General features: G+C 42.4%; 2 protein-coding genes across 3 annotated transcripts in view; one reads left to right on the top strand and one right to left on the bottom strand.

Annotated features, from left to right (window-relative positions):
* Positions 1-27,225: 27,225 nt before the first annotated feature.
* BMPR1B (bone morphogenetic protein receptor type 1B) lies at positions 27,226-57,790 on the top strand (the record flags this gene model as incomplete). The annotated part of the gene is made up of 10 exons (XM_082482045.1): positions 27,226-27,377; positions 36,793-36,895; positions 37,881-37,983; positions 44,211-44,307; positions 45,112-45,250; positions 50,508-50,700; positions 51,134-51,431; positions 53,787-53,962; positions 55,343-55,473; positions 57,665-57,790. The coding sequence occupies exons 1-10, from the start codon at positions 27,235-27,237 to the stop codon at positions 57,788-57,790; spliced, it is 1,509 nt and encodes a 502-aa protein (XP_082338171.1). The 5' UTR covers positions 27,226-27,234.
* Positions 57,791-71,295: 13,505 nt separating this feature from the next.
* The window catches only part of UNC5C (unc-5 netrin receptor C), a gene marked incomplete at both ends in the record, with an annotated part of 259,193 nt that continues 258,623 nt past the window's right edge, over positions 71,296-71,865 (bottom strand). For both annotated transcript variants that reach the window (XM_082482034.1, XM_082482035.1), the window contains 2 exons: positions 71,296-71,461; positions 71,689-71,865. The exon at positions 71,689-71,865 is cut by the window's right edge and continues 2 nt beyond it. In XM_082482034.1, coding sequence (XP_082338160.1) covers positions 71,296-71,461; positions 71,689-71,865 — 343 coding nt within the window. The remainder of the gene's footprint in view (positions 71,462-71,688) is intronic.

Here is a 71,865-nt window from a genome sequence, read left to right as displayed (position 1 = left end):
AGGGTTCTGGATTTTCCTTTATTTCTGCTGTAAAATTCAGGTGTGCTGGGGCATATTCATGGAAGGAAGTGAGCCAGCCAGCAGCTTTGCTTGCTGGCCGTTAGCAGTGAAACGCTTCTGGATGAGCTGAGCTAATTCTTCAGGTGAGTGATCCCAGAGTAAGACTGACACCTTAATTTTGGTGATACCCAAACTGTCAGCACATGATTTCCTTCTCCAGCTGGTTTGTGAGCAGCAAAGTATCATGTCTGGTCAAGCCTGGAGGGGAATAAAAGCTGGTGTCCCTTGAATGCATTTTAGGTTGCCCTGATTTGCTGTTACCTCAGACCTCTCACTTTTATGCGCTGCTCTCCTGGAAGGTTTTTTCTGATTCATTTTCCCTGTTCGCCTTCCACGGAAAGACTCTGTTAACAGAAGCTTCTCCCTACAGGGTCTTGCCCCTCTTGTACACCTTTATATTGAGACTCTTCAGCAAAATTATTTTTTTTAATAACTCAGTTCAGATACAAGGATGCAATTCATCTTCCTTTATGTATCGCGAGCTCTTTGTTGGTGGTGAGCAATTTAGGAAAGAGGAGAGAGGAAAGGAAGGATGTTGAAGAGGTGGCCAGTGGTTAAATTCTTGCTAAGACTGGGTGCGTGGCTTGTGTCAGGTGACTGGGCATATGACTTGTCCTTTAACTAATAGGTTTTCTGGTTCTAAATGTTTTTACAGGCTGGATTAACTTCTCTGACTTGTTTCTCCAGGGTGAACATAAATGCAATTCAGACAACGTTAGACCTAGTCAGGATTAGCTCCTGTGTTGATTTTGCTTGGAAGGATGACTGAGGTGACTGTTTACCGTTCAGTAGATGGGATAAAACACTGTGGGATAAATTTACACTCAGTTCAATCCAGCCACTTTTCTGAGCCACGCAAAAACCTGTATTTTACTCAGATCGGCAGTATGCACATTCACAGAGCATGCAGAAGAGAATGAGATGTAATCTCCCATGCAGAGACATTCATGCTCCCTTGGAAGATCTGGGTCTCAATATATGCACATTAATTGCTTTGGAAAGTCGGAGAAAGCCTCCTAATATCTTGATGATCTGTTAAATAGTTTGAAGACTCTTCTGTACACACTTATTAAACACTAAGATCTCTTCAGTCTATTCAGGAACTGGAGAATGCTCTTCTCACCGAAGCAGTGTAATGGTGTTTAGCAGTGCAGCTAATTTTAACTGAACAAGGATTATTTGTCTAGGGTTTTTCACACAGCTGTACTATTGGGTTCTTTCAGCACAATAATGCTCGCTAAGATCGCTGTGTTGTTTCATCCCTTCGGAAGGAAATGCCAGAGCTTTGAGTTTCATTTTCAGCACCTCCCGTAATATATCTCACTGCTTCTATACACTTAACGTGTCTGTTGGCAAATGTATCCATCGGCATCTATTCAGCATATGAGAACCGGCACTGGACTTTTGACTTGAAGGCTGCACTCCTGTCAGCGCGTAGGAGACTGAGAACTGGAATCTCGTTTTAAAAGATACAGTAGAGACACGCACAACAATTTAAAGCTCGATTGGTTAGGCTCAGAAGTTTCTCACCCCAAATTTATCATTTATTTAAATGTTTTAAAAATCATAAAATAAAAGTTTGTATTTATTGTACAAAATCCCAGCAAAGGGCAGCGTTCTGCCCTCTTACACAAGTAATCCCAGTGCATTGTCAAAAACAAAAGGCAGGGTTTTGACTGAGCGGATTTCAGCTCTCCATAGTCCCTCTCTTCTGTTAATGAATAAAGGTGAACCTCTGGGTGACAGAAAGGTGGTAACGGAGAAAGAATTCAAATAGCTGTTTTGCCTCTGATCTGCGGAGCATGGAAGTAAGTCCCACTGCCAGACACATGAAACTAACCCCCAAAAGAAAAAATAGGAGCCATTCTTTTCAGCTCCTTTGCTGCTGTTTTTCAGTCTGGGCAGTCGGCAACAAGAAGTTGAAGTACAGACAGAATTATTTTTCAAAAGCAGGAACACTTCCAGGGTGAGCAAGTTTCATTTATAATGCTATTATAATGATCATTATACTTACAAACCCCCATTTTCAGGTTATAACTTTCATTTAAAGTTATATAAACGAGGGTTAATGTCCGAGCTGACGAATGAAGAGGTGTTCTTTGTAGGTGGTTTTTGGCAACGTTTAATTCTCATTCTGCTAAGATTTGCTTCAGTCTTCTCACATTATTCCATAGGGAGCAACTTTCATACAGTCTTATCCTAGCAGGACATAGTAATGCAAAGCACAGATCTCTTCAGAGACTAAAGACCCTTGCATAATTTAGTCCCGTTTTCAGGGGAAAGCATTTATGAAAAATAATATATTAAACCATTCAAAGTAAAGCTATAAATTCCCTTAGGTTTCCTTGCAGCACTAGTCACTGCAGTCAGTAGCAATTATTTAAGATTTGCTCCATAGACTTTACATGCACTCTATCTAAATATTTTTTCTGTATTAACAGCAAAATATCCCACAGAAAGCAGGGCAAGACTGACATTTTGAACACTAAAGGTTGAAAAATAGAAACAAATGCTGGACATCTAATACATTTTAGTCTTGAAAAGGTATTTAATACTCTGAAAATGTTAATGCAAAATTTATTTCTATTGGCTTAAATAACCACCCTGCCAGGTGGGCCAAAAATAGAGGAGACGAAAAAGGAGTGATGAGCGGTTGCTAACAGTAGTGCGCTATGTGAAGCGTGCTGAAGTCGCCCTTAAAACTCCAAATCGGGGACGAGGCGTGTTGTCAGAACTGGAAGGCTTTTCTTACGGCTGCCCTGTAGTCTAGTAGAGACTTCATGCATCAGGTCTGCCATTTAACTAGGGCTAAATTTGTCTATTGTTTGAAGCTAAAGATGGTAGTTGTTCTACTAGCCAAACGCAGATGTTAAGTGCTCATAGCCACGTTGCATAGAGAGCCACACAGAGTTTGAAAGGCGTCTTTGAACCTTCTCCATCAATACTAACCTCAAGCAGCCCTGTGCTAAGAGAAGTGAAGCTGCAGTGGAAACGACAATGACCTGCCCTAAGAAGTTTGCCTGCTGCGTGAAACTTTGTCACTGCCAGCAGTGAGAAAGGCAACGAGATTCTAAGCTAGTGTTATTTTTCAGCCCACCTGAATTTTGTGTGAGTTTATTTCTTTCTCTCCTCCTTGCTGTCTCTTAATAAGCAAATGGAAAGAAGGAAATTCAGCCTTCACGCAGTAGGATGCTTTGAAAAGACCTGAGCGACTCTGGGGTTTGCCTCCGAAGGAGAGTTACAACAGGATACTTCCCTCCTCTCCAAACGCCACTTTTCCATGATTCCATGGGAAATCTTTGGTGTGTCCTCCGTGATACTTTTTATCCAGCAGGGCTGGCCCCAGCTGTGGCTGAAACCCTTGTTTCATCCCTGGGATTTAACCGTTGATGTGGAGCTTACGCTCCTTATGTCTCAAAAAAAAAAAAAAAAAAGAGTGTGGTTTGCGTTACTTCTAAATGAATCATTGGCATCTTTGTGAGACCAGACTTCTGAGGGGAATTTGTGAAACGGGTGTTTCTCAATGGTATTTTGCCTATGGTAACAAAGTCTTGAACATTGAGAGGATGGTGGAATGATGACGTGTTCTAACTAAGAACCATAATGTCACTTCATTTTCTCATCTAGACAGGGCTTTTGGGGGTTTTTATTATAACTGTAGATATTTAAATGACAATCTCATTATTATGGTGACAAGTGTCTACAGTGACTTCCTATGAATTTTCTAACTGCTAATTCCACAGAATTTCTACTTTTGAAAAAAAAAAAAAAGCACTTTTATTTGGTTTTATCTTGTATTTATTTTCAGTCTGTGACCTTAACATCCTATTAAAATTTATAGATACAATAGGAAATTCTTAATTACTTTTCCATCATTGTCTTTAATTTGTCTACTAGAAAGCTGGAAAGTGATATGGTTGGTTGATAGAGCTGATTGAAAAAGTTAAGACAATTTAAAAGTGTATGACAGTACAGATCAGCAGAAAAATGTTTGGGTTTATGCCCAAAGTATTCAAAAATTTTAGTTATGCTTGACTAATAGCTTCAACTAAATAAAAGCAGGGATTTTGAAAATTAGTAGAACTCGTTCTCAGTAAAATGTAAATATTTTTCTTTCAAAATAACATTTCCTCGTAAACATTGACCTAGCTCTAAGCAACAAAACCAAAAATACAATGATTTCAAGAAGCAGTAAATAATCTAGAAAAGAAACTAAATCCTTTGGGCTGAACAAAATGCATTCAAAGTGATATTTGCAGGTTGGCTGTGACATTATCGGAGGAAGTTTCCACAGCTTATTTAAGCTTATTTCCACCTTCTTTTTTTTTTTTTTTTTTTTTTTTCAGTCAGTCACCAAATTTAAAAATTCCTTATGTGGTCATCCTCAAGGTTGGGCACCCCTATTTATTAAAAAATAAAATAGAGGCAACGATGACAGAAAGGCAGACCGTCCAAGGAAAAGTATTATGGAGGTGGGAGTGAAAGATAGATAGATAGATAGATAGCATGCGGTATATGTGTGAAACCAGACCATGGAAGTTTTAACTGACTGCTTTTCAAGGTGCCTTAATATTTCTATATGAACTCCTCTGTATGAGTGTCGTCTTCTCTTACTCGTACGGCAGCATCATTGGTGACACCAGGTTCTCCAGGGGAAAGCTATTTTCAAGTTAAACAGAGCATCTTTCACACCAGAAATGCAGATCATTTAGTGCCTTTCCTCAAACAGAAATTCCCAAGCGTCTCCTTCGAAGAGTGCTCTGCGGGAGTGAGGAACACTTGCCTTATAAACAAACACGGCCCAGGGAGGCCAGCCTGCCGGCTTGCAAAAATAACGGACGCGGAGGAAGGGTAAATAGTTTACATCTCCTTCGGCCTCTGGGTTGTGTCACAGAGCTGCTAGTTGAAACAGGCAAATCTGCCGCGGCCCGAAACATGCGCCTCTGGAACAGGAGGATGGAGAGGTTGTGCTTTAGACAGCTTCTCGTGGTGAAAGAAAATTCCTACTGATGTCCTGTGGACCACGGCTGGCCAAAGAGCAACGCTACGTCTGGTTTTGGCAACAGGCATCAAAACACTACGTGGAGTTTGAGCATTTCAGATATTGTGTCCTATTTTTCTTTGCAAAGTGCAAGCAGGAAAGGAGTCCTTTGCTTCTAATTCATGCCTTTATGAACCACAAAGTACAAAATGTGAAGAGCGTATCCAAACCATAGGGGTGCAATATATGTCACCTCTCCTTTACTGCCTAAATGTTATCTGTCTGCCCAATGTACATAGCCAAAAGAGAGTGAAAGATGCTTTAGAAATATTTAGATATTTTGGAAAGACAGGTGCAGGAGATGATTCTTTATATTTGAAATATGCGTCTGAGTTATGTGGGAGGAAGCTTTGGTGGCTCGGTTTTGATGGCTAAAATGAGAGGAGAGGAGACCTACCCTAAATCTGCCAACCTCCAATTTTGCTTTGTTTACTGCTTGAATCAGATATAAATCTGATCTCTGGGGTTTATTTAGGTTTCGATTTCCATCGTTTGTTTTTCTTTAACAATAATTCCTACAGTTTAGGGAAGTCCCAGCACATGTGGTTTGGGACTGGAAGATGAAGCGGTCCCTCAACCCAATGGCCTAGAAAATTAGAAGGGGGGAAACACCTGCACATCCCTGCTGGCTGAGGAATTTTGAAAAGGGTGTTTCTTTTAGCAAGAGGATCTCCCTAGTTGGGGTCACTGTGGAAGCAGAGCCCTTTGTCCATATCCTAATTGTTGAAGGGGGTTGAGAAGGTTGTAGGCAGGGCTAATTGCTCGAGTGCATTGTCCTCCATCTCTTCTCCTTGAATGGACCCCTGGAAGCCTTTTATTGAGATGAAGCCGTGTCAGCTTCTTAAAATATCAGGGCTGGCTTTATTGAGGAAAGGTTGGCCCCCACCTGTCAGACAGTCCCATGGTGTAGTTTGGGAGAGTTTGGTGACCCTTTGCTCAGGCAAGTTGGAAGGAATATTGAGCTGACGTTCTCTCGGAGAGGGTGGCAGGGCTGGAAAGGAGACACCATCAGGACAATCCATGTTTGCTGTAGGATGAACTAAACAATAGATGTACTATCAACACACTGAAGAATTAGAAGGGACAAATTCTTTGGGGGACAGGGAGAAGGCAAATTTGTCTCCAAGGCAAATTTTCTAGTGCATCTGTTTTGTAAATAATTCTCCCCAGTTCTCACCGCATCTGTAAGATGGGTGACTCGTGGTTATTTTTCAGAGTTTCTTGCCTTTTTTTTTCCTTGTTCGCACAGTTAGTTTGAAAGGCCTCTAAAAGAAGCGTACAAAAAAAGAGAAAGAATCTGTTTCATTGGACTTTTTTGGACTTACATAAGAAATGCAACATACAGACGGAGTAATTTGATTATGATGGTTTCTTGTAAGCATGTCCGAAAAGCATGGGTTTCTTTTGCTTTTAATTTGGCAGTGTTTTCGTTTGAGCTATTCTAATACAATGATCTATATAAAGTACATCTGGTCCTTGCTAGGAGTGTGCTGAGCCCCATTTTGCCGCCATTGTTATGGGCAGAAACCACATTTGCCGTTGGCAGAAACAAAAACTCCTGAGAGTGCTAAGAGGGAGCAATTTTGCAGGGAAAGGAAAAGGTGGTCTTAAAACACTTGATTAATATTGTTGCTGAATCTGAAAACTTTTTATACTAGTGAAGGGAACCAGAAATATGATGCTAGAATACTGTTGTTCCTAAGAATCTCTTTTTGAATGGGTGTGAGGTTTTAAAGTCAAGGGCTTTGACTTCTTCCCAAGGCTCCCTAGTGTTTCATGGGCTGCAGAACAATGAACGTGAAATCCAAAAGGGACCCGGTAAATCTGTTACAGGGCATGCTGGGCTTGGTTTCACCTTCATTTTTAACATCAGAACTCAGTTTATTTTCAATGGGAACTAAGGTCTAGGCGAGAAACAGGGGAATTACTTCAGTACATAAATGTTTTAATTGACTTTCTCTGACTGAGAGAAAGCAAGAGGAATTCTGTACATATGAGGTCTTGCCTCGAAATCCTAAACCCGTTGGAAGAGTTGGCAAAACTAACAATAGTTGCAGTAAAGCCAGGTTTTCATTCTTTAGCTTCAGGATCTTTAAAGGGGTGAAGATTTGAGATCATGTCCTGTATTAGAGATGTACAAACAGTTTGCAGAAACCACTGATTCTGTCCTGAAACATAGCCAGCTTTGGAATTGGATCCGCCCAAATTTAATAACTCACATCAACAGTGCTGTTGAGGATAAAACTGAAGTACGGTTGTTTTCATCCTGAGGGTATCACATCCTATTGAAACTGCAGCCGGCAGGATGTAGAATAAATTATAAAGTGCTAATTCAGTTATTTTATTTAACTCTTCCTTTTTTGGATACTTTTTCATGGATATCCAATGCCCTTCTTTAAGTGTAGCTTCCCAGGTTTGTTGACTTGTGACAAGTATTTTCATGTATGAAATTCTGTTACTGAGTAACAAAAATACGTAGTTGATTGTACAAGATTTTTTTTTTTCTCTCAGAGTATATTCTGGACTTTTTTCAACATAAATTTATTAACCTCATTCTTTCAAGTAGTTATTAAAATGTTCATTCTTGCTTGTTTTGGGGTTAGGTGGGTAACGTTTAGTGCAGAAGTAATGCGTATAGTCTACCAACACTTCCGCAATATCTAAGTACGATGTTGAGCTTCATGTTTTTCTCATGGTAGGAGTCGGGGTTTTAAACTTTGGTTTTAAGCCAACTTCCAAGATAAAGGTAACAGAGAGTACCCATGATGTTTCCCCCCCCCATAATACTCCCTCTTACTTTTCTTGATACAACCCAGCAGCTGGAATGCACGCCTTGCAGCTCTGCTCCTAAAGAAGGTCCTACAACCGGAGCTTGCTATCAATTTGGCAAACATTAGTCACTGTTGCAGCTGAATTTCCGATTGGCATTCTTGGGTTTGTTCCATCTGTGTCACGTGTCATTTTTGTCAGTGAACAAAGTAGGCGTTGCAGATAAGCGGACCTGCAAGTGCAGTATTCTAAAGAAATAATTTTTGAGTAAGATTAGTTACTTATAATCTAACTACGGTATCTTTTACAGAAGAAAATTATTAAAACTGACGTATTTTTTGATGTCACACATATTTAAGCATTTACATTGGTTTTCTGCTGGATGTCTTGCTAAATCTTTTAATTGTGTTTCCTTGGGCACGGTCGTTACTTAGGGCAAAGAACGTGAACTCTGCGTTGGGGAAAATCAGCTGGCCTTTTTTGAAGGATTTTTCCACAGCCTGGGCATGGACATCAGCCCAGTTCTTTAGCTCACAGAGGTGGTGCTTCCATCTACCATCTTCAGTCCAAGGGGAAGCTACTTTGGAAAGCAAAGTGGCTTAGAAATATAAATTTTTACATGAAGGAGAGTGTGTGAATGTCTATAGTTATGACATCCATCCTTAAAAACTGGGTTTACCCTTCTCCATTTGGCTGCAATTCAGTGATACTGGTTGTTTTATCCAGTACGGGCCCCACCCAGGAAAGGGCTTTAGAAGTTCATTCCTCTGTTGCAGAGTTGAGTGGGGAATTAATTTAGCAGTGGTGCATTAAAAGAACAGCAATGAGAAATACAAGTTGGGAGGGAGTAAATTCAGATTACTTTATAGGAAAATAATACTCCGTGTGCTTATTTACACAATATCCAAATACTTCTTCTTATTCCTTAGTAAAGGTTGATCAGACCAATAATCGGGCTCTGTAGCACGGAAACAACCTCTTATTTGTCAGGGACTTGACCACCAACACATTCTTTAAGAATTCTGGTATTTTATGGAAGAAAGCTGACTTCTTATATTTTTTTACCCTATATTTGGCATCTATTCCCTTACATATTCTGATGGAAAATGTTGCACAATTCATGCATTTAGTTATGTTAACAGTATTTATAGTGAGTTACAGTGCATTACACTAATGAAGAAGTTTAATTCCACATCTTTACCTAGCTATAAAATAAACTATTTTATACAAATGAAAAGTTGAAAGCTTGGGAAAATATTTTTCTTTCTCTCTGAAATTACACAGCATCTCAGCTTGAAAACATATTTGCTGTAGGCCCCTTGTTCTTATGACTTGGAGAGTATATTTAGAGATTGACTGGAGCTGAAAGAAGTGAAACTTCAGCTAGATCACAATTTCCATCTCTTTAAAATAGCTAAAAAGAAGAACAGGGAAAGAGAAATCTAATTCTGATATTTTTTAATCCGTATCTGTGAGCATAGCCACTTCCTTGCAATTTCATGTGAGGTCTCAAGAAGACCCACGCTATTGTATTTTGTTGGCGTTAGTTGTAACTTCTCATTAACTTTTGCTGAGGTCAAGGTTTCTAATTCAATTTTAATGGGCTAATGGAAGCTTGGTGAACTTCAGATGGGATCTCAGTTGAAATAAGTAGACAGCAGCCTCTGTTCTCTTATCGGGGTCTTCTCTAAAAAGCGTACCAACCCAGAAAAAACAAACCCAAAAAACTTGATCAAAGAAGCCAAGGCAGCTTGTTATGTCAGCTACCAACATGGCAAGCAACGTGTCACGTCAAGAGGGCTGTTGCCTGTCTCATTTGCTTTTCCTTCTCCTCAAGGGTAGCGGTGCTTCTCTTGCCCGTGCTCCTGTCCGCAGCAGTCATTTCGGGGTGCTTCCCAAGGGGAAACCTGGGAAAGGAGAAGGGCTTCCAGGGGAGCATGACGACCAGTGGGAAGGACACGTGGAGGCTGCCCTCCGGTAGAGGACTGAGTGTGTGGCATTGCCTGTTTTCTGGGTGTACAGGTACATATCAGCTGGGAGCAAGCACTGCCTGGTTTGGGACTGGGAGTCCATATTGCACGTGCTTTTAAAGGGATGTGAAAGTGGGGCAGATGCACAAAGGCTGAGGAAGCAGTCGGGGTCAGATGGTTTTGACGTAAATAATTCAGGAAGTGAGGAGTACATAAGTGAGAAAGGGGAAAAACACCAGTGAGCTTGTCGAAGCATCGTTGGAAAGCGGGAAGAGGGGGAGGCTGGGAAGGGGGATCAGGTTATAGAAGCGAATAGAAGAAAGGCAACTGAGAGGAGAGGGAGGCAGTCCAGGGGAATATAAGTGCGGGGAAAATGAGTTTTTGGAAAGAAGCCTCCTTGGTTTATTTAGAAGAAAACTCCATGAAGAAAGAAACAAGTATAAAAGAAGGACTGAGAAAGAGAGAGTAAATGATTAAAACATTATGGAGGAAAGTAGTTTGGGGGAAAACGGGAAAGACAGTAATGTGAAGAACAGAAATGGGAATTTTCTGGAATTTCTGTTTCGTTATGGGAAACAATGCGGGGTTTTTTGTTTGTAAATGGTTTAAAATATGATACTTAGATTTTTCTTTTCAGCATGGTAGGGAGGGCATAAGCATTCATTCCTGCTGTGCTTAGCACCACGTGGACGTCAGAGCACAGCACTACACAGTGTTGCACATCGTGTCTCTCTGCAGTACGGTCTCTATCAGAGCTGTGCAGAGCGGGGACTGGCTGCTTTCTCGTGCAGGGCTACTGCTTTGGCTTGTTTAGTAAATCTGTTCATAAACAGCAATTTTAATTTAAGAAGTCCCTTATTTTATAGTTAGATGCGTGTGATCAAAATATTACAGCACAGACTTGTATTCATTGTGCATGTGTGAAGAGTGGCTATAAGGACCGTAGCTTTCGTACTTAATTGCTTATATTGGCATTATCATATTGAATAGTAGCAGTATTATCAATTTTCAAATAATTTTCACTGTGACTTGTTCAGTGTAACTAACTCTTTGTTCCCCCAATTTGGAATCCTCGTGGCTTATTTATTTATTTATTTATAGATTTATTGTTTAGCTAGAATATGTATTTTATATATGTAAATATAATTTATTTATTTATTTATTTTTATTTCTTTCAAAAAATCCCTACCAGGTGGAATTGAACTTGCCAAAGACTGCAGATGCTTGACTTGCCTTCTCCCAGTGGTTTTGCTGGCATTTTCTTTTCCCAGTATCCTTAATCCTGGCAATCTGTTTTGGGTGTTTGTACACTGGATAGCAGGCAAAAGAACCGTTGGAAAATACAGCACTGTTTGCTTTGCTGTTCTCCTCAGAACAAGTAACTTATGGTACAACTGGTTTTATCATTTCAGGATTGTTATTCGAGTGTGTGGTTCGGATAAGCAGATGTCTTCTGGCTGCATCTCCTTTCTGTACTTTGTTATCCTTTGCTGTCTTTGGAGTTTCAGGCCATTCAGGACAATCTGGATGGAGCAGGACAAGAAGGAATGCCTGCATGTGCTATTCTTGTGCCAGTCCTGTAATAATATTTTTTATCTGCAAACTAGAAATGGTTTTAAAAGAACATTATTGTTCACACCGATGATTTGCAGATGAGCAAGGTGCATCATGGAGCATCAGGGATGAGGTCACATAGATGGCTGTCACTTTGGGAAGAGTTTCTACTTTTGGTTTCTGCATGTCGTAACTTCACTTTTTTGTTATGCTGCTTTGCAGGGGGCTTGAATGCAGACTAGATCTTTTTTTGGCTCCATGATAAAGCTAGGTGAAAACACTTTCAAATTCTATAAACATTTTAATGGCAGTGGCGGCTATTCACGTTAAGAGAACGGTGTCTGTGTGATCCCACTGAGGGCAAAAGGGTTTGTCTAGGGAAGAATTGCAGGTCCAGGAAAGCATGTGCTTTAGGAATACCGCCCTGCTAATTTGCTTGGGTTTGCCTGCTTGCTGCAATGAGTCACCCATAGAAATCTGTCAAATCCTGGTTGGGGAGTGGTCTCTTTACTCTATATTTACCTATGGGAACATAACCTCTCTCTCTTAATCTCTGTGCCATAGTCTTTAGGACATTACTACCGTGTGATGAAACTGAATATTTTTATGGAATCTATTGTGTAGTGTCAGTGGACCTGAATAGGAGAAATGATACTGGAGAGAGCATTAAAGGAGTTTCTTTTCTTTTTAGATGGGCATAAGGGAGTTCAATATTACCAGAAAAACTGCTTTGAACAATGCTGATAAAGGAGCGGTTTAATGAGGCTGGGGCTGTTTGCAGAAAATTAGTCCGCATTAGGGTAATATTCCTTCAGGGAGCGTTTATAATGCCTGCAGGAATGTGGGGGGGGGGCGGATCGGATTCCGGTGCAACCTTGCAAGCTTTCAGCTGCCGACGTGCGGTGCACCTGCATGTTCCCCTGTCTGACCTCAGAGCGGGCTTGAAAAGCTCTGGCATCTGGAAGTGCGAGGAAAGATCAGGTTTTTCATTTTTCTGACAAAAAAAAACCAACAAAAAACAAACAACCAACCCATCTTTTTCTAGACGCTTAGAATGCTTTGAATTTTACATCTTTTTAAAGGATACTGGAAACTATTTTGTGGGTATGCTTTTTAGTTGGGAGGGGGGGGGACACGGACGACTAGTATCTTAGATCTCGTGGACATATGTCCAAACAGATTATTAGTATTCAGTTAAAAAATTCGGTTAGTTGACAAGACTTGAGAAAATAGTTTCGTATTCTGTTGCTAATCTCGGTAAGAGCGTTCTCCCTAGCAAGTGCAGATTCAGGCATGACAGCTTCGCCATTTATCTTATTTGCAGAAGTCTGGGATAGCCTCTCATTTTCAAATTGTAGCGATGTGGAGATGAAATGTAAATACCGCTCTACAAGGATCGCTCTACACTTCATAATATTGTACTTCAAAACTGGTATCTGCAGTAGTAACTTGCAAATTCTAGGTGCGTGTAATTTGCATCGCTTGGAATTAACTGTGTTGTAATTACACTTTGATTTGTGTTTCTTTATCAGATGTTGTGGAGTGGTTAAGCTGTGCTTCTTCTGAACTTCCATGGCAGTAATTTTGCAGTATAAAATTGTGCTTATTAAATGCACAGATTTTCCTTTTTGGAATCGGAAAATCACTCGCTTTGGCATCTGTAGCTTATTTCTTGCAACCTATTTAATTGAGTAGCTTCTCTGTTTATCTTAAAATGCAGATAAATGGCTTTCAGAGCAGTGTTTATAGCTTAATAGTTCCTGAAATAAGAGTCAACATTATCTCCTAGACTCTACCAGTCATAACTAATGATCCCTCTGCTTACACTGTTGGGCAAGTCAGGAGACACTGAACTCTGCAGAGAGCAAGGGCCCTGTGCAGTGGGAGGATAGTTTGTATGTGATGGCGCCTGGTAGACAAGGCTTTCATGGCTCAGTAGTGTTAATTGGGAGCTAAAATTTGTCCTCAGCCACCTCTAACCTCCTATCACTGAACTATTCTTCTACGAATACAGCTACAGACCCGAGGGTGAGTTGGCAGCACGCAATAGTCTCGCTTCCCTCATCATTTAAAGTAAATAATATCAGTTTACCCTTATATTTCCTGCAGTTTTGCCCATCAGAGCACATTTTGCAACATGAAATCTCTGCGTAAATTTGGGATGTTTTCAATGTTCCAAGCATGACTGGCAGGCAGCCTAACGGAGGCATTGCATTGAGGCTGAAAGAGGTTGAGAAAATAATCAGGCAGCTGGCAATTACCGCGTTTTGTCCTAGGGCTTTCTTTATGACTTTTTAATATATTAATGAAAGTAAGATGCCTTTTTTTATATTTTCCTGACAAGTCTTTTGGCTTGGTTCCTGAATGGAGAGTGGTAGGCTTTCCTTTGTAATAGGGTTAAGTGCATGCTTCAGGAAGAGAGAAGGGAAAGAAAGAAAAAAGGAGTAGATTTACCACTCATGAGAAATGCTATGTTAATATTACCTTGGGAACAAAAGTTGCCTGTTAATCCATGAAATTTAAATAACATGGGGAGCAACAATGCCTCATGGCCTTACGCGTTAATGTTCTTCTATACTTCTGTCAACTTGTTCGTATGGTCTTTTACCTGAGATTTTTTAACTTGCAAGAAGAGTATTTATTGGAAGTTGCAATATAGGTTTTGTAAGATGGATATTGACCTTGAAGAATTTCAGCCAGGACGATGGTGTGGTTTCAAATAGGCAATCCAACAGCCAGCTTTTGCTGGCTTTAGGTGTGTTTTAGCTAGTGATATACAAAGCAATCTCCGTACCTAATTCCTATGTCTCCACAGTCATCTAGTCCACTGTTTCGAAAAGCTAATTAAATGTAAACATTTAGGTGGGTGACCGGTTGTAAAAGGAACTGTATACAAAAGCTCTCTCAGTTTTGTTTATGCTTCAACTTCCATGTTTTTCATTGTTTTTCTGAGCTTTCACGTTATCTTAAAAGTAGGTTTTGAGCTTTGTCTTGGCTGGGGAACAGCAGGCTGGTACAGAGCGCAGTCTGGGTAACACCATGTACGGTGCAAAGGCCGCACTATGCAAAGAAAGCAAATTCAAAACGCTACTTACAGCTCTGAAGATGTTTTTATCGGACGTTCCTGTGAATGCACTATGAGTGACACAAGGGAGAAATAAGGAGGAGCATGCCTTTGGAGAGAGAAAGAGGAGGAACACGATGGCTGCCAGGAGCACCACCATGCAGTTCGAGCAGTTTCTAGCCAGACCATGTTACAACATTGCACTGGCAGAGGGTTGCACGCCATGTGTCTTTTTCACGTGGGATGCGTGCTCTTGTTAGCGTGTACCAGTAGCTCTCTAAAGTAGGGATGCAGTAGTACCAGACCAAACAGTATGGAGGAGGAAAAATGCAACCGTTGCCTCTGCTGGTATCCCATAGCTTTAAAAAAGCACGTGTAAGGCTCCACAAAAGGAAATAAGTATTTGCAAAGACAATATATGCAAATTTTTTGAAAGAGGAAATTGGAGGTTTTTATTTTGATGTTGATATTTTATGGAGTCTTGTTTCTTACTTTTTCCTTCTCTAGGTCAAATCAAATATCCCTATACCTATCTTTGGTTACTGCACTAGGAATCATTCTGGTTTCACTCAGCATCCTGAAGAGTCAGCCCTTCTGTATGAAATGACTTGAAAATTCATACGGTTCCAGATTAGTTTTCAACATTTTCTCATAGGAATATAGCGCTTATTTAATTGGAAATAATCCCATTGGTAAACAACAGCAGCAATAAGCCTTCCAACAAGAAATTGGATACATAGTCCTGAATGTGCAGATCCCTCTTATTTTCATTACCAGGTTCCAAACATGGAATTAGATTAGGTAATGATGGAGCAGAAACTGAAGTATAATTTTGTAGAGAAAAGTATTTAAGTACAAAATGCTGTGAGCATGTTCTGACTGCAATGTCTGATGTTTACGGCTTAATATCAGAAAGAAAAGCTGATTAGTAACAGTAGCTATAGGTCATCTCTAGTATTACATACTAGCATGGAAATGATAGATGTTATGTATTATGTGAAAGGGATGTGATATATTAAATGACCATGTTATCTGGAATAAATATAAATTACCAGACTACTTTTCCTTGCATTAAATTTACAAGCTAACTAAATTATTTCAAGACTGTGAAGTAATAATATGTGGGTTGTTTTTTTTTTTTTTTAAATAATATTCTTTTGTTATGTATCTGTGCAGATCACAATTAAAGGGAATTTTTAACAGTGGTTAGTCAAGTTGTAAGGCAAATACCAGGATAATTAATTACTCTCAACTGTTACATGTCTACCCTGAGGTGAAATTCTTGCTATCTTTCCATTATGGGACCAAATTTTGCTACTCTTTGTATATAGCTTTTGTCAAGTTTCCTGTCTTTTTTTTTTGTGACATGCTATGATAAAACCTAGGTATCCTGGTAGCAACTTCATGATCTCTTTGGTGTCCCTGTCTGTGAAAAAAAAAAAAAAAATCACAAATTGCTGATTGTATGCCTATTCTCTATTGGTATTTTTTGGTTTGCCTGTAAACTAAACAAGAGGAAGTCTAAAAACATTGAAACCTTCCCGTGATCGCACTCATTGGAAAACTGGTATTGAGTGGGGTAAATGAGAGCCAGGCCACTCTGCTGTATCCCATATCGCAGGTAGACCCACTTTAAAGGGAAGTGGGGAGCAGGAGGCTCCAGCTCCAGTGTGCATTTTACATACTGACCCGGGAAGCTGCTGTCAACCATCTGGAAATAGTTACAAATACTGTATTGCTCAGAATCTTTATTTTATTTCTAATTCCAGGGTTTTCTTTTTTCTTCCACCTTTCTACTGTCATATCCTACGTAGCCTGAATATTGCTTTGCGCCTGGCTGAAGGAGTATTGTTTGCCAGCTTACAATCAAAGGGAGTACAGAGTAAAACAGCTGAGCCGTATTAGGCAGAGGCGGTCTGGACTACATTTCTTTACTGCTGAATAACACGCCACAGGTGCAGGATTAGCCCGGCGTACGGTGCTGTGTTTGCTTAGCGGAGCCCCCCGAGCCGCCCTCTGCCTCCTCACATGACTCTCATCTTCGGGGAATCTGGCAGCGATGTAGGAAGCCTGCCGAAACCCAGTGTAAGTAGAAGGCTTAGCTTTTCAGCTCACAAAGCACTTGCGCTTTTTTTTCCCCCCCTGTCTTTTTTCCCTTTTTCTTCTTTTTTACTTTTTCTTTCTTTTATTTTCACGTCAATTTTTGTTTAGAGCCTGGTTTGAGAAAAACACTAAAGAGACTGAAAAAAAAAAAAATAAAACAATGAAGTTCCGTGGGTTTTGCAGAAAGGTCAAAGAGGGAAATGTGTGACTGAAAAAAAAAAAAAAAAAGAAAAGAAAAAGCATCATCGTTGGCGTGCTGGTGAGATGCGGGGCTGCCCCCTGGGGCGGCGGGGAGCCGGCTGCTCGTGGGGCGCGCTGTCTTGTGTTTGAAGCTTTAGTTCTTGAGGGGTGGGGGACGTACTGGAGATTTCCTATTCCTTCACTTGGACCGTGGGTCAGAGTTTGTATGGTGTCAGAGGTCTGCTATAAACCTTTAGGCGCGCTTTGGTTAGTTTAGTTTTAAGGAGAGAGGTGGTAGATTTACGGAGAAAATACTGCAGATAAAAGATTTCCTATTCCCTTTTTTGGTGAGGAACAAGGAAAAAAAAAGAGATTTTGGAATACCTGGTAGTTGGCATTCAGCCTGACATAGAATTTAAAAGGATGTTTCTCTTTTTCTCCTGAGATGTGCTTTTATATTAATCTTTGGGTTTGAAGTTAATTTAAAAATAAACGTTTTGGTAGTAACAGACCAATTTTGATGCCAGATTTGCGTTTTGAGGATGAATTACAGAGCTGCAACTGGTTTTATCCTTAGGAGTAGACACCTTTGTCTCTAATTTTAAAGGTACATTGGCAATATATGGTGCGTGTGTATGTCAATAATGCTTATTAAAATGCTGCATCTGTTCTATACATTTTAAACACTACTTAATTGGAAAAAATAGCCAAATAATCTACTTTCTCCGCTAAAACTTTTCATCCCTATTTGTATATGGTGGGATGCTGAAAAAAATCCTGCAGTTTTACATTTGTCCAGAATTTTTTCCTGCTTCATACCCTACAGAGAAAGTTTAAGGAGAGAAAGACAGTCACACAGCTCTTGAAAACTTCTGGTCAGAAGTAGAGCATGTGGGATGGAAGTTTTAAGGGTGTTTGCAATTCACTTTGACTTTGAGGTGCTTTATGAGGTACATTTATGAAGATGTAGCCATATGACATTGGAAGAAAACAAAGCAAGCAAACGCGCTGGGGCTGATGGATGGTTCCTCCTCTTGGGGCTGGTGGCTTGTTCCTACTCTTCCGGAGACCCGAGCGGGTGGGTGAGCATGCCCAGTTGCTGGTTTGATGGCAGTGTCATCAGGCGCGGGTGGCATGCGCCTCCTTCGTGTCCAGACACAAGCTCAGCAGATGCTCTGAAGCGTCCAGACAGGGAAATGCTTTTAGGCTGCTTAAACACTTCAGGAAAACCGTAGCACTTATGTCTGCGGTCAGAATTGATTATTGTTGTTTCACGCATGCAATTAATTTTGGTTTGCAATAGAGACTCTTTCCTTCCCCCTTTAAAAGGATTTATTTGTTTTCTGTCAAAGTGAATAAGCCGATGACACTTTCTGTTGGGTTTGGCCACGTTTCCAGAAGATAAGATTTGTGCCTCAGCCCGCCTTCGCGAACACAAAGATCTTCTTCATCGCTTACGGTTTCTACACATACAGTTCAAATCCCTACTCGGCGTGTGTGGTGAGGCCAACAGTAGCGGCAGTCAGTTCAGTTCAGTCCCTGCCTTGGCAGCTGAACAGGGCAAGAATTTATACTGTCAGTTGTTCAATTATTTAAGACACTGCTTGGCCTGGTGACTTGGCAGGGTGGCATTTGCCTCCAGGAAGAAAAATTCTCGCAGATCCTCGAGCGCTTCATTCAGCAACAGTTAGTTGCTGAGTGTGTTATAAACACGTGGGATTTAGGGATGCCGATGGCATCCACCGATGAAGAATTATCAAAATTTGCTTGTGATTTTTTCAGACACTAAATAATCTGTCCTTCTGGGAGACAGACAGACGCTTGAGGATAAGTGGGGAGGTGAGTTGGTAGGAAGCGTCATCATCCCCATGATTTGGGAAGCATTTGTGATAAGCTAAGCAATAGACCACGTTTAAAGAAAGTTATACAAGTATGACTACAAAATTTTTAAAAGCCATTAAAAATATAGCACGCTTATGGCAGAAGATAGCTGTATGACAATTTTGTTTTTGTGAATGTCTACCTTGTTTAATTTATTCGCATGAGGTGTGAGAGAACAACTCCAATGTAGTAGGATTGAGAAAGGAGTTAGTGATTTATGAATTAGGTTGCTCTTTAGGCTGCGCTGGGCATGTGTCAGATCTACGCATGAACAGCCAAATCCAGTCAGTTAGAAGGGCACTGGCACCTCTGAATAACGTTGGCACTGTCTTCTGCAAGCATGGCATGTGCACATGCTAATTATATTCTAATATGCAGGTTCAGTCTTTGATGTTGGGGTGAGAATGGCTAGCTGATATTTTTATCTTCCAGGCACTATTTTTGTCTTGACTACTAGCATGGTGCTCTTGGGTTTCTTTTCACTGGAAAAGGGAACAGGAGCGACAATGATTTATTAAACATAGCTAAGAGAGCCACAGGATCAAAGCTGTCTATTGCTGTTTCTTTTAAATGCCATTGTCTGAATGCCTCAATCTACATACCATCTGAAACGATAAGAAGTAAAAATCTACAGCTTACCCATTGCAATCTTTGCTTTGCTAAAGATCAGTTAGCAAAGCATAGTTTAGGAGTAATGGCATCACATTGCATTGCTTCCTGCCTGTGCTATTTTTTCCCTGATGCTGGTGCTCAGGAGAGTTTTCAAGATTGCTTGTAGCGATGTTTGCATAATCTCCTGATGGTGGCGTTCCACGTTTGCTGCTTGGAACCGCGAGTGTATGTGGGGATTTGCAGCTTAAAACCAGAAATGACTACCTTTGGACGTTAACAGCAATCTTATTTTTCTTTACATAAAAATTTTCTAAATGAAGAGTGTGGCACAGACTCTGCTGTTTGCAGCTTCATATCCAGACTGCTTTGTACCTGAGCTTCTGTTCCCTGGTTTGATCAGGTGACACTCATAGATGGGAGATGGGGTTTTGCAGCTGAGCCTTGGCTACCATAGTTTCATAAGTTTTGATTACATTTAGCTAGACGTCTTCCCAAGATGCAGTTGAGGAAGAGATGAAAAAGCTCAGGCACATGAAAATGATGAGAGGTAAAAATCACTTCTTTCGTTCAAAGAAACTGCTTCAGCAATGTCACTGAAATAGTTAATTTTGTTTTCTGTGGTAAGGAATATTGTAAGTTTGATGAAGACGTGAGATTATCCTTTAATGTGCCTTTGTACACTGTACCTATTCAGTAGCTTATTTTCTACCTGAAGCTGTCCTGTAAAGTAAATGTGGGCGCGTATTGTCAACCAAATTGATAAATGAAACAATATATAAAGTAATGCCACCTTGGAAAACTTAGATTTCTGCATCTTATCTCACAAAGCTAGGCTAGCGTGCCTCTGAAATAAACATCCCTTTCCTAATTATTTTTTGGTACCTTAAATACTAAGACTTGGGGGAGGTCAGGAGAGGTCTGATCTAACTGCACCTGCATCTCCTCTGTTTTTTTTCAAACGATGCTCTGTTGTGACCCAAAAGTCTTCTGGGGATAAAGTCAGAACAGTCATTCTCAGATCAGACCTTGGATCTCACCTTAGTATACCTGAAATATTTGCATCTCACTGTTCCAGTTTTATTACCTGTTATCCTCATACATGCATAAAGCAGTAGTGCTTTTACACAAATATTTGCAGAACGTTTGTTCATTTTGAATTTTACAAAAACACACAAGTCAGAGAAGAATAGCGGCAGCTCCAATGCATGCTACTTCAAAATTTGCTGTGTGAAATGTGGCTCTTGAAAAGACATCATAAATAAAGAAAATATGTTTATATCTTAATGAGAATTATGCGAAATACCTTTTCCATCATCTTTGCAAATATTAAAGACTTACTTACGTTTTAAAAGCTTTTCTTTGTCGTGGAACATTTGTAGATGGAACCAAAGGATTGTAGAACGTAGACTTAAGTGACAGATTTGACAGAGTTGGTAAAATTCTCTATTAATGGGGAATTACAGTGGTTAGGGGTAGACTACTGAGTCCAAGCCGGCAGGTTAAAACACCTTGCATGTACTTTCCTTTGGAAATTATAAAGAAGTCTTTCTTTTGTGCTTTTTTTCTTTTCTGTTGGTGTGGTATCTCATGCTACAAAAAATGTACCGACCAATTCTCATTTTCTTCCAAATGCAAAATATTTCAAAGATTAACTGTGGATGGCAGAAATGAGAGGAAACCAGGAAAAATTAACACTCAATCAAACTGTGATGTAATGGTGGACAGCAAATTACATGTGCATTTTCCACAGGCTATGACACCAAAGAAGCCTTTGCGTTTTTAAGTTGCGAGTATTATGGTGTGAGTATTAATTTGAAGGGTCTTGTCTCAATGGCTTTGTCCCAGCTTGTTACATTCCATGCTGAACTTTCCTGATTTAGCTAATAACGTCATGGGTGATTAAGATGGTTTAAACAGACTTTGTGGGAGAAGGGTGCTTATCCTTTTGAAACCAAATGCAAATGCAATTTCTGAAAAATAAACACATTACTTAAAGTAGTGCCGTGTACATGTAGGTATATTGGCACTCAGTGCTATGAATATGGAGAGTAACAGTTTTTATGAAATCTGTCTTGACAGAGTATTTTAAAAAACGTCAGATTGTAACCCATATTTATTTGCATCATGAACAGAAGCAAAAACACCCCAAATTTTGAAAAATACAGATGAGAAGGAGCAACATGTAGGTTCTACATACTTTGGTGTACAGGAAATCCAGCGTGGCTGGGATATGAAGCAAATCATACATGATAAGCCCAACAACACTATATTTTTTTTTTTAGTATGCCAATTTGTTGCAGTGGATGTATATCAGGGTACGGCTGTTTTCAAACCCCATTTGATACCAACCTCATTTGGGGCTCACTAGTGCAGTACAGTCATGCACTGAAAAGAAAAGCATGTTGTTTTCATTTTTCTGGGGGATTTATGCCAGATTTTGTTTACTGTGGGTTTGGATCAAAAATGTGCAGGTTTTGGCATCTGACCTTTCCTTGAGTTTTATGGTAGCCTTGAATATCCACCAAAGGGAAACTGTCATGATCCATTTTTCCTTCTCTATTACATGATTGTCACCAATAAAAAGTGTGTTACTGTTACCACTTGACTATTTTACACAGTAGATCAGACTGAGTTAAGAGGTATAATTTATTTCAACTTCTTTAACTGCGCTGTGTTTTCATTGCTGACTATTTGCCAAAAAATATCCCGTGGAAATTCTTTTATCTGATGACTGTGAAGTACAGTGAGTTAACAGTTAGTTATTTCCCTTTCTCTTAAAACAATCATGTCGATGGTATAACCCTGGCCTGGTTGAAAGTCATCAGGCTGTAGTTTATGATGTAGCAGAGGAAAGTCTAGCAGGGTGTTGTATGATAGCTTCGCATTTTAATAAAAGTATGATTTGAGGAAAAGCACACTAACTGTATGGGCCGGTGCGGGGTATACGTGAAGTAACCTTGGGGTTTAAAATTTCCATCCCACAGTTTCACCAAGTTGACTGATGTTCTTGCTACCTTCTGATTCAAAGTAGATTTTGAGGTTTGGGTTGGGTATTCTTAATTATTGTTCAGATACTTGTGTGCGACTGCACTTAATTTCCAGTCCAAAGCAGCAGTTGCAAGGGCTGCCTTGGACTGATGTGCAAGGCTTCCGAGGTGTTCCTTCTCTGAAGCAGTAAACATCGCTCCCTGTCACTGGGTGCTGTTGCTAGCCAAATATTGTTGTCATTGGCCTGGGAAAATGTGAATGGATGGTACTGCATTAGTTTGAGGCTTCAAATACCCTATGTAGAAAGAAGAGTGAGTGCAGCCCTCTGGGTTTTTTTTGTTTGGTTTGGTTTTTTTCTGAATGGACGTGTCTGCGGCCCTTAGCATCTGTTTCGGGAAGGAGCAAGTCTGACTTTTACTCCTGACAAACCCACGCAAGGTCATGAAAGATCTGCTTTTTCACTGCATAGGCAGCATGTAAATCACATGGCTGTGGCACAGAAATCAGTCTGTTGAGACAACTATTGCTAATTATTCATCCTCTGGGAACGGGATGGCTTAAGATTTGGACTACAGAATACAGAGTAACAGAATACAGAGCTTTTCACCTCCTACATTACCGGACTTGTTGAATCAGAGCAGTGCCCAAAAGTCATTACAGTCTGATGGCTGTGGGCCGGTGCGAAATGAGCTATTGGGCTTTATCCAGATTCTAGCGGAGAAATTCCTGTCCAAATCGCATAACTATGGCTACAGTTGGCAGGGTACTTGCTGGCAACCACGGCAGAGAGCTTGAGGGCTAAATGTACATTAAGAGATGGGCTCTCTAGATCAAACTTTTTTTGCAGCTATGTGAGTCAATGCAAAGCTTAAATAGGCGATTGTCCTTCTGTGTGGGAGGCGCCACTGTCCAGAGCTAAACAGCACTATTTAAAAACAAGATATAACTCATCCTAGTGGTTACTTCACTGTGATTGTGAGTGTAGTCATTTCTCTATCATTTAAAAATGATAGCAAAACAAACTGAAAATAAGTGAAAGGATTTGCCACATGAGAAGGGAGAAGTTAGTATTTAGATGCAAAGGTTTAGTGCTCACAGACTACCATGAAATCTAGAAGGGACAGGAAGAAAATGGAAGAATATATCTAAGAAGGCTTATTTCTTGGCATGGAGGTTAGTAGGGGGTTAGACTAGACATTAGTCATTCCCATGGTCATCCAGGGTAATTCTTTCATTTCACAGCACTTTATATGTTCCTCATTTTCCTTCTCCTGGCTTCGGGATCTTTCTAGATGTGCCTTTTTGTAAAGACTGCCTTGGGATATGATAAAGGATCTCAGGTGAAGCGAACCATGTAGAGAGAGACACTAACACACTTGGAGAAAAAAAATAACAGCAGCATGCTTCTGAGCACACAGTCCCCTTTCTCAGGTACACATTCATAACGGAGGCCATCACGTCACTATTTTGAGTGGTCCAAGTCCTATAGAGGAAAATATTTCTCAGGATCAGTACTCCAAATAGATGTAAAAGCCCCGGTGGTGGCCTTGCGGTGGAAGGTGCTTTGTACTTGCTGATGAATTTTAGTGGAAAAAGAGGAATAAGCTGAGAAAATAAACTAAATTTGATGAAGGTATACCAGTCTGATGGTGACCTGCAGGCTCTGAACTGTTTCAATTAATTCCCTGATGCAGTCGGCAAGTTTCTCAGCAGACTACAGTAACCTTATTTCTGATACCATTGTTTTCCTGCAGTTGTCCCAAGCTGTGCTCCGTTCATCGGGGACGGGAAGCTGTCCATAAGCAGACTGCAACAGAATAGGTTGCAGCAGAGAAGCAGCCAAATTTAAATAGCCTGAAATCCCTTGCTTTCAGGGCACTCGGACATAGCTCCTTAGGAGAGCTTTCAAAACCCCAAGGGTTTCTAATCCCTAGACAGAGCCAGGGCTGCATGACCAACACGTGCTTGTTACAGCACAGCAGCAAATCCAAGAGGCGTAGGCTGTTCACCATCCCCAACTGTGCATTTCATGCCTGAAATTGGGAAGAACTTGTTGCCAAACCCTGGAAAGCTCTTGTGGGTTTCTTCCTATGCATGACATTTCAGGAAGGGCACTGCTGAAAATCTTTCTGTTCTGAAGTCAAACAGACATAGAAGTGGAAACTCAACTCTGAGTGGAAAAGGAAGAGCTATTACATGTTCCACTGTCATCTGCTAGGTGTGAGGTATCTGAATTTCAGAGGCACAAGATCTGTCCATGTATCAGCCAGGAATTTAAGGCATTAAAAGAACATTAGAATAGAGTGAAAAGAGTTTTTCTTTTTAGAAGATAGGAAAGGGCCTGATTGAGAGTGTCTTATTTCTGCCTTTTAAAATTATATTTGATTTGATGCATTTGACACTAAACTGCAATGATTTTCCACTAGTTTTGACTCTGTGCTTGAGCTGAAAGCGAAATCCTAGGCTTTCCAATCTTGGAAAGCGTAAATTCGAATGCCAACCTATTCAGTCCTAAGTTTTCTAAAAACCAGGCGACATCTCTAGATAGTGACCTGTGATGCTTTGATGGTACTTTGGATTTCAGCTTCTAATTCAGCAGTTCCCACCTGTCTCATCTTAACTAAGACTACGAACAGGTCTAGGGATGTAAGCTGTTGTTGTTTATGTCAAGATCGGCAGAAACTGTTCATGATCACATCCCTGATGAGTGATGGGCACAGATTGCATTCATTGGTGTACAACTGCCTTACCCGTTAGTTGAAAAAAAGGGACTTACTTACAGTTGGATGTATTATGAGGAAGGTATTTAGTTGTCCGAATTTAACATCTTTGGGCACTTTCAAATGCGTAATTAAACCTTTTTTTTTTTATGTGTGTTTTTGCACTTCTTGCTGAAGAAAGATCCCTGCTGAAACTGTAATACACAGAGCAAACTATTTCACTCAGTTGCCTCACGAGCTTGAAGTCCGAAAATCCTTGACAGGAATATTAATAGTTGAATATTCCCTATTCAAGGGTAACAAAGTAATACAGACAAAGATTGCTGATTGAAAGAGAATTTACTTAATCTCTGATCCTGTGACCCAGAGAGCAAACGTCTGTTGATATTAGTTTGTGGTACACAAGCTGCATTTTGAAGTATCATAATTATATTTTGAGAAACAAACAGTGCATTTTTTTTTTCTTAATTTAAGCACCTACGGCATCTTAAGGTACAGCTATGAGTACACAGGTACACAGTGCATCTTGAGAACTAATCTATTTAGTTCTCATTTTGCCAAGCGTTAGCAAAACCAGTATGGGACTTCGACATCCAGTTGTGTCACGAATCCAATCAATACTGTGATGCTGGCACAATGGTTATAAGCCCATAGTTTGTATGTGTTTTGTAACTAATTTTCTGGTTTGACTTTCAGAAGAGCTAAGCTACTTAGGGAATTTACCGAAACTGACTGGAGTTTTAAGTGAGCCGTTCTTGTGTGTAAAGCCCCAATTTTCTGAGCGCTAATGAGTTTCAGCGTTTTCCCCAGATTGCTAGGGACAAGCTTGCGTGTCTCTTGTTACACTGAAGAAAACTAGAGCCTATAGGCCAGCTGTTGCTGGTGCCTCTCCGTTTGCAGGGCTTTCCTACCAGAGGGAGGCGTGATGTGCAGGCGTGTGCTTGGGGCACTGGCTGGTCCCATGCACCCAGGAGCACAGACTGGACTCCGTTAGTTCTCCTAAGGGTATGGGCTGGTTGAATAGCCCTGCTCTTCTTCCAGCCGTCCAGTGCTTCAGGACCTTCCAGCCTGTTCTCGCCTTGGTTGTTGCTTCCCATCTGAGCCCTGAAGCGTAGCTACTTGTTCCCATCACCTCTGCCTGTTTGCCCACTCCATCTCTCTGTAGGGACCTGAAATTGATACAATTTTCTGTCAGGTCCACAGTATATCAGTTCTGATGATGGAGGTTTGGGGCAGATTTTAATTAGAATCAAAGCAGCAGTGCGGGAGCCAATCAAAATAATAATAATAATAATAATAATAATAATAATAATAATAATAATAATAATAATAATAATGCCAATTGTTTTTAAAGACTTAAGAGGAAGTAAATCAAGAATTTCAAACCTGCTCTTCAACTACTCCGTTGGAGACAGCTGTTTGTAAACGACCCTTTTGTAAGATTTCTTACAGGGAAGCAAAAGGAAAGTGGGAGACTGCCAATTGAACCTTTTCATGCTGATCTCGTTTTTGTCTTTGAGACTTAAAATATTCTCAAGCACTGAAAGCTGATATTTATTAGTAGACCTGGGGGTGGGGTTGCTTAAACAGCTCCTAGCCCATCACCAACATCTCTAGCTGTACTCCACCACCTCTATGGAGATTCAGTACTGTGATATTTTTAGAAGTAATCACCTCCATATATTTCAGCATTGTTCATTCTAAAACACATTCTTGCCTTTTATTTTGTTTATAGAGATTTTTTAATAGAAATGAACTATTTTTCCTTGTTATCCAAGTAATGCTTATGCAATTCAGTGACAGTGTTTAACTTGAAAGAACATCACTTTCCGTTAAATCTTTGTTGAATTGTATGCCCATGTTCTGCTCTGCCTGGGGTACCATAAATCCCACTCATTTTATGGGGTTCAGTGGATGTAGATGTGTGCCAAGTATAGAGACAAAGAAAGCACAAAGGTGTAACCAAGGATTTGACCTGCATAATGCAGCAGGAGAAAAGCTGTACTCTGCAATCTGAAAAGTATAACGTACCTCTTTGGCAGCAGCAGAACTTGAACATTAGCACCTTTGATGTAATGTCACTGAGGCCCAATAAGCCTCAAACACGGTGACCATTTCAGAGACATCCACAGACTTCTCTGCAGTGAATAGTCAGCTCAAATAACTTTCTCAAAATTTTGATAGGTATAAGTACTTTAAAGCCTTCATTCCAAGTCTTGCAATCCAGCCTAGAACTGTTTCTTCCCCCTCTTCCCCCCCCGCCTTATATTTACAGCCAATTTTCTAGACGACATGGCTCTGCGAAGTTCTGGCAAGTTGAGCATGGAGACCAGAAAAGAAGATGGTGAGAGCACAGCACCTGCCCCTCCACAGAAGAAGCTGTCCTGTCAGTGCCACCACCACTGTCCTGAGGACTCGGTCAACAGCACCTGCAGGTATGTGGTATATGTATTTGGCGGTAAAACATGGGAAAACCTGTTTGTGATCGCTCAGCAGTCGCAAGCTGGGTGTTGCAGTTTTTGTTTAAGCAGTAGTATGTAAATTAGATGTTTATACGTCGTGTCTAAAAATCAGAGGTAATTTTTACTTAGATTTCAGCTACATATTTATATTTTTTACGTTAGGGTGTTTACATCTTCACCGTTTTAGGTAATACTTGTATTAATTCATTGCATATGAAATACTCTGAAGGTAGGAGTTTGTTTTTAACGGTGCATGCAGTTAATGAGAGGAGCCTTAATAGAGATACAGTGAAATGTCAGTAAATGCTTTTAAATTTATAATCACTTTCTATGGAACACCATTTATAAGAACCTTGCTCTTGGTGTGTGGCTTTGCAGTAGCTGAGCTGCCTTTTGTAGGTCCTTCAGGCTTTGCTTTTTTTCTCGCTTCCATGCTGAGTGGTGAAGTGTTGATTATTTTCTTATGCAAGCTCTAGTGTTCTTTTTGGTTTTAAGTACTAGGAACTCATTTGGGTTGGATTCTGCTTCCTCAGATCCTACTGCCTCCCTGGGGGAGAGTCACGTCCAGCTGTGCACAGTCCTCTTGAAGGCTCAGCCTCGGTCTGTGTTGCACTGACGCTGCCTGAAGCAGCAGAGGTGACTGAAGGTACCTGTTGTGGCACCAAGCTGGTGTTCCCCCACCCAAAAGCAGCTCTTGCTGCACACATAGTATTGCTGCTGAATGAGGGTAGTGGTCAAACTCCTCTCTCTTGGCTTGACGTGCATGTGCAGTTTGCTTTTAGCTGCACCAAAGTAGGGCTGAGCTCTTCACGTCCCACGTGAGGAATTTAAACTTTTCTGCTTATTTAGAGCGGGTAAGATACTGGAGATATTCTCCATCAGCTATAGTCTGGTGGAGTTGTGGGACTGTGAGAAGCGTCGAAGCAGGGCCCAGATGTGAGCCCAGCTGGACATGCCGCTTGGGTATGCAGCGCTGTTTGAGGTGAGACAGTCTAACGTTGTGTCAGCTCTTCAAGGCAGCACGTTAAAAAGATAGAAGGGGGAAAGCCTAAGGTTGCTGAAGCTATCGATTGCTTTCTTGAATTTTTGAGTGTTGTTTTGTAGCCTGACTTAATTCTGCTCAGCCTGCAGTTTCACACTGAAGTGTATCAAAGTTTTGATGACCGCTGTAAATACCATCTCCCCTTTCTATCCTCTTCCTTCAAACCCATGCTCTAGCCAGGAGTTAGGGCTAACTGCTCTCGCATGGCAGTCAATTAAAAAAGCTGTAAAAACCCACGCTGATATCAATTTGCAGATCCCCTGCAGCGTGAATCGGCTGTTTCCTGTTCCTGCCCAGCCAGAGCCACTGCTTTCACACGTGCTGTCTCACACGCGCAGTAACGGGGAAGTTGCAGATGACTTAAATCCAAGAATTAGGAAGCACAAAGGGATCCATGTTAAGGAACCCATTGAACAAGGTTTATACACCAGCTGGGTAGGTCTGCTGTCGCACATGGCTTCATAGGTAGCATTGACATTAAGTAATTTTCATGTTGCCAGGAGCTATGAGTAAATGTCCTATTAAAATGGATTTATGCATTTTCCCTTACCGCAGTACTTTAAAAGAAACTCTCTTCAGAGTCCTCCTTACAGTGTCAAATACCAAACTTGGTTTTAGCTGTTGATGGCCAAGGATAGGCAGTTAAGTAGTAATAAGCTACAAAATTATACCCCCTTTTGTCTTCATAATATTTGCATATTTCAGGCTTGACTGTTCTACTTGAGTGACAGTTAGTTTTTCCAATTTAGACATAAAAATAATTGAAACTGAAATTTACCCATCAAATATTGATCACTTTTCTGTCCAGGAAAATGGAAACAGTCAAAAGTCTTTCATTTCATCCAGAGCTACTCCTCCTTCCCATCCTGTGCTGTCCATCACCTGAGCGCTATCCACCTTGCCACTTGTCCTGGTATAAGTGAAAAATTGCTGAAGAGTTTGGAGTAATACAAAACAAAAAAATCAAGTTAAGTTAAATGAAATACCCTGCCTTCATTGCTTGCTTGTCAACAATAATCCTTTTCAGGATGGTGGTCATTGCTGGGGCAACCCTTACTTTGGTGTGAGAGATGTAGTGAGGTACGAAGGACACAACACCCCTTATTTTCCCTACATCTGCCTAACTGTTAGTCTGTAATCTTTTGCTGCTTAAATTCCCTACTATGCAGCTGGAATTAAGGATGAAAACTGAAATGGGACATTACAGCGAGAAGAGGGTCCGAAGGCTAATGCTGGGAGAGTAGTTATTAGGTCCCTGGTCAGCTGGCTGGGTTGAGACCAGGTTTCAAAAGATTTGACCAAGACCAATCAGGTTAGCAGGGATTATTAGTTTCCCCTGTGTTTTGGGATCATCCTACCGGTCAGGCATTAGCTTAGCATTAGCTTGCTCATTTCATCCTAGCCCGAACGAGTGTTGGCACAGTTTTAAAGCACTCAGGAATTCTCATTGAACCTTGCTATAAAGGAAGTTTCCCCATATTGAAGTTCAAGCAGTATCGACCGCACTGTGTTTGTCTGAAGACTAAACAAACTGTTCCAGATTAAAAGTTATTGCATTAATTATCTTCCTCCCTCAGATGTAGCCACTAAAAGCCTTTTACATTTTATATTAACCAAAAAAAAAAAAAAAAATCAAATCTCTCTCAGCAGCTCTGTCAGTCTGTTAAGCTTTAGGCTGTGCTTGGACCTGTAGAGCTTGGATCTGCCAACCCTGCCGGGATGCGCCAGCATGTGCTGGGGCACCCAAGGGCCTGGCAAAGCCCTGACACCTGGAAAGTTCACTGAGCACATCCATATCCAGGGCTTGGGCTCTGGAGATCATCAGGCACTGTCCCCATCAGGGCTCTCGCCAAAGCAGGGAAGCCTTTTGTGTGCCCAGGAGCAAGGAGGGCTCTGAAAGTTCAATGGGAAAGTGTTTCCAGCTGTGTTTAAATTAAAACTCTCAGAATAAAATAACTAGTCCTATTGCAGTCACCATTAAAAATTTCTCATAAAAAGCAGTCTGCCATCCCACCTGAAGATTTTGCTCTGCTACCACAGGTATTTATCTATTAAAGTGTAGGTCCTGCCTCTAGTATCAGTAGTGTCAGTGTTTATATAAAAATGAGGACATCTGGTGGCCATTTAAAATCCTCTTCATAATTGTATTTTTAGAAATTTAAAAGTCAATATTCTTTAACCACATCTGTATCAAATCCTCTAACAGCCTGCTGTTCCTATACAGAATTTCCCTTTCTTTATACTTCCGCAGCTTAAGTCCAATAATACTTTAGGGAGCTAAGGATAACACCGCAGCTTAAAATGCAGATTGCTTTCTGTATCAACAGAAAAGCAGTAGCTCCTGTTAGAGTGCGCTTTAAAAAAATGGGACGATCCGCAAGCACAAGGTTTGGAAGACGCATTACAGGGTCATCTCATCAGGAGAGGGTTAGTGTCAGGGAGCAGTGAACAGAGGCCAAGCCAGGAGCTGAGGGTGATGCTAGGGCCAGCCGTATCCTCACCCACCAGGACCCCATTTCCCCAGGGGTCAACAACAGGCAGAGACGGATCCCTCAGTGGCCCTTCACGTGGCTAGCAGTGATGTGGATCCAGGCAGGAGATGGGGCTGGAGACAAGACAGTCCTGTACCATCACTCAGGGTGTGATGCTCAGACCTGAGCTTAAATGGAGCCCCAGGCAGGTATGGGGGGGGGGGGGGGGGAAGTCCCAGGTGGGGCCACTCCAGGCAATTGAAAGCCATTAATGTGCTCAGGGAAGATTTTTGCAGAAGGTTCACAATCCTCTGCTTGCAAAGGGTGTGTTAACTTGTAGCATGTTTATTCTTCTTTCTGAGCTTCTCTGCGATTCATAAAAGGCTTTCAGTAAAGAAGCTGAAGAGCTGCTTTGGACACAACCAGGACCTTGGTTTACTGTTGCATTTCAAGTTTTGTGTGTACAAAGTGAATGCGTGGGCAATTGTGTCTAATCATAATTAATTGCGTATTTTAAAAAGTAGTGTTAGGTTTCATTGGCTTTGACTGTAATGGGACTGCAGTAAAGGCAGAGGCTGATTCGGTGCCTTGTTGTACTCTATTTTCCATTCACAAATAAATGCTGACAGTTTCAAAGATCAGGCTGATAGAGTTTAATTTCCTATGTGTTGCCTACTGGTCTTGATTGTGTTTCTGCCCAACTGTGTCTTGAGGTAGCTTTGGTTATCTAAAGCAATAAACTAATTAAGTTGCTTTTTCAGCATTACCAGAGGTGATAATTCACTTGAGTTATGTTATTTTCATTCTCCTGTTCTCCAGATGATAGAATTGAATATTCTTAGTAATTTGATATGTAGAAGGAAGAAGACTTCAATAGTGGGCCAAAGCACTGAGTTCAGGCAACTTTTTTTTTAAGCAACATTAATTTTTAGGACAAAGTTGAACATTTTCTGATAAAGGAGCTATGGTGAGATCTTCAAAGCTAGCCTTTCAATTTTTTTAATGTTTATTTTTATTTTTTAATGTAATCCTTTATACAGGGCTGTACTGGAGGCAGTTAAGTCCCCTTTGATGATTAAAACAAAAAACCAAAGGACAACAGAGACAAATTCTTGCAAGCTCCAGTCTTTCCTTGCCCCCTCTGCCAGGGCCGTATGCCTCAATACGTGGCTCAGCAGGTGACTTCACCCCAAGTGTTTAAACTGAAATGCAAAGTCCTCCTCCCACGCTTTTCAACTGTGCCCCAGAAATTCCTCACTCTTCGTTTTGTTCAGGGCTTGCCCGTTAGGTGTTTCATATAAACCTTAAGCTAAATAGTAATGCAAGTCCAGGCTCCCTGTATTTAGATCTATTGCATTACTCTCCGTTTTTAGCGTGTGGGAGTACTTCGGTGTTACTAAGATTTCCCTTGCATATCGAATTTATTTATACCAAAAAAAAAAAAATCCATAACAGCAAATACCCATTTTAAGTCTGTCCTAGCATTAAAGAAGAAGCTACATCATACAAATCCAACTGCAGTGTAATCTTAAGGTCAAGTAAAAGAAAACATTTGGTTTGTGTTCAAATTTTGGAGACAATAGAGAGGAATAAAAGAAAAAGGGAAAAGGAAAAGAGGAGGATGAGTAGCTTTATTTTGAGTACTTGCTTCTCGATAGTTCTCACCTCTGCCAAGGTGGATTTTGCACATAAGTGAATGGTGCTAGAGATCCCTGGTGAAAATGCAGGCGTGCCCATGCTTGCTGCTGTTGCCATACGCCAAGTTGTGCTATCAGGTCTATAGATCTGTCAAATCTCATGTACTCAGCATGAAGCCTGGACAGTTTCTAGGGCTCTCCCTCACAGATTGGCATAGTGGCTTGTTTTCTGTGTTGTGACCCCATGTGTCAGGGAGAACTGTTTGATCTGATTTGTGATTTAGTAGAAGAATGCAAGACACATTTGGAGGGCCAGGTCATGTCTCAGTCCTGGGAGAACAGTGTGGGCAGGTAGTATAGAGAAAATATTGATTGATAGACCTGTATATGATATATGAAAAGATGCTCTGCTAGGATGCGTTGGGTACCCTCCTTTCTCTCTGTGCGTAGGGTTGTTGTAGAGCACCCAGAGAGCCAAAAGATCAGACCGTGCGTGGTAGGACCAACATCACCATCTTGGAGACTAGCGTGGCCAGAAACTGTGGCCCAGTGTGAACCAACTTCTTGGCTTTGTTACACCTGTATGTCTCTCCTTGTCTTCAGAGTAGCTGTGCAAACATCTGAAGGTGCATCTGGCTCATACAACTGTGTAATGCTCTTCTCACTTGGTTTCATGTTACTTCCCTGATGCACAGCCGCTAACTATATTATTTTTTCTGAAAAAACAGCCTGTGTTGAACACGTTTGCAGTGACTCTGTTTTATGGATAGTGTCCAAAGACAGTGCTTAGCTAAATTTGGCTTTCATCATCTTCCTTAAGTGAAGGATGCAACAACATACATTAATTAGATGCAAACTGGGAGTCAGCCAATTTTTGATTTAGATTATTTCAGCCAGTCTTTACAGAAGAATATGAACTTCTCAGTTCTGTATGTAATATAATCTAACTTTTAAAAATACTTTTTAGAAACAGTGCAGAAACTTTTCATGTTGCTTTGGATGGAAATGAAAAGATGCTGTAGCTCTTCCTAATATCAAAACCAGGAGTATAAAGAGGAGGAGTGGACAAAAATAATAATACTCGTATGGACTCAATTGCAAATAAAATTAAAGATAAGGAATCTTTTCATCAAGTTATTTAACCTATCTGTTTGTGATAGGCACTGAATGAGCAAAAGACGTTGCTTTTCCAAGTTATATTTTGCCATCCCTGGCTGCGTCACACACACACACACACACACACACACACACACAGAGCAGGACAGGAAATCTTCAGCAGCCAAGTTTTGGTAGCTGAGGTATCACATCTTCTGTGAGAAATGGCTGTTGGCCAGTGAGGACATCTGTGTGAGCAGCTGCAAAGCTCTTGGCCTCTGTTCCTCTCTTCTGACATTTAGTAAAGGTCTCAGTTAAGATCACCTCTTTCTTTCTGGTAATCTGTAATTGTAGCAGCACCTTCTACATCAGAGTCTGTCAGTGTTTCCGCTATTAACTCCCTCTATTTTCTTGGCATGTGACTTGGCTGTAAAAAATCACTCTTGGCAAATATGTGACATGCCAAATCTGTGCTTATTAGTGATCACATCCAAAATCTATTTAATTGCTGTCCTGTACCATACTGTAATAAGGTGATGCTTTAGTGGAGGAGGTTAGTGGATGTGTACCTGGATGTATTCAGTAACATCAGGTTGAGTTCCTTCTATATGTACCATTTGCGGAATCAAATTACACAGAATTCAAATTACAGAGTTTAAGAAAATAATAGTTCTATACTACAAAATTTTGCTAGGAAGCGGAGAGTAAGTTTTTCATATTGCTTTGCCTGTATCAGCGATGTGCATATGTTTCTATTTGTGCAGTCCCCAGAATTAACATAAAATTGGAGATGATGCAGACTTATCTGACTTGTTTCTGGCTTGTTGTAATTGTAAGAACAGTTTCATTTCTACCATAGGCAGGTATGAGGTAGGGTAATCAACAAAACAGCAGGGGTGTGCCCTGCCCTTTACTTGAAGTGTGTGGTCCATCTGACGTCCTGTGAACCAGGAGAAGGGGTTGGGGGTGGGAGGGGAGAAGCAGGTAAAAGATGCTTCTTCCTTTTCAGAAGAGTCACTTCTACCTCTCGCCCAAACACCTGAGAAGTTTCAATAAGATAATGAGTTCTTACGTTGCATGAAAACTTTTTGGTTTGTTTTTTTTTTTTTTCTTAGAGGTAGAAAGAAGCGATACCAATGTTTATTCTGCTCAGCATTGCTATTTTTAATTGTCTCGCACTTTTCCTTCATTACTCTACCATTGTCTGTAAAGAACATGATTTATCCTTATTGTTGGAGCTTTATAACTTTTCTGGTTTGCTCTAACCAATCTAATTTTGTTTGTCTTTTTAAATTTGGAACAAAATTTTCAGAGGGACTTAAGTGCTTGAAGAGCCTGAATTTAATTTTCAGAAATGAGCTAAGAATCAGAGTCCCATGGCAAGTCAGAAAAAGAAAAGAAATAAAACTGCGGACTTTCCTGCTTCTTTTCTTCCCTTTGCAAACAATTTGACTTTTCCTGCCTTTGGTGAACCGAGTGTTTTGTTTTTTGCTGGGGACTGTTAGCTGTGGAGTTCGTTTTTGTGTTTCACTTGATTGCAATTTATTGTTTTGTTGCTCTGTCCCCTGGGTTAAACTTACTCATTACTTTGAATCAAAGGCACCATGCAAACAAATAAAATCTAATCTAATATAATATTCTGCTCTAATGGATTCCTTACAGTCTCTCTTCTTGGCAATCCTATTGTTCCTATCTTTTAAGCTTAAGCAATGAAATCAAGGTGGTTGCTGCCCAGAAGGGTTGCTGTCTCCTTTGCCTTACTCGTATGCACAATGTCAGAGAAGGGTAGAAGTCATTGCTCGCTTCTCCGAGAAAGTCATTTGTAACGTGCAACTGGTTACTTTTCAAATCCAGAAGTCAATAACCCGTGATAGATTATTATTTGAAGTAATAAGCTTACCGTGGCTAGACCCTGCACCACTAATATAAAAATATGCCACAGCAAATGTTTGACGTGATCCTATCCAGCATCTCTCTGTCGTGTAGCTAATACTTACAAATTGCGTTTATCTCTTGTATGTGTAACTGTGCCTCTCATTTCCTACGTCTTCATGGCGTTTGCTGTTGTTGCTCTGTTAGAATCTCCTTTCATTCAAACAAGGAGCAAATCATCTGAAATTTTGCTGTGTTTAAGTTTTCTAATCCTTTTTTCTTTTTATTTCCTTGTTTTAACTGAGTTTGTTTCTTCTCTTCTGAAAAATACTCATTGCACACAATAACCAGTGTTATTTTCCTGGGGAAATAACAGAATATATTATTTTTATGTGACTTAAATGTCTTATATTAAGACTTTTTTTTTCTTTATTTTTGGATCTTCTTCCTGCAAATCAGTCAATTTGTGTTTCTTACGCACATTACATATCTCCCTGAGAGGGCTGAGAAATTAATGTACAGCAGTGTCAGTAAAATGCAGCCACCCTTTTCATGCCCTCCTCCCTCTCTTTCCATAGTATTCAGGCATTTGACCTTCGTCGAGGAAGGACATTTATCACCAGCACCATCTAGCCATCTGTTAGTATACTTGTCCTCCCTGGTGCACGTTCTTGTAAACGGAAGCATTATGGATCACTTCAGGCTTATAACCCAAGTAAACAGTTATGAAGGGTGTTGATGATAACTCAAGGACTCAAACACAAGAGTGTCGCAGTTTGTCATATGGTTAAAACAGGAATCACAAATCACTCTTAATAATATTTTACGTTTAGTATCTCAAAGATGTTTCTTTCTTCATGTCTCCACTGTGGTGCAAATATCCATGCCTCGTTCCCATGCACGAGGCAGACCCGCTGTAGCGTTGATGCTTGTATTTTTATAGGTCACCAAAGTCTTAGCACGCTAATGACCATAGGCAGAGAACTGAGATGTTTCTTAGTGGGATTTATAGCCATGAAATGTTGGAAAGGTAAGTGTGTCAACTCCAAGGCAGAGCCTCCTTTGTGTGTGCAGGGGCTGGTCTGCAGCGCTGTCGGCTGTTGGACTACATTGGGAGAGGTTGCCTTGCGTGCCTGAGTCCTCCAGCCTGCCTTAGCACATCGGTTTGTTAACGGCAGATTTGCCTCGCAAGGAACAAAGTTTAAGACTATATTCAGCAGCACACTTTTCACTTCAAAGACTTCTCGTGATTCGTTCTTTCCAATCCTCAGCACTGATGGCTACTGCTTCACCATAATAGAAGAAGATGAGTCCGGTGGACATTTAGTGACCAAGGGATGTCTTGGATTAGAGGGCTCGGACTTCCAGTGTCGGGTAAGAAAGCATTTGCTGCCAGAATGTCTCTTGGCTGTTTGATAGCTTTCAGTTGAAGTGCAGTCAACAGACATTACTATATCCACGTTTTCCGCTTCTATTCATTTGGCAAATAGTTGCTCTGCATTGATGGCTGAGGGGAGTGCATTTATATCGCCAAATGGTGATATTCTAGCTGCTCCTAACAATAACTTGAGGTTTTGGTTTTGGCACTGTTGTTACTAGTTGCACTCCCGCTCAGAGGAAGTTTGAAATTTAGAGAAATGCAATCTAATTTCTGAAGTCCCCATGGTAGCTAAAGTTAGTTAGGATGTTATTTGACGGACCGCAGCAACCTTTATATCGTACATGCAGTTACACTTTGGTTTTGGATTTCTGGTGCCAGAAGTTCTCTTCAAGTACAGTGATCACCTGATGGAGAGCAGCTCTCACTGCCGGAATGGAAGGGGGATGGGGCAATGGAGCAAGGTGGCTCTAAAGTATTTGCCTTTCCTAACATTAACCTTAAATGATGTCACATGAGTACAGGAAAAGTCTAACCATCCAGGTCCAGGGAAGGTATTTTATCCGGCTTCCCATGAGAGCAGAAGCAGCAGCTAAATTAGTCCCCACAGCAATTCCTGTGTTATTCTGGCTAAACTGTTTTGAATACTCTTGTTAACTTATGTTTGTAATATGTCTAACTGATGGACGTATCTGACTTTCACAGTTCTGTCTTGCACCGTTAGAGTCAATCAGTCCCTTCTGCCGGTATTAGGGCACCGATAGAAATACGTTCGGGGTGAATTCATCTCTTAATTATCTACATGAAATGTTGCTGGATACGCTTGGTGGCAGAAATCCTTGCTCTGCACATCCTAGAAATCTGTACCAGACTGCAATGCAGTCCCGCTAACAAGAACGTCTTTCTCTCAAGTGCCAGAATGACAGTGTGTGTTTACAACACAGATAATTACTTTGGTTTCTATCGAATTGTTTGTTGCAGGACACTCCTATTCCACACCAAAGAAGATCTATTGAATGTTGCACAGGACAAGATTACTGTAACAAACACCTTCACCCTACCCTGCCACCACTGAAAAATCGAGGTAAGGGGAAGTAAATCCAATCCCAAAACGATCTTTTCCTGCTGTTGCGTTTTTTGCCTTAGGAAGCAACAAAGCCAAAACCAAAGCACCTCCCTTCAACTGCACGTGATTAGAGAGAGAAACTGCGTTAAACAGTATCGCTGAATTCCTGTAGGTCATGTGGGGAGCAGTGCCTTGACCCTTGGTTGCTGGTACTTGCTATTATTCCTATTGCATACGTGCAGTAAGCACCAGATGCATTAGAGTCGCACGATATTGTCCTACCACAGACCTGCTGGCTATCAGTGATCATCCCAAAGACGTAGGTTAGTCGTGGCAGAGGATGCCTCCTGCTATGTATGTTTTTAGCCTAATAATAAAATCGAATCCTCTTTCTAGTCCCTGCAACATGCATTACTGTTGTTCATAACTCCACACACATCTGGGACCAGGTCGCCAGTGGTTAATCAGTCAGTTCAAGTTCACTCAAGTCCATTAAGCTTTTCTTATTTAAAAGACCCGATAATCCAGCACTAGGACAATAACTAGTCACTAAAGCGGATTTTCTACTTGAAAAATGTAGCTGAAAATAGAATGTAGAGTTAGAACTCGTGCACTGGTTTATTTATTTTTATTTATTATTTGAGAACAAATGGATGTCTATTAACTTAGTAGATTCTGGGTTAAGGTTTTAGCTTTTTTGTTTGTTTAAACATCACTTTCTGAAAGTTAGTAAAACTATTTTGTTTGGCTGGATGTTGCAGCATACGTTTTATAGAAATGTATTCCTAAGTAAGTGTAAATTCATCCATGATAAACTCTTGGCATTGGCAGCAACAGCCAAGATTTGTGTTGGTCAGCATGGAGTTTGGTCTGCAAGAATCAGCTTCAAGGTTGCAGGAGCATTCATAATCGTGGTGTTCCGAGTTGCAAATCGGTGTGCAGATGCATTCTTAATTATGCAAACAGCAGATACTTGCACAAATGCATGCTCAGAGAAAGCCTTCACTCATGTAAGCTGTTCCCTTCACGCCTATGAAATTCTGCACAGATGGGCTGCAGAATCAGGCCTACGGAGAGTAGTATGTAAATATTTCACTGTTTACTAGTAAGCCACTAAGTCAGTGAAACCTCATAAAAATCTGGCTTCCAGCATAAGTTATGTACTACTTTGTTGGTTTTTTCATTTTAAAAAGTTCTTTGGATTGAGAGAGAAGCTCCAAAAGGAAGTCAGTATTTGTTCACACTTACTTAGTGTATCAATAAATACCATTTCAGTTTGGAATACACTGCCATGATTTCTTCTTGCTGCTGACTGAGTTTATGCTATGTCATAACTACTTAAAAATACTGAACCAATGCCTAGCACTAGACATCTGCCTTATTAAGATTTTAGTTATTTGGCAATACTATCTGCTGCTTGTGCAGAAAGCAATCAAACAAACTTTTGGTAGCGGCAGACGTTGTTTGGATCGGTGTTGGTTTTGCTCTGTGTGTATACAGGGTAAATAAAGCATCACTTGGGCACCGTGGTGGCAGACCCGTTAAATAGCAGAGAGAATATTTGTTGAAAGAAAGATTTCATAGAGTTGGAACGGGATTCTAGCTGCTCTGTGTTGCAAAGTTGTCTGTTTTAGCATGACAAACAAAAGGCGATGTATTCACTCAACGTGTTCTGAAGACTTTTGTTTGAAATAAGCTCTTGTGCTATCAGTACCCTGACAGTATATTGTGGAAATACATTTCAGGAGCTGCTTCATTAAATGTGGCTGGACAGGGCTGAAGTTGGCACCTTTATTAAAGCCTTAAGTAAATATGTCATTCTTGGTGCCAGGCCTGTTTTAATTTTTCATTTCTGTATCGTGGTATGAAAGCTCAGAGAAAAGCCATAGTTTGAACTGTAGATCCTCACTGCAACCACTTACAAATACTGTGTACAAATACACGCTGCTGCCAGTGCCCAGTACTACGGCTGTGGTCATTGATTCTATTGGAAGCATTTGGATTAGGCTGCGATTGACTGAGTACTGTTAGAATTGTCTATCAAATTTAACATAAACTGTAAGTACAAAGAAAGAGAAGGTGAACTTAAAAACAAGCTTCTAGGGACAACCTTCTGACCTCCAGGATTCCATGAAAAACATGTATGTTCCTCAGCATTTAAAAAACAAACAGAAATTTGGCTTCTGATGAGCTTCTGATGTCCGGGGTCATATCTCATGGGAAGCGGAGTCTAGAGAGAGTGTCCAGCTGCAGGTCAGAGGTTGTTGATCTGCAAATTAACCTATGCACCAAGGTAACATCTACAAAGGCAGCAGACTTGTGTTCTCAAAGTGCTTTTCCAGACCCGGTATGTGCTGGAGAGTAGGTTTTACCCATCCTTCACCCCCACAAAAAAGAAAGAAGGACCATGGACATGAAAGTGGGAGCTAGAAGAATTAACACTGGGCACAGCAAGGCTCGTTAAGCAAGATGGAAGAAACAACAGCTGAGCCTAAGTTTTGAGCTCATCTCGATACAGAACTAGCAGGATAAAATACCCCAGAGAAACCATGAAGTCCTCATCCCAGCTGTACATCTGTCTTATTAAGGAAATGAGAGTCATAATTGGGTCTGATACAACACCTCTGCTTTAAACAATAAAAGATATTCCTGGAAATCCCAGCAAAAGCGCAGGCTGAGACCAGTCGAAAGGAGAAATATGTCTTTACTGATTTAGAGCCTATATAAGCAGAAGTGGTGGTGCCACCGTGTCTGGCTCCCTGCCTGTAGAGCCAGTGATGAATGGGCAAGGGAACGATTGGAGGAATGATGGGGTTTGATGTGTGCACACAGTCTCCACGCCTCAGATTTCACTGCAGTTTTTACTCGGATAACCGTAACATTGTGAACTGGAGGGAACTGGGGAGGGAGGAGAACCTCCTCTCCCTTTGATATGCTGACTTCTCCCTTGAACCTGCTGGGTGGCATTTCCAGTGCACTCCTAAGCATGGTCCCGCAGATGGCAGAGTGAGGGGAAGGAGTGGTGGAGGAGGGGGAAGTCACGGGAAAATAACTGAGAGGCGGCTTGGTATCACCAAAGACCCTCCTTTTGTTGCCATCTCTCCCTTTCTGTGCTGCTCGCCAGCACACACCACTATTTTCCTACAACGTAAAACTGTTAACATGCTGTTTGCTGGGCTTTGCTGTTATGAGCCAGCCGAGGTATGTGAAGAAGCTTCCCAAAGCTGCCACATGTTTGTTCTGCGCTCCCTCTACCGTGCTCCTGGTAATCGCTCACTGCTGCCTCTGTGGAAGCTACTGCTTATTCTCATAAGCCCGCTGCTTGGCATGTTACAGTTGCCAAGTAACACAACACTAAAAAGCACAGCTCTGGACTTCTTAAAGGACAGAGTGTCTCCATCGCTCAAGCTGGTACCCACCACAGTCTCCACCGTGGAGCCCACGAGCCAGTGATTAAGCAAACTCACAGCTGAGCTGCCCCATCCCTCCATCTGGCCAAGGAAGTGCCTAAAATTGTGCAGGGAATGGGAGGGTTGTCCTGTTGCTCTGTGGGGAACAGCATGGGCTGTAGGAGGAGAGAGGAGTTGGTCTCCAGCAGCACCAGCCCGGCTTGGTTCAGCAGAACAAACAGACATTGCTAGTGTAAGAATGGGGTAACGCCTGTAATCTTGCGTTGTCCTCGCGCCAGTGGGTTTATGAAGTCCTCAAGCGAGCAAGCAAATGAAACTCTGCCAAAATGCTTTGAAAATGCAGGAAGTATGTGAAAGGTGAGACAATAGCTCACTTAACGTCAGTATTGCTTCTCATCATAGGTAACCAAATAAATATAAAGACATATGGAAGTTATTCCCCTCTCCTGAGAGAGCCAGTCGCACGCCCGTGCTGTGCGTAGTGAGCCACTACTAAAGCTATGGTAGCTGACTATCAGCGCGGGGGCCGTCACCTACTGCAAGAGCATAAGCATTGCTGCTGCAGTCTGCATCAGCTGCTCCCGGCACGGAGATCGGGACACAGTCCTTTATGTCTTGCGTGCTCTCCTTGCACGTGCTTTACGTAGTTGCATTGGGGTACCAAAAAATTTCCCGGCGTCAGAGTCTGAAGTTTGTTTGAGAACTACACAGCACTTCCAAAATGCCTTCTGGCCTCTGGGAAAATCGAGCTGCGTTTATTTACTTTTCTGCATGGGAGAAGGCTATTAGAAACGTTGAGCACAGGTGTTGGATCATTTAAACCCTAAAAATGATTGGAATTTGACTCAAGGCTTCAGCATCTTTGTCATCCCTCTCTGAAATGTACGTACTGGGACACACGCAGGCAGCATGGACGGTACGCTATGGGTGCTTTGAAAGTTCCAGTAGTGCAGCACTTTGTGTGTGTGTGTAAACGCGCAGAGTTCCGTAGCTTTAATGTCTGGCCTACACAAGTACGAGCAAGATCTGACTTGTTCCCTCTGCGTCTGACATCAGCCTTCTTCACCGCTAAGCACAAAAGCCCAGCTTCCATCGTGGCCTATTCTGTGAAGAGGGAAACCCCTCGCCGTGGACAGATACCCAGATTTCTCCCAAGTACCAAACCCCACTGTCCGGTCTGCCTGTGCTCTGTTTGTCCTCTCCTCAGCAGATGGGCTGCGACCTCTTAAACTGTTACAAAGCACACATTTCAGAGGGAAGTGGCTGGCCGACACAGGCTGCTCCCAAAGCGGGAATTACAGCCCTTCGCCCTGCCGAGAAGCCATCGCCTTCGCCAGAGAGGTCTGGATTCCCCTGTGGGCTCTCGGTTTCAGCCCGCGGCCTGCTTGGAGTGGCAGGCCAGGTAGGAACCTGCTGCGGCAGGGAGAATGATGGGCTCCGGTGTTTTCCTGATAGACATCGTGTCAGCGTCCCCTTTCAAAGGCATCGGCCGTGTCTTGAATGTTTACATTGTTAATGCTCCCGGAGCAGGTAATGGCAGGTTAAAACATGACCAGTGTGATCAAAAGGTGCGTTGGTAGGTAATCTCTGTTTGTAGTGGAAAGGGGAAGGAAAGAAATAGTTTGGGGGCAAAAGCAGAAGGAGAAACTGGATCTTTAAAATAAAAGAGCCTGACAGTAAACCAACAGTCCCTTAGGAATCTCCTTGTCTCATTACCCTTGTAAATCTGAAACGTAATAGCGCCGTTCCAGGATGAGTCGATAAGGATAGATTTCTTGCATTTTACGATGTGTTGGGCATTAGCGTGAAAGCTGCAAGGCAGTGGGGCTGTAAGAGCTTCGGAAAACATAGTCCTCGTTTGCATTATACCAGACAGCAACTTTGGGAGGGCGGTGTGTGTATCTACATGCTGAAACACCATGATTTTGAGAGTTTGGGGGGCAGGGGGGGTTAAAGAAGAATAGTGCTAGGATTCACTGTTTTTCAGTGCAGGCGTGAAGGTCAGACTCGCTTTCCTGAGTTAAGAATACAAGTTTGGAGATTAATGGTGTACTTTAAAGGAGAATGTGAGTCTCCCATGCAAAGAGTGACTGAAATGTTTTAATAGTTTTTACACAACAGCATTTTCTACAAGTTATTTGACACATTTCATTTGCAAAGCATTCTACAGAATAGCTGCTGGAAGGATAGTTTTGCCCACCAGCTTACGAAGGGCTTGCTGGCACAGGGGGCTGCTACAGAGTGAATGGAGGAGGAAATTCCTGCTCAGGTGTTTAAAACAGGATCCGAGAGACGGATTATTCTGCAGTGATGGAAATAGACTTTCAACGCCTCTCATGGCCTGCCTTCTTGGGGGTTGGATGGTCTGCTCTGTCTCCCCTCCTAGTATATATGCAATTATTAATTTTTTTTATCGTAACTGCTCAATAGGATGCTACTTAATAATAGTGATTTAAGATAGAGGCAGTAATTTTTGCATGTTCTGGCTGATTGCTTAGGTTAAGACACAGAACTACAGGTCTTAATTGATTTTTCATTCAGAGCCAAACAGGGAATTGCAAATCAAGGCAATGTTTTGCCTGAGTGACGGCTGAAAAATCAAATAGGCTTTTGGAGGTGCCAGTTCTGCCCTGGTCAGTGAGGGTCAAAGAGGAAGCGCACAAAATGCCTGGGGAATCCAGGGGTACCTTGCAAGGGGTACCTTCTTTTCAGTAGAAAAGAAAAGAAAATAAATGACCTTGTGCTCCCCCTTTTTAAGGGGGGTTGTGTCTTTTGATACTGACTTTGTACCACCTCCCTTTCCCAATTTTTCCCCTCCCTTGTTTTTAACCCCAGACTTTGCTGAAGGGAACATTCACCATAAGGCCCTGCTGATCTCAGTGACTGTTTGCAGTATACTTCTGGTGCTTATCATCATATTCTGCTACTTCAGGTAAGTAAGGAATACTTTACTAGCTTGTTAATATTCCTCCCAACATTTATCTTTTTGTAGCCTTAGGAATTTGAAAGAAATGAAGTGGACCGTAAGGAAAAGAAATGAGAAACTGTAATTTTATGATGAGCAAAAAAGTGTATTTTATTCATGCTAGTCACAGGTATATGTGTGTGGTGTATTTCATATAGCATCTCTTGCCCAACATCCTAAAAAGCCATTCAGGTAGAGGCACAGATTATTCTTTACTGAGTCTAAGAAAGCCACAGGACAAATTTTGTAGAGGGTAAATAAACCTAAGGCTTCTGAATGTGTTTATGTGGTGAAGAGCTGTTCATAAAAAAAGAGAGGGATACAGGAATGTAAGCAAGTATATCTAGAACGTTATCATAATCTACATACATTATGTTTAAATAATTTGTCACCGTTTTCAAATAGTCCCAGATTCCATGACTTTACCTCCTCTGGCTCCTAAAAGATCCTCTGCAGTCAGTAAAATAAAACTGGGTATTCACTTGGTCTGTGTTTTAAACATATTTAAGTTTCTGAAAGAAAACATTCGGTTGCTTTGCAATTTGCAGCAGATTGCACGGTCTTTGAGTTTTACACTTAGAGTTTTGGTGCTGAAAAAAGTTGCTAAAAATAAAATAGAAAATTTTGGGCAGCGAGTCCAGCATATTCCTCAGGGAAGCAGAGGAAGCTATGAGGCTAGAAATGAAGCAGACGTGAAGGACGATGTGCATTATTCATTGCACACGTGTTCATTGTATTCAAAGCTAATTTCACTTTCATGTAAAACGGCAGATACAAACGCCAAGAGACGAGGCCCCGCTACAGCATCGGGCTGGAGCAGGATGAGACCTACATTCCCCCTGGAGAGTCCCTGAAGGATTTGATCGAGCAGTCCCAGAGCTCAGGGAGCGGCTCCGGGCTCCCTCTCCTGGTAAGGAAGCAATATTATTTTAATGTAAGTTTAAAAGGCAAAAATTAGTAGATGGAGAAGACAAAATGAGGCACAAGAAATTGTATTTATGTGTCCTCAGTTGCTGTTTTAGGGTTTTTTTCTCTCCCAGAGATGACAAGGATTTAAGCTGGAGAACAGCTGCTTTAGAAGCAGGAGCCCTTTTTTTTTTTTTCATGTAGACTAAGCCAAAAAAAGCTTAGTGGTTTTTTTTTTTTTTTTAACCTCGGCTCATTTCTTATTTTAGATACCATAGGGTGAGTACAGGCTAATAGAGCTCACAGAAATTCGTCAGGATTTACCCCAGTATACAGGACAGCATCTGGCCCACTGATCTTATTATCTTGCTTTCTACGGGCAACACACGACAGCATTTCAAACACTGACACATTGTCTTTGCGTAAAGGGAACTGTAATTCATCAAACCTGCAACCTTTTTATGTGTAGACTTCACTTTGCATTCAGAAGTCAAGAGCAAATTATTTTTCCTTGTAGTGTGGCAATCTCAAAGGTTAAAGGCACAGGGATGGAGTTTGTGATTATTTCTGAAGTGCCTCCAGGATGACTAAGCCCCCCGCGCTCAACTGCTGAAAAGGCGGAAGTTTTACCTTCTGTGGCAAAGCAGTTCTGTTCACCGGGGGGGTTCGTTTCTGGGAGTCAGCGTTGCTTTTTAGCACTGAAAAAAAGGCCAGGTTACTTATTTAAAGCACTGCCACTGAGAAAATTAATTAGATTCCATTCTCATTTTTCAGAGATGATGTGTCCCTCCTGTCTCCCAAACCTATTAGTTTGTAGTGATCCTATTACTGTAGATGTTGTCCAGTTTCCAAGTACTACATACTATCTATCTGTTTTTTGCCCACACATCTTTTTTCTACACCCTAAAGAACAAATAAAATGGGAAGTTTTATAATCCCTTAAAATCAAGCAACAGGCTGAGTGGTTGGCAAAAATCTGACTAAACTCAATTTATTCTGGCAGGAGTAAATGCTCAGAGTCCCATTTAAATAAAGTGCTGACTTTTTTAAAAATCCAATTTTCTGACAATTAACATAGCTATTGACAAAAAAAAAGCCAAGCTGCCAAGTGGGTGCTGTGACTGGTGCTGAGCATGGAAGACCCATGAGTCATTTTTCTCTGTTGAGAGAAACTCCATCATTTGGGTCCAGGCTCAAAGAAAGCTCTGTCATATCCCATATCGGTATCCCTCTAGCAGCCATGGAAAGGGAGGGACCACGCTTACCATTTAGGATCATTCCTAATGAATGCTTCCAATTGGTTTAATTGTGAGGGTTTCTTGGTTGTTTGGTGGGTTTTTTTGCATAACACCTGCTCCATCAAGGTCTTGGTCTGTGCTTGGTGCCCCTGCCTGTTACAGTGATAGAAATATAGTGAAGAAAACACAAGGAGCTTTGTTGTTCTTCTCTGAGAGGATGTGTTTCCAGCAGCCCCCACGGGTAGCGGGTGCCGTGGGCCATCTTGTAGCAGTGCATGGCTCGATACTTCATCCCAGGATGCCTTTGAGACAAAAAGGCTGGAGCAATGCTGGTCTTGACGGCGTGTGCTTTATGCTTTCCTCTCTCCCAGTGAGCTGGTTGAAGATGGGGTCTACAGTCTTACTGGTGTCCCCAGGTCTGCTTTTGTGCTGGATGGAAAATCTAACTTCTGCTAATTAACTGCTGTAATGGCCGAGGTGGCATCCCAACTGGGTCATTGTTGAGTAGCTCTCAGAGCTGTGCCAGTACTCTGTGAAGCAGAAACTGCTGTCTTCTGCCCGTCCTCCTCTCTCAAGCCTGGAGGCTTTTCAGCCACTGGACCAAGTGTTCTTCCCAAAGGCAGTCTTTTCCCCTCTCTCTTTGCCTGCGAAAATGCATACGTTCTTTTCCTAGACTTTCCCTTTAAGTAGTGATTTTCTGGGGAAGAGAAGAAAAATGAGAGCTATAATGAATCTTGCACTCGGTAATAGATGTTTGCTGCATTTCCCAGACAGCTACAACCGCTACAGGCTCACTAGAAATGCACAGATTAATACCTCTGGGCCTGAAACAAGTATATAGAAAGTGCATGGCAATAACGCTCTAGACTTTATTGTGGAAGAGTTTGGTTTTAACTGTATTATTTCTTATGCAAAGACTGAAACATACAAAGTTATTATTTCAGGAAAGTAAGCCGCAAAGTTATTACAAAATGTCATTTTATGCTAAACAGCAATGTTTTCCTTCTGTGCAGAACATTTATTCTAATGGGTACAATTATTATATGAAAACCAAGCATTAACCAAGATTTTATCGATACTTTGACATTCAGCAACATTCTTTCTCCTGGCCTGTTTGTACCTCTGACAGAAAAGTTTGCTGCAGGTCAAATGCTGCCAATCAAATTTTAAACCAAGGAAAAAAATACAGTAAGTTGTAAATAAAGGCTTTGAGCCAACAAACTGGGGTGCACAATCAAGTCTGTGCAAGCAAGGAGAACCCCGTTGGCCTTGACAGAGCAAGAGGCGTAGGCAAAGCTGTTGCCCCCATGAATCCACATGCAAAATTGGGGAAGGAGATTAGATGCTGGAGACATTTGTTTCAGTGGTCTGTATGAAGAGTTTGCTGAATTACAGTTTGGTCTCTACCTTTTGACGTATTTTTTTCCGAATTCCTCTTCCAATGAATTTCGCTTTTCAAGGCATTGCATCCCAGCCATGGGTATGAAGTTCTCTGTTCAAAATATTGAAGTTACAATAGGTTTGTCTGAATTTTCATCTGCAGTAGCTGAACACATTTAACTGAACATCAGAAAAATAGAATGCAGAAAGGAGAAATAGTTCGTAATAGGATTGATTCAAGTCAGAGAGAGGAAACAAAGGGCCACATAACGTTGCTCAAGCAGCAAAATACATAGATTTGAAAAGAAATTAAAAAAACCAACCACCCAACCCTACTCAGTGTAAATAATTCCCATGAACACATCATTCAGCATGCTTATGAAATCAGTTCATCCAACAATTTTGATTAACCGATTTGTTTTAGAAATTGTAATCAGTTTATGATTCACGAAAGGGCTGAATTCCTTAAAATAAAATAAATTGTTCATAGGAAATCGTTTGACCGGTTCTAGCAAGAGGAAACCAGGTTAAGACCCTTCACATAGTATTCCGCCGCCTGAAAACCCATAAAAGAAATGTGTTTTTCATTTTCTTAATGTAATTTAATAAGGAACTTTTCATCATTAAGTATTGTAATTCCATGTACTTTATGATGCCATTACATATATTTACACAAATTAAGTTATTTGATATAACTGCATTATTGTTCAGGTTGCATTTTTAAAATGGGCAAAATAGAAAGCGACAACGCTAGAATGACATTACAAAATGTTACAGCAAAATTCCAATGTAATATAGCTATTGTTCAATCACTATATGAGAGTAGAAAAGAGAATAAATCAATTTAAAAAATTAAGGCTAATCTCTGTTCTTGGCTTTCACTGATGTTAATCAAAAATAATGGCACCGAGGCCACCATCTTGGAAGTCTAATAATACATTGCAGAGCTGAAAAAATGGGATTCTCTTTAAAGGACAGAAGAAGAAAGCTGGGACTTTCGAAATAGCTTTGCAGAAATGCCACTGTACGTTTTTCTTCTTTAAGCTGTCTAATATGAAAACCGGTAATTTATTTACAAAATAAATTGTGATAGACCTTACCTAATGGGTTTTGAATTCTTCTTTGGACGTACATTCATGCTGCAGTGGGGTTGTGGCAGTCCTGCTCTGCGTCACCAAACTGGTAGTTGCCACTGGACCTCCCAGGGATAACAAAGGAAGCAAATGATTTTAAAATCTAGTTTTGATCATTTCTGTCAGCCCAGATTGCAAAAATATTTGGGATTACGTGAATTGCATATGTTTTCATAGGGATTCAGACAGGGCACGCTTGCTGCAATAAACTGCTTGAAATTTGTATATGAATGGTGGCAAACCCGAGAGACCTCGAATTTGCACTTGTCCAGATTTTGCCAATTGCTTGAGCCGGGTGAAAAACTCCTTGGATAGGAGGCTATAAAGTTATTTCCTTTCAAAATCTTGTAAAGTCCTACCAAACCAAAAATCGTTAGCTGTGTGTTGAACTGGCAATACAGAAGCACAAGAGGGTGACATTTTAATGTCCTGATATACCAGGGTGAGGCTGAGTCAACCATCAACAGCAGTGGGCTGCGTTTCAGCATCTGCTTGAGTTTTTCTTTGTGAACTTTTAGAAATGCGTGATCTGCAGACATGCTCCAATCCTATGAGAATATGTTAGTCTCCATTTGTCCAAGATATTTTGTAGTCATAAAATCTCGTTAAATGTAGAATTGGTTCATCTGCTACGCGGGGTCTGCCATCCTTACGAAGGGTATCTCTGCAATGCTGCTGAGTACATTGATCTTCTGCTACAGCTGCACAAGTGGTTTGACTTTAGCATCGGTTCACAGTACAGCCACTGACAAAGCTGGTATGAACATGAGAAAGGGCAGATTTTAAGCTGTCCTTCCGTATCTTTGGAAGAAAATTCTTACTTTTTATTACTATGTAATGGCGATGCTTGTTAAAATTAATGTAGGCACGTGGATTCTAACTGTGTAAGTAGTGGTTGAGGTTCCTACCATCAAATTTATATTTTGAAATTATTAGGCATGGGATTTCCAAGGAAGGTGATAGGAAGCTGCGCTCAGTGTTATTGCTAGTTTTGGAGAACTGAAATGCTTTTGGCTCTTGTGAGCCCCAGCCTTGAGTCTCAATGGTGTTGAGACTCCCCGTTTTAATTAAAAAATGTGTTACCTACCCCTTTGGAATTTGGTTTGGGTTGGAGTGGCCAGGAGTGTTTTCTGTCAAAGCTTTTCCACAAATAACAAAAAAAAATTTCCACAAAGTGGTGACTTCCCACAGGAAAATAAAAAATTTCAAGGTCGGTTGTCACGCGTTTCCTTCAAGTGGACCGACTTACTTTCTGGAGGGACCACAGTGCCTTTTGGGAATGTGTGGAAAGGCTTCTTCACAGTGGCAGGAATGGCCTCACTAGCGCTGTGTCCTGGGGGGAAACAGGGAGCATCCGCGTTGCGGAGCTTTGCTGACATCCACGTCGCAATGGCTGCAGATTCCCATTTTCACGGGGCTCGCTGTGCAGGAAGGAGGCACAGAAGGAGGGAGGTGGACGCAGAAGGTTTCTGCAGAGCGAGTTCTAACTGCCCGTCTCCGCTTTTCACAGGTTCAAAGGACCATCGCAAAACAGATTCAGATGGTAAAGCAGATTGGAAAAGGTCGCTACGGAGAAGTCTGGATGGGAAAGTGGCGTGGCGAAAAGGTAGCCGTGAAAGTGTTTTTTACCACGGAGGAGGCCAGCTGGTTCAGAGAAACAGAAATCTACCAGACTGTCCTGATGAGGCATGAAAATATTCTCGGTGAGTGAAATTAAAGAGAATTATTCGATAGCGTACAGGTTTCTTAAGTTTAATAATTTTGTATTTGCTGTTGCCTGATGCCCTTTCTTGCATGCTTTGTTGCCTGCTGCGCTCTGCAATTGGCCACCCACCACTTTTCAAAAGGAAGATGTTTCAAGGATTACTGAAAAATAGTAGATAAAATTTAAAATTAATGGGGTTTAGGGGCTGTAACTCCAAACACAACATGTCTGTTGCTGCCACCTGTATTTCCATATCTGGGCTTTCTGAAAAGATGTTAAAGGCTAGAGGTGAGGCATAGTTGCGTGGAAATAAGATGAAAGAAATTAAATGTTATTAAAATAAAGCTATTGCAGCGGCTGACAGTCCGGAGTTCTGAGCAGTCAAAAAAAGCCCTGAGAAGGATTAATCTGAAAATCTCCTTTTTTTGCAGGATTCATTGCCGCAGACATTAAAGGCACAGGATCTTGGACCCAGCTGTACCTCATCACCGACTATCACGAGAACGGCTCGCTTTATGATTATCTAAAATCTACTACCTTGGACACAAAAGCCATGCTAAAACTGGCTTACTCCTCCGTTAGTGGCTTGTGCCACCTGCACACGGAGATCTTCAGTACTCAGGGCAAACCCGCTATTGCCCACCGTGACCTAAAAAGTAAGAATATCCTGGTGAAAAAGAACGGCACCTGCTGTATAGCAGATTTGGGCTTGGCTGTTAAGTTTATCAGGTGAGTAGAAGTGAGGAGGGCGGGGGAAAGTTGGTAAGTTAGACGCAAACGCGGGTTTAGTTGTTGCTTGAGCGATGTGTAAGCACCTGCGGTGTATGTGCATACCTTTCAGGCTACGCTCATCTGTCGGTGAGGTGGGGCTACCTGTGTGGGTGAGGATGCCGCAAAAACACATAGTGTAGGTGTATAAACTGTCGCTTTTGAATTATTGAGCACGGCACTTGCATTTGCCTAAAGGTTCAGTTTTCATCACTTCGCCCTCAGTAGCAACCTCAGTATTGCTACCACGTGCTAAAAGGACAGAGCATTGACAGCTCAAAGTCATGTCAGTAAACTTGTCACTGAAGCTTTCAGCTTGTCTGATCCCAAGGTAATTCACTCGCAACTTATACGGAATAACGCTAATCATTTGCACGAGTTACTGGTTGGGATTTATTGAAAAGCACCCCATTTGGGCTGCCTTTTCTTTCATTTCCTACAAATCAAATTGCCGAAGTACAGATTTGATTTTTGAAATGGCTTTTAAATTTGATTTTTAAAAAGTGGTTGTGTGTTTAAACAACTTAGAAAGAGCAGACAAGTAGGACTTAGGTGCTCCTGGGATTCGTAAAGGAGTCATCGCTGTCTGACAGCTCTCTTCAAAAGGAGCTTGAGCTCTCAGCACTGGTCCTGGTGGTGGAGACGAGTGTTACGAAGTCTGTGATTTTTCTGCACACAGAAATGTGGCCACAGTCTGAAGGTTTCCGTTTCAGAGGTCAGCTTTGAAACCATGGGCTCCCTGAAGTATCAAAAAAAAAATTTAAGAATTCTCTACAAATCTTGAACTGAAATTATTCAGAGCGTGTAAAGGCAGGCAGTTTTTATGTGCTCTTCTCACCATTCACTTAGCTACCAGGTTTCTTTGTGAGGCTTTTCCCTTGTGAACCTGACCTTTCTTTAGGAGATGAGAAAAGGAGTATTTTTACTTTGAGGAACAGGGGCCTGAGAAATGGCAGCTTGGAAATATGCTATTTGCGGTATAAGTTTCAGGGAAGAAATTGCCCCTTTGCAGACATACCTTGCCTGACAAGCTCAGAGCAGCACACTGCTTAGGTATGAACTGAGAAGAAGTAGGAACTACCGAGTGTTGCTGTAAAAGAAGGTGAAATATATATTTGTCACAGTCCAAATGGGATTTACTTTACATACTCGGCTTGTTTTAATACTGAATCCTTCCTCAGCCAGCATTTCTCAGGCAATGACCAGGAACGGAAAAAAGTAGTTGCAAGGGGTGTGTGCTCTGCTGAAGCTAATGAGTTTTAGTAAAGTTCTCTGCATTTCTCATTTTATTCAAAATATTGCGAGACGGTGCAGGTCACTAGATTTATGTTACATTCTGGGAGGTATACAGAAATGCCACCGGCACATGTATGATTTAATGACTGTTTAGGTTACTGTTTGTACCTCAGACTTGGCTTTTTTTCATTATTTTCATAACTGTAGGCGAAGAAAATTGCTGTAGGTGAAGAAAATGACAGAAGAAGTTGTATAAATATTCTGTGAGATTTTGTTGTACCCGTCACATTTAAAATGTTTACCTTTTGAAGATGAGGAAAGGGAAACAGAACTTTCTAAGCAAACCACAATATATGCCATATATTAAACTTTTAAAAACATTAAAACTGATACAGCTCAATTTGAGTTAATAAGAAAAAAAAATAAAATAAATCCAGTCACATAATTGATGGGAATTTGCTTCCCGTTAGATACGTATTGTCTCTTCTCGTCAGTGTGTGAGGCGTGACACATTTGGTTAGATTTTTTTTACTCATTTACGTCTGTGTGTTTACACGTCTTGATGTGTAAAGGCTGGGAGAGATCAAACTGTAATACACGCACAAAAAACAGTTGGACTTGTCTTCCTTGCAGGTCTGATTTGCTGCAGCTAAGTGATACTGCCCCAGCTATTTAGTGTACTCCATTAATTGCTAAGACTAAAGCATTAGATTGTGGAGTATGTTAAGAAAACGGCATTTAATGAAGGTTTGATTGTTATCACCAGCATTAGAGCTCGGGCTAATGCTAACGAAATCTCGCAAATGTTACAGCATCCCTGTTGAGTCGTATCTCCATTGTGGTTCAGCATTTGAATGCTTAACACAGCCCCGGGCGGGTCAGCCTTTTAAGGAGGGTTGCCTTCCCACTAAGAGGCTTTCCTTGTAAGAATTGTTCCATTAAGATTATGCATTACTTTTGACCTTGTTTGAGAGTGGATGCGGTGTGAATTTACTACTTCTCCCATCTAAATTGCTTTCTTTTCAAGCCACTTTACTGCATGTTTGATGCCCTTTTTTCCCCCTCTTCTTTTTGTTTTAGTGATACAAACGAGGTAGACATACCTCCAAATACCCGTGTAGGAACAAAACGCTATATGCCTCCTGAGGTGCTGGATGAAAGCTTGAATAGAAATCACTTTCAGTCGTACATCATGGCTGATATGTACAGCTTCGGACTCATCCTTTGGGAGATAGCAAGGAGATGTGTTTCAGGAGGTAAAGAGCTGGGAGATCACTTTTAATTGTGTCAGTGAACCCCATTTGTAACCCAAATCTTCCATTACATCCTTTTCCCTGGGTAATTGTTTTTACTGTAATAAACAAATGTGGATAAACCGTACAGGTAACTCTCTTAATATCCGTTCTCTTGTTGAAACTTATTTTAAAGCGTCAGTCAGTGCTATTTCAACAGCAAAGATTTAGACTGTTTTAATGGATCATTTGAAGGCAGCAGATGCCTGCACTGAAGAAGGAATATGGAACTCATTCAGGGGCCTTTTCCACTGGCAACACATTTTTGCTGGACTGGGGATATTCAGCTATTTTAGCGGAAAGAAAATAGTGATTTCTTCTGTTTTGTTAGCGTTAAATAGAAGGAGGAGGACAAGCAAATGTGGGGGTATGCTGTGCCACTATTTAAAATAAATAATCTATTTACAAGACAAGTAGAAAAAACCCAGAGGGAAATGTCACTTATTACATCATTATGATACCAGTGATGTGCCTCTTTTCCTTCTGGTATCAGGCATTCAAGCGTGAGGACAGCAAAGATAAAACAACGAAGCCAGCTGTAGACTCAGGGCGCAGATCCATCCTTGCACGCGTAGGCTCTGTGTGCTTTCTGCACATAGAGCTCAGTGTAGTACAAAAATGATGGGTGTTATTACCTCTATTTTGCCACTGAGGAAAGTTAAATGCAGAGAAATGACATGGCAGTGGTGTTACGTGCCAGATTGGTGGCAAGTAAGAGTAGAGCATGTCTCTCTCGGGTCTGTGCTACCTTTATGGGTCTTTAAAGCCTGCAGTGTTGTGCCGAATGCTCACTCCATACTTACCCTAGAGGAGCTGAATGCCACTGATGAGCAACATGATCCCTGTGTTTACAAACTGGTAGTGTATTGCAATGATACGTTGTAAAATCTGGCATAGTGTTGTCATTGTTGCTGTGCACAAAGAACGGTACTTTGCCATGTTCTGAAAAGGCACAGAAATGTCCTTTAATATATATAGCAGGTCCACTGACAAGAAGATGACCTAATTCAAGGTTAATTCCCTGCCAAATTACTCTGATGTGGGCCCTATGTTAATAGTCCTTTCTGTGATAACTTACTGGAGATTGCTGGACTGGACAGTAGTGGCAGAAACTGTCTCACTTGGCAAGTAACTATGCTTTCAGATGAAGATACCTGACCAGTCTTTACACAGCAATAGTTACATTGGAGCTTGACTGTGGAATAAACTTCTAGGGCAGGGAAGTCCTTCTAAGAAGTATGTCTAATTGTTAAACAGTATGGTCAATCTGTTATAAAATGAGAGGGGAAGAGGGTAGTGGAAGGTGTCTTCTGCAAGTGATGGGCAACTAACTGCTTTTTTCAGGAATAGTTGAGGAATACCAGCTTCCCTACCACGACCTTGTGCCCAGCGACCCCTCGTACGAGGACATGCGGGAGATTGTGTGCATCAAGAGGCTACGCCCTTCGTTTCCCAACAGATGGAGCAGTGATGAGGTATCGTCCCTCTTAAAATGCAGCCTGTGTTTTTAATCAGAGTGAGTGAATTTTTAATCAGAGCGAGGTTGACTCAGTTCTGCATCATTTTGAGTGAGGAGGACCTTTACCACTGGTGCTACCCCCAGTCACAGTGTAACAGGGCTCGGGAAGGAGCGTGAGCTTCTCGGATATCCCGAGAGCGTTAAATCAGTGGTTAGCCAAAAATTTTGAAAGAGGAATTATTTTGTAGTGTACAGTGCAGTGGCAGTGTACTTTGTGTACTGGCAGCTACTTCAGTGTGTACTGACGCATGGGCTTTCATTCCGACCTTTTTTCTTTTTTTTTTTTTTTTTTTTTTAAAGAAGGAAGTATCTCCTATCTCTTTGAAATGAAACAAGCATACAGCTTTTTTGTGATCACAGGTGTGCAGGTTTAGAAACACCATGATTTTTAACACTGACATGAGCACAAGATATTAAGTTTCACTCTTCGGGTATTGACATGCAGTAGTACTGACCAGAGTAGCCGCTGCACCGAGGAGCACCGATCGCTCACCCCTTTACCTCTTACAGAAAACAGTGCTCGTGTACCTCTTCGCCTTTTAGCAAAGAGGGCTACAGATGTGGCCTTTCAGAGGAGACGTAGGATCCAGAAAATGCTTTTCCAGAATAAAACGAGGAGGTGAGAGGGCTGTGGGAGAATCTGAGCTCTCCCTGCTGAGAATCTGTTACAAAGCAAAGTTGTGCTCCTGGGATCAGAGGCAAACAGCTGAGGTGCCGGAGGCAAATCTACTGACTGCTCTGGAGATGCTCAGGAGGAGGGGTCGTTAATCATGTTAATTGCTACAGTTTAACGCTGTAAAGTTTTCTACAGTCACAGAAGACAGCTGCCATTTGGGAATAGCAGTGTGTAGATGAATGTTCTGCAGGTAGATGAAAGATTTAGGTGGCATGGGACGTAGGCAGTTTGGGAATGTGAGGGGAAAATAAAACAACCTCCCTGGGAGGCTCGAGGACTTGTGCAACAGCCAGCGTGGGAAGATTTAAGCGAGACTTACCTGCCTCACCCTCTGCTTAGCCAAATCCCTCTGAGCCTTCAGACTGGGAGTAGAAACACTGGAGGAAGAGCTGTTGGTATCAATCCTGGGAAGGGCTTTTGTGTGGTGGCATGCAGTGTGTGTTTGGTGCGCTACCGCATGTGTCGAGGATTGGGGAGGCTCGTTGGAGTAACTGTTCTTCATTAATTGATTAGCATCATCAGTAATCCCACTTCAGGCATTCTAGTGATGAGAGGCAAAATTGTTAGTGCGTAAAAAACGTTGTGTGTCACCAAAATGGGTTTATAAAAAATCCGCATTAATCTGAAATGTATTAGGCTGGTCTGGGCACTGCTGGTGGTGTTTGGGCTTAATGCCTTTCAGGATCTGCAGGTCTGCACTGCTTCTGGGCCAGCAGCCTCAGGAAAACGGAGATCAAGTTGGATGAGATGGAAAACCTCTCTTTTCCTATTGTAGCAAGCAAATCTTGAGGCAGCGTAAACCCATAGGGGTCATCAGCCGGCTGCGATGGCTTATGTGATGCTTTATGTTTTGGAAGAAGGTGGTAGACGCAAAGCAGGGATGTATGTTCCTTTTCCAGGATGGAAATCTCCTTTTCCTGAGATGCTGTCAGCACAAGAGTTGTTGCTGGGAGCTGGAGGAGGGTCTGGCTGCACTTCGGAAGCGGGCAGGGGATGCGAACAGGAAGCCAAGCCGGGTGCTCGCAGGCGGCTTTCTAGCAGGGACGGCTGGCCAGGAGCCGTGGGTGCGGGCTGGCCCTGGGATATAGCCCTGGGGGCCAGTCACTGGTTGAGGAAAATGGATTCCACTGAATTTGTACAGCAAAGGGCTCCCTGTACAGAGCCACGCTTGTACGGGTCCAGCTGCACGGGGCTGAGGAAGAGGAAATAAGAAAAGTGCTTTTGTGGAGCACACAGCCAAGTCTAGGCTATAACTTGTCATAATTGATAATAATAATTGCCGTGTTTGGAGAACTCTCTTAAATATACAGAAAACAAAAGCTCTTGAAAAGTGATACCAGCCAGCATGTTGTCTTTTTTTTGGCTGCCCTTAGAAAAGACCTTTTCCCTTCAGTTTTTCGGCATTGCCGTCAACTGCAGTCTCCTCTTCCACTGACCCAGGTGGGACTTTCTCTCCTGTTTTTCTCCACAGTGCCTACGGCAGATGGGGAAGCTGATGATGGAGTGCTGGGCTCACAACCCCGCCTCCCGGCTCACAGCCCTGCGGGTCAAGAAAACACTTGCCAAAATGTCAGAGTCTCAGGACATTAAACTCTGACTCGGCCAGAGGCAGCTCTCATGAAGGCCCATGGAAACGGACTTTCTCGTGCGGGCAGAAGTCTTGAAGAGGTATTGAAAGTCTTCACTAATAAGTACCTTGAATGCAGTCATGCTTAAGAGCAGCTGTAAGTTTGTTTGACAACTTTTGAGAAGGCTATCTTTTGCAAAAGTCAGCTGAATTTTGACATACGAGATTGGAGGAGGCTTGTCTGCCCTTGTTTACACGGGGAAATACAGTTTTAGTAACTGGTTTAAGATTATGCATGTTGCTTTCCATGAAAGCCATTTATTATTTTATTATTATTATTGTTATTATTATTATTTTGATTGTTTAAAAAGATACTGCTTTAAATTTTATGAAAATAAAACTTTTGGTTAGAAGTAAAAAAGATGTATATTGTTACATTAAAAAAAAAATTGGAGGAAACTGCTGAAAATGAAAGCAAAGTGACTTTTTCATTTATAAAAAACTATTGAATTCCAGCATTTAAAAAAAAAAAAAGGAGAGTGGGTCTGCGCAGCTTAGAGGAGCTTTAATAGAAACCGTCTTAAAAGCTGCCTACCTGCGGAGACAACTTTCCATAGCACTGCTTGTGCGAGCGGTTCTCACAGTATAGAGATGGAACGCAATTATATCCCTGCCATCGTTAGCACGGGTGGCCGGGTTCCTGTGGGTGGCCTGTCCCAGGGGAGGTGGTGCTTCATTTCATATAGTCAGGAGCTGTATGAATATGGTTCAGTGTGACTTGTTTGAAGAAGCTCTTCATGTTTCCAGGAAACCCGATGGGTATGGTAACAGGATGATAAACAAGTGCCCCTTTTCTTGGCTTTTTTTTTTTTTTTCTTTCTTTCCCCCCACTGCAAAATAAAGTATTTTGTGTATGAGTGGAAATGAAGTACACATTTGGATCTGCTGGTGAATTTGCAGCTGCTGTGACCTACATACACAACCACTGGATAAGAGGAAGTTTCTTGTGAGAAAAAATTATTAACTTGATCTTTCATCTGTGTAAAAGTGAGGTATCCATCTACAACCACAGTTGGAAAAAAAAATAATCTGTGTTCCTTTTCTTAAGAGAAAGTGAAAAACCTCAAAAATTCTCATTTTTGGGGTCACAGTCATTTTTCTTCAAGGAGACCTGGTGCCTCATGGCTGCAGCAGGAAGCCAGCAGGGAAGGAGCGTGGGATTTGGGTGGGCGATGACAGCTGGCACCATGGCCGGCAGTGGGCAGGTACCTCCAGCGCTTCTCCGGCGGTAGTGAGAGACACCACAAACCAAACAATTTGGCTCAAGCTTCATCTGCCTTACTGGTTTGAGTGCTCTTTCAGCAGCCTCGAAGCCTCTGGGAAGCCACCGCATGGTAGTGATGGGCTCTGCTGCCATGCTGGGGCTGCGTAGCATCATGGTTCCCAGCAAGAGGAACGTTTAGGGGTGAAGAGTAACAGCGAACTTATTTACCGTCTTTCCCCATTCCTCCTTCCTGGGACTGCAGCAGTTGCTGCAATGTTAAAACTACAGAAGGGGAAATGAGAGGTAAAATATTCCCCGTGAAGTATTTTTTTTTTGAAAGATCTCTGTTCTTCGTCACGTTATCAAAGCTGAGCTGTATGGGAGTTACTGGTTTACCCTTCTTTTCTTTCTTTTTTTTTTTTTTTTTTTTCCTGCCTTTGTCCTGTTTCACTTAGATAGTGTTCAGTTTAATTTTGAAATAAGTCCTTACAAATGCTGCTTTGATTATGTTAAGCCTATTTCAGAACTGAAATAATTGCCATGCTGGATTTAGCCTCAGCATTTCCGTAATGCTGCTTTTTTCCCTTTTTGGACAAAACTGATGTATTTGTGGTAGGTAGGTATATAATTGGGGTTTAGCTTCACAGCTCCCTGAAGGGTATTTCTAGTTGGAAAACTTACCATTTTATACTTTCAAGCTAAAAGAGAAAAATGCGCAGGTTCAAGAGAACCAGCAAGACCTCCATGATTATAGGCGTTAAAAAGTTTAATCGGAGGATTTTCGTTAATTAGAGTGTTGTTTTCCTCAGTGCAGTTTCCCTGCCTGTATCCAAAAATAGCCGAGGAATACAAAAAGAAAATCTTTGAGAGTTAATAGTACACCGAAGCCTGTCCCCAAGAGGGACGATGCTGATTTCCCCCGTCCTTAATAACCAGTGTGCTCTGCTCGTGTGGCTGGGAGTGGAGTTGGCTCCTCTCCTTGGCTGCCTTGGCTGGAAGATACGTGGCCCCAAACGAGCAGAACAGCCCAGCCTCTCTTCACCTTTTTGTCTTAGTGAATGGAGCCATGAGGTTTCTACTCTCACTCCTTTCACCTTCATACCCTTTCATAAGAACCAGTGCAGCCCCACGGAACTGGGGTTTCTTGGCTCCGACGAAGCAGATGGGACCGTTGACTTTGGCAGCGGTCAAGGGCGGGCTCGGTCAATCCCACCTCCCAGCCCAGTCCCTGCAGGTCCCGGGTAAGTGGTCACGCAGCAGGGATGCCTCTTCCCTGCCGTGTTTAGGTGTGTTTCACATCTGCTTTCCTCAAATAGGTTTGGGGTTTTTTTTTTTTAAATATTATCATGGCTCTCCCCAGAAATGTTTTGGAGGGTGCTTTGCCGGCTGGCAGACGCGAGGCACGCGATGCCCCCAGCACCTGCCAGCAGTGTGTTGTGAGAGAAAGGGCCAGCCGCTGTTTTCTGAACAAGTCTTAATTCTTTTCGGTCCAAAAGAAAGGGATCTAAGATACTGGTTGATAGGTTACATAAAGTGTATATGTTAAATGTTCAAGTTTATGTGTTTTTATATATATATATAAAAATATATCCAGTTAGGAGTCTGGAATAACTCCGGTATGTGGATTAAGAGTAAACTATTATGGATGATAAAGCACTAAATGAAACATAATATTTATTTATGAAAATGCATAAATGACAAATCACTGCAACAGTGCTATATAAGAAAAAGAAATATATATATGAGGAGACACACCTCTGAGAAAGCAAAGGGTCCACAGTTGTGTAACTAGTGTCTACTCATTTTCTACCAAGACTTGAAAGGTGGGATTTTGCCCTCAGATCTCCTACCCACTCTAATTGATGCGATTGTAAGGGGATATTCCTAAGGCCAGAGAACAGCCTAAGGCAATCTTGGAAGTTGTTTGTTCTAGCACTGTGACGTTCAGTTACCACCTGCATGGTTGACTTTATGCAGCACTCAACGTGTAATTATTATGGTTTCAGCATGTACAGTGACATTTATTTTGCCAGCTGTGGCCTTTTGATGTCACTTCCCAATTTTGGTAGTTGCACGGTGCACATCGATTAGGGTGTGGAAATTGGTGGCAGAGATAATTGCGGCTTCAGTGCCCGCGGGTCTGGAATTCCAGTTTTCAAATGTAAATCACTAAAGGAAGTTTATCTTAGTGACTTATTGGCATAGATAAAATGGCATAGGTAAGTGGGAGAAGAAAAAACACCCAAGAAGGAAGAGAGATGCCATCTAGCAACTGCTGTTCTTTCTTTAGCACAAAGTTATTTCTATTACAGAAAAGGTTGACAATATAAAGACTACAAAACAAATTTGTGTTCTTTTCTGAGAACCAGTGCCTTATTAAGCCTGTAAATACTGTAATTAGAAAACCTGGGGAACAAACTGCTCCGTTGTATTTGTTCAAATTGTATATGGTTGTTTTAACATTCCCCCAAATAAAATTGTTTCCATCTCCCCCTGACAGAGATTGCTTTTACTTCTATTTCTTTTCATATGCTTGAAAAGCTCTACCTTTGGGTTTCATTTCACTGGCTAGATTATTTTGACCGTGTCTCATTTTATTTATTTTTTTTAAATAAGATCTTTCCTCTGAGCAAACAAGTAAACAGTAAGACGTTGCATATGTTTCCACTGGCATAAAAAAGCATCACCCCTTTCACAACTCAGCGAAGAGAGAAATAGTAATTAAAATAGTGTTATCGCTAATAGAGCAGTCACCCAGCCGCATTTTGCGGCTGATTATGTAAATCTATAGAAATTTGGCATTCACATAATTTTTTTGTGAGCCTCCCCCCCCCCACTTCTTTCCCCCACATATTTATGAATTGCAACTACTATTTTTAATCGCACAGGAGGTAATCCGCACAGACTGAAGCTAGATTTTCCAGACCTGTGCTTCAGAAAAAAAAAGTTGCAGTCTACATACACCGTATCAGCTGAAACATGGTGCTGCTTAGTGCTGAGAGACATCAGAGCGTATGTATCTCTACCTACACAGAGATATTTGTATGTATCTGTACTTACGGCCTGAGCTCTCGTCTCGTTCTGCAGTGCCATGTTTCAGCATGCAGCATTCAGCTCGGCGCTTCCTAAACATGTAATTACCATGCCAGTTATTTTCAGAAAAGTGTGTAAACAGCATTTTTTCCCTGGAGCCGCGTCTTACAGTTGACTAACACAGACCCTGCATCCCTCCTGCTTTGCCCCAAGGCCGTCTGTGGTCAGAGGTGGAGCGTTCTGGTCATTGTCCAGCAGCATTTCCACAGTCCCTTGGCCAGGCCACATCTAGGCAAGAAAGCCAAGAAAGCTGCACGTTGTCCCTGGCTTGTCATTGTATCCCATAGTTTTGGGGCTGTTTTTGCTCCCCTTGGCTGCACGGTGCTGAAGGCGATCTGGTGCTCCAGCGCGGCTCGTCTGGGCGGCGCCTTCTCCAGCATGCTGCTGAGATGGGTGTTTCTGCAGCTGCCCTCTGTTCCTCCCATCCTGCTTGCTTTTCCCCCTAACTTTCTAGGTATGGCTTTTGGGGGCAATCCTAGGCTCTGTTCTCATTTGCTTTCCTCTTCACCTCCCTAAGGTGCGTGGCTTCTATTTAGCCTTGGGCTTAGCTACCCATGTCTTCTGCAGCTGCGGGCAGCGTCGGGACTGTCTTGCTTCCATTCAAGGTTGGCAGAATCACGCTACTGTCCCCTGCCAACACCAGAGCTCTGCTTCCTCATGAAACACACCAAACTGTGCCTTTCAGTACCTGAGAAGGAGAGTTGCAGTCCCCCCTTCAAATGCAGAAACACCAGAGCAGATGCTTCCAGGAGCCTCAGGAAGAACAGCTAGAGGTGAGGTACCTGACAGAAAAGTTCCTGAAGATGAGGAGGGAACTGCTTGGCCAATGCCAACAGGGTAGGATATGGCAGACCCAACCCACAGGGCTGTCAGAAACCAAAGAAAATTTGAGTCTGGCAATACATGTAGACAAGAGTGGGAATGGTGGGATTGACAGAAAAGAGCTTGCCTCCTGTTAAAGCTAAGTATGCAAAAGGGAAGGCAGAGAGGCACCAGGAAATCTAAAAGCAGTGACTGTGTGTGGGCATCTTAATTTTGCAGCTCAGCTCTCTTTAGCTGCGGGACCATGTGGTGGCCAAAGTTACCATTGACGAAGTTATGCCTTGTGGCCCCTGGGATACAGATCCTCCCTTCACATCATAGCTCCAAGTCCTCTTCGTATATAATTTACCTCCTCCTATTACAGAGAAGATATAATCATAAAATTGAAAAAAAAAAATAATAGTTCTCCCTCAGTGTTGCCAAAGGTCCAGTGGCTTTTGGATGGAGTAGACCTGTCCCTGGCGCTTGGCTGCAGCTCTGTGCCCTGCTCGACATACTTGAGCAATGCCCAGTGTTTCATCCGGACTCGGGGCATCAGGTCTTGGCTCAGTAACCTGCCAGTCCCCAGCAGCTGCAAGGGACAGCCATGCGACCTGGTACTGTGGGGCTGCCTGTGCCCACCCTCCTGTGAAGAATTGCTGCCTGTTGAGTGCAAATAAATGACAGGAGTCAGTGGGCAGAGATTGCCTACATCCCAGTTTTAGCAGCGAAGCCAGGGGAACGGAGGAGCCTTGTGTTAGTGATATACACTTCATTGAGGAGCGTTAAAGAAGCCGGCGGTGTCCCGTGCTCAGGGAGAACAGCCTGAGCAGTTGTCTTCTGCCCACCATGTTAACTGGTATGAAAAATCGCAATGTGAGAAGAATAAACTAAAGCTACCTTATACCTTGGGAAAAGCTTGCTGTAATCCAAGCATACAGGGGATACAGGTCCCCATATCGCCTCCATCACGGGCAGGATGAGCTCCTCAGCCCGGGGCTGACCCGCTGACAAGGGGCTGGCAGTAAGAGATGACTGTTTCCCCACTGCCACCTCACAGCTCTGTTGGGAGAAAATGCTGTGCAGCTGCACTGGGGAATTGCCTCTTGCACCCCCAGAATTTAATTCTGAGCGCAACAGGGCTAACAAGGCCAGTGAGAAAAAACCAGCATCTCTGACAGTGGAGAGCGGGTGCAAGAAGCTCCCTGGCGTATCCCTGGTGTACCACCAGGTATCCGCCTGGTGAGATCAGCCATGAGCAGGTATTGCTGGGCAAAATCACCTTGCCCAAGTGGCGTTTCGTTGGCCTCCCAGGCGTTTGGGAGAAGCCCAGTGGGCAGCTCCCCTCTCTTAACAACAAGGCGGGATGCGGGGAGGGGAGCTGAGCTCACCACCTGAGGATGCGTTTTCTTGCCTGTAGCTTTTCTCCACCTTTGACTGCAGCCATGAAATGCAAACCCCCAGAAAACCGTCTGGGGCAAATCCTCCTGTAGCTGCAGGGGAGGATTTACGGGGACACGTGAGGATTTATGAAGTGCAATGAAAGAGCCTGCATGGGCATGTGGATGTCAGGAATAGCATCTCATGAGGGAGACTACATCACAAGGAGTTCTTATGTGCAGAAACATTTCTTTTGAGCAGATTTTTTTTTTTTTTATAAGAAACTAAATAAAAGGCTCCTCTTTCCTTCCAGGAACTAAACAATTGAACACAAGGTAGTGGTGTATTTTATTTTTTTCCAGTTGCTTATAAATATAATTTATTACCTGTTTAAAAATTCTTTCTTACACTTTGTACATGTCAGGCCGACAGAATAAATGCAGGCATTTACAAACAGAGGGAAGGAGAAAAAAGGGAGGGGGGTAAGAGGCACACTCAGAACTAGTAAACCACACCTCCACTGTACAGCAATACAAATAATGCAATGGCTAGCACTTCTCTGGTAGTCAGTCAGTCTTTAGAAAAGGAATTGCATAGAAGATACAGCAATAGGGAAATCAAAACCAAAATAGTTCTCCAGATCTGAATAGCAAAGAAAACAAATCCCACGAACCCTGGTAGAGCTGAGACACGGCAAGAGGAGGGAGAAACGCAACACACCCGCTCTGCCCGGGTCACACAGACGTTTCATTTCCTACGGGCCCTCCTCCTTTGCTTCGGAAAGGTACCAAAGGTACCATCCTAACTTTGTTTGTTTGTTTGTTTTTACTCTTCAGCATTATCAGACAGAATATGTGTCAGCAAAAAAGTCATACAGGTGTGCCAAAATGGTAATGCCAGAACTCCTCTGTCTCAGCTGTGTTATGCACCCTGCTTCAAGGGAGGTTATTAGCTCGTGGCTCGGGGGGTGGGGGTGGGGTGGGTGGGTGGTGTTCTTGCAAGGTGCTGTGCAAGATCTATGGGAAAAGAGTGGTTTGCTTCTCCTTCTTCCTAATTTTGTTTAGTTTCCAGACTGATTTTGCTTTTTTATTCATATTGTTTAAGTTCCCAAATGTACTGGCAAGCCGTAGCAAGAGCCAGCTGGCAGCAGCCAAAGAAGGTCTTAGGGCCACGCAAGCTTTTGTCATCGAGGGGCTATTGTCCCAACAGCTGCAAGCTGGCAGCTGGAGACCAGAGTGCCAGCGCTCGGAGAGCCGCCACACCGCTGCGGGAGCACTCTGCCTGATGACATCCCTCTTCTTCACAGGCAGCCAGCAGTTACTCGTGTGCCATGGCATGGGATGCTCCTGGAGAAAAGGGCAGCCCCAGCGTACAGCACACACAGCAATTAATTTATTTGTAAGCAGTCGAGGAAACTGAACCACTATTAAATACCTTTAACCATCATCACAGAAAATGTGAAATACCTATTCAGTGCCAGAGGTGTCCGGGAACTCGGGATTATCATTGCTTTTTTGTATAGGCGGAGCTTATCAAAGGCCTTTCAGATAAAATGATTTTCAGATTTCAGGGAGCAGGTGCCAAGCTTAAAGGACAAGTGAGTAAATAAACTGAATGCTTCTATTTCAAGCAAGGAGCTTGACCTACCAAACTTGAGCGCTCATTTCTGTGGCTTTGGCTCAAGTCCAACTCTAGTTCCTCGCCAGTTTTCCTCTGCTGGCGCTCAATATACTGCCTGTTTGACCTTGCAGTGATGATACAGCACTGAATTTTGACCTTCACCTTTCCAAGAAAAAGTTGGTCATAAGAGGACACCCACAACTAAGATCACAGCTAAAAGCCTCCAGCAGTAGGTGTCCGTTATTTTTGCCTCTCTGTCTGTATGTGTATATACACACGCACTCTTACGTTGCATTTCTGTTAAATTCCCATTTTAAAGGACGTCTGAGATGATACATGCTTCAGCATTTGAAAATCTGCAGTGCAGCTCATTTTACGAACTCAAGGTTTCACATACACGCTAGGAATGGATTGCGGTGGTGATCCCAAAGTCACTACCTCATTGGAGTCCTTGCAGCAGAAGGGCCAAAGGTTTGGTTTTCATCGACAAACCACTCACATCTTTGCACCGCCTGATATTAAGCAAGCCAGCCTGCAAACAATCAGTTACTTCATGGCCAGATGAGAGCCAGAGTAATACCTGAAAAGACTTCTGAACACTCAGTAAGATAGTTTACAAAGTGCCCTGGACACAAGATTAAAAAAAAACAAACAACCTCAACAGTATTATCTTGTTTAAAATTAACCTCAGAACTGTGGCAACTACGTGGCTAGAGCATACAATGATCTAAGCCCTCCCCCACACCTCCCACCCCTCAAAAGAAGAAAAGGAGAACCAAAAAAGAAACTATTGTAGGTAGCAATACAAGACATTAGGACACTGTCCACAATGACAGGCTTACAGCATGTAAATACATTTATTCTATATGTAAGCAACAGAAATAGCAAGAAACCCAAGGAACAGACATGCTTTGCTCTGTGGGCATCCCCGACTCCAACATGTCTCATGAGAATCTGCATTTCTGCCAGCGATATGGAAAAAAAGAGTCTCTGTCTCCCATGGAAGCATCGCCCAGGACTGAAGAGACCCTCACTACCTCAAAACTTCTGAGATTCAGTAAAACAGCACTTAGGGCTTGCACTGTTTAGCGAGATACAGTGGATCAGTTGTGATCAGAAAGTTCAGAAAAAAAGACGCAACCAAACCCCAGACTTACCCTATACACTCACAGCCACCTTTACAAGAACACAACACAAGAAGAACTGAAGAAAAAATCAGGGGGAAAGGACTGCCTCCAATAGTGTTTCTTGCTTGGAAAGTAAAGGTTTTCCTTGAAGTCAGTAGATATTTTATATATATTTATATAATATATATATTATTTATAGCGCTAGCAATCAACATGTAATGAAGAGATGGTGTGAAGAGCAGCAAAACTGCTACAGCACATAGCCGAAGGTGAACAACTAAAAGGATAAGCATTTAAAAAAGTAGTAATAACTGGAGGATAAGAAGCCTGCAGCCTTTTTTTTTTTTTTTTTTTTTTTTTTTAAAGCAGATGTGCTTACCTGACATAAAATGTTACAATAACTTTTAAGAGCCCGTTCTGTCTGCCAAACTTATTTGCCGTTTTCAAGAGCTGCCCCACGGGGAAAGCCTTTCCCCGAGCGATGTTGCTCGGCGGTGTGTTGGAGCCGGGGCTCAGCCCCACGAGATGGCACTGTGTCCACGCAATCCCAGGCGGAGGGACCGCTGTTGGTTTTTCTCCCACCATAAAAAATAACATCCCGAGCAGATCTGGTCGCTCTTGCTTCCCACCCTCCCTTCTCGGGGCAGCAGGATGGGGATGCTGAGGGGTGCGTACCACCGTCTGTCCCAGAGCCCTCTCCCCAGCCGCACGCCCCGCCAGCACGGTACCCTCGGAAAAAAAAGAAAAGAACTGAGCAAAATTAATGTGGGGGGATTGTCAGGGGAGGTGGGGCGGGCTGTTAGCAGCTGCGGGAAAGCATAAGTGTGGAGCTGCTGGGATGATGTGTGAGCCTGTGGAGGAAATGTCCTCGTCCCCGGCAGCCCCTGCTGCTCCCTGCCCTGCCAGGGCTGAGGTGGCTGGCACGGTGCCGCGCTGGGACCCGGCAAAGGCTGATGGAGCAGGGGCTGGAGAAACTGTCCAGCCTGTGATTGCAGCAGGAGAAGGGAAGGTTTCTGAGCAGTCAGGATGGAGGAAGAGCAGCTCCACCTCTTAGCGATGGTGATGCTGCTGCCCTAGCTGGCAGTGATGTTCTTGACCGCCATCTACCTCTATGAATGCTCCCCTTAATCAGAGCATGCCTCTCAATAAATCCGCTTTTCAGTGATGCTGTAAAAGGAAAATTCCCCAGACTGTTTTAAGAAAAAGTTGCTCATCTGATTTTCTTGAAGGAAGCATCGGGGGCTCGGTCAGAGAGCTGGCAAAAGGAGCATGGAGTCAGAGCAATACAGATAACTAACTACAAGATACTTTCTGGCAAGGCCCCTGTGAGAAGGGGGCACACGCTGCCCACCGAGCAAAAGCCAAGATCCAGGAGTGCCAGTGAGCCTGGGCATCAGATAACAAAGACTGAGCTGAAGAGGGGAAGGGGCTGAAGGACAGCTCAGCTCATGCATCCACCTTGGAAGAGGAGTCATGCAGGAAGGACGCGTGGGAGGGGTGAAGAAGCACTAACTAAATACAACTGGTTACACCTGAACATGGCACAGGAGGGCAAGAAAGCTGAAACCTAGCTTTTAAGAGCCATTTTAGAGCTCCAAGGTGAGTTAAAAAATGTAGGGAGAGGGCAAAGCTGGAAGCCCCAGCCAAAGCCTTCTGAATTTGAGAGCAAGATTTCCTTTAGCACTGCAATGGGCTGCACCGGATGCCCACGGTGAAAAAGAAAAAGAGTTGGTTGTTGAAAGGATGCCCTTGACATCTCCACACTAAGAGGTGGGGCTTACACAGGCAAAATGCAGACAGATGTTGAAAGTTAAGAAGTATGTCCTCCGGTCTCCAGTTGTGACCGAAATGCTGGTTTGCAAACTGTCGGGTTACCTCTTACACGGAAGGCAGCACTTTGCGATCACTGCCCAGCGGTCAATCAAAACCCCGCTGTTGTCAGGGAGCTGAGAAATTAAAAACAAGAAGTCCCAAGCCTATGGAAATGTCAAATGGGAAAAAGGTCAGATGAAATTTTCCTTTCATTTTGACCAGTGACATTTTCAAAGCTACCTTTAAAGGTGCAATCTGGAAAGCCCTGGAGAAAAACAAAACCAAAACCACAAAAGAAAACGAGCCAACTCTGGTCTCGGGCAGCACATGGAGTGTGAATACGTGCGTGGGCAGGGACATGCGTGTGTGCACAACAGCAATAACCAGGGCCTGGCTGGAAACCCGGAGCAGACGGACTGGGGAACAAAACCCTTTTTTGCACCAGACGCAGAGGACAGACAAGCCTGGCAGTAAAACCACTGTGATCCTATGCGCTGCCATGTACCAAAGAGTCAGTCTTTTCACTGAGCAGAAAATAAAATACGTTTGCAGTGACAACCGAAAAAGCAAGAGTTCGCTCCTTGTGCCAAGTTCCCACTTCACCTGTTTGTGGTGGCCAAGAGGGACATGGTTGAGAGGGACAAACATCCCCTGGGTAGCCAGCGAGGACCTGCACCTCCCTGCCCAGGCAGCAGTGGTGGAGGGAGCACAGTGCAGGCAGCAAACTACAGTACATGGGATTTCGACATCACCACTCCATCACCCTACACTGACCCATGGGTCAGAGGCTTCGCTGGTTGCAGCAAGCCTGGGAATATCTGTGGAGATCTGCTGGGTGCATCTCACCCAGAAATGACCCAGCAGATGACTCCCAGTAGCTCTGACCACCACAAACATGACGGGAGGAGGTGGGTTTCAGTAAGAGTGAGTACCCACGACTCCATGAGAAGCTAACAGGAGCTGCTGCCTCTCAGACCACTTCAAAGAAAAGCAAGACGTATGGAGGCCCACCCTGGATGCACAGATCGGGTGGTCAACATCAGTGCCTCCACACGCTTGCACGCATGCTCCTGAACCAGTGGTCTATGTATATTTGGACTGGGAGGCTGTCACTGGTTCACAGCCACCTCGGGACAGGATTGCTTCTTGGAACAACCTGGAGGCACCAAAGTGGTGCAAAACATCCCAAGGAAGGGTGCTGGGTTGGATCCTTTGTGGGTGCAGATCAGTGACTTCAGCAGAGTGTCACCAGTTTACACCACCTTTGCATCAGGCATGAAGCCCAGCAATGCTAACACGAGGTGAGCAACCCCTGTGGGCTAGCAGAGGACTTCGGAAGAGGAGTACAATGGCTGGAGAAGGGAAGGACATACAGCATACAGAGGGACACATCTTAGAAGACTTTCAGGAAGGGGACAACAGGTTCCATAAAAACAGGAATGATTCATTCTGCTGCTGACAAAATTAGAAATAAAGTAATAATGGTAATAATAATAATAATAATAATTATAATCCTTGCACTAGATACTAATTAGTAAATAATTATCATAGCAACTTCTCTCTTTTTTTTTTTTCTGGGTTTCTTTTTTTTTTTCCCCCCTAACCACTCTGAATTGCATATCCAGGCCCCTCATGTCGCAAAGGGGTGGAAAGGGTGTTGTTACATTGTGAACTGAAAATTAACTTCGATCCTATGTTCCCCCCTGTCCTACAGTTATTCTCCACACAGGCTTAGTGGGACTCCATGGGGGAAGGAAGGGGATGTTACGTGTGTTCCTGCTTAGCACCCAGAGTACCTGCTTTCCAGATGCACACCTCTTTTAAACTCTGATTTTCTTGTTGGTTTTTTTTTTTTTTTACAAGTAGGTCTAGGAAACAGAACAATGACAGGAGGATCATTGTGAGACACTCGATGTGTAGAATTGTAGCCAAAATCTGAATTCACCAGAAACCAATAAGCTGAAATAGCCACAACCAACTGTCCATAGCCTTGTCTAGAATGGCTTTAAACAAAAAATATAAAGAGCCATGGACAGTCGCCTTACCCCTGTCCAGAATTTGATGTAAACAACATCCATAGAAACTGGGATTGTTAAGAAAGTTTATCCATATATCTGGATAGCAATAAAAAGCGTTTCCTAGGAAACTGTAAAATCCTGTACCAAGCAGTGTACAGCCAAGCCGAGAGGAACATTAGGTTGATTTATATTTTCAAGGTATAACTTTGCATGACTTCTTTTAGGTCCTGTGATAATGTACAAGGAGAGCATGTGTGAAGGTCAGGGCTGGTGGTTTTTTTTTTGTTTGTTTGCTTGCTTTCTTCTCTGAAACGTCTCTTGTGTAACTCATTGGTCTGGGTTTTCATTTCAATTCTCGATTGTAATAACAGGGCATTACCGCTCCCTGCGTCTGTCCTTCCTGTTCACACCAAGGCTGCATCAGTAATTTCCTTCTGCTGCCAAAGAAACAACGGTTTCGTGTCTTCCCATTTCTTCAAGAACTGCCGCCAGCATGCTCAGGTTGCCGTCAGGGAAATTCTGGGCTTCCCAGAGATCCAGGATCACTCCGGTGGGACTCGATTTCGTAGCAAAATAATTTAGGTACCTGCAACAAGCCAAAAGGAAACTTGTTTTTTGAGCTGCATGAAGGCCACCTGTATTTATATGATTTCAGCCCATCCCCATTGCTGGTGCTCTCAAGGTGCTCATCTCCTGTGTGGTCACTCTGACCAGTGTAGACACATCTCCTGTCACTCAACTTCACCACGACCCTTTTGGACATCCCTCCAGGGGGGCTTTGCCACCCGACCATGTGTAGGCAGCCCCGCTCACCTGTCCAGTTTCAGCTTGTGGGCCAGCATCCGCCAGTCGTGGCCTCTGGTCTGGGGGGCGTCCAGGCTGCTGCACAGCTTCTGCCTTATCGGGAGGGGGATGCTGAAAGCACTGGGTCCTACTATGGTGGTGATGGTGCCCGCTGAGTCCATAGGAGGATAATCGATGCCAGTAGGT

Source organism: Vanellus vanellus (genome assembly GCF_965231255.1).
Source record: "Vanellus vanellus genome assembly, chromosome: 4".
Taxonomy (NCBI): domain Eukaryota; kingdom Metazoa; phylum Chordata; class Aves; order Charadriiformes; family Charadriidae; genus Vanellus; species Vanellus vanellus.
This window is presented reverse-complemented; position numbering and strand designations above follow the sequence as displayed.